Genomic DNA, 72089 nt, shown 5'->3' with positions numbered 1-72089 from the left:
AATCTCATTCAGGGGGTATGCCTTAGAGACTACCGCCCATATCCTTAATCTAGTCCCTACCAAAAGGGTTGCCAAAACACCTCACGAGATGTGGACTGGAAAAGTTCCCAATCTGGACCACATCAAGATTTGGGGTTGCGAGGCTTTTGTGAGGCATGAGTCTCACTTTAATCTTGAACCTCGAAGTGAGAGGTGTATTTTCATGAGCTACCCACAGAGATCCTTTGGTTACCTCTTCTACAGACCCAGTGATAATGTGGTCTTTGTAGCAAGGAGAGGAGTCTTTCGCGAGAGAGAATTTATAAGCCAAGGAAACAGTGGGAGGCAAATTGATCATGAAGAAATTCAAGAGTCAAGTGGTGAAGGAACATCAAACCCTAGCAATCAACCTGAGGAGGAAACTCCTGTTGATCCGACAGAAGAGTCTGTACCTTTGAGGCGTTCCACGAGAGTTAGGAATTCACCTGAGCATTACTATGGTTTCCATATTACTACAGAAGGTGATACACTTATCAGTGATAGCACACTGGTAAGTCTGGATGAACCTAACAGCTACACGGAAGCCATGGCAGGCCCTGAGGCTGCTAAATGGAAAGAGGCTATGGACAGTGAGATACAATCCATGTATGACAATCAAGTTTGGAACTTGGTTGACAATGTACCAGGTCATAAGACAGTTGGGTGCAAATGGATCTTCAAGAAGAAGACTGACATGGATGGTAATGTACACGCTTATAAGGCGCGGATGGTTGTAAAGGGCTTTTCTCAAACTCCAAGAGTTGATTATGATGAGACCTTTTCACCAGTAGCAAAGATTAAGTCTATTAGGGTTATGTTAGCCATTGCTGCATTTCATGACTTTGAAATATGGCAAATGGATGTCAAAACTGCTTTCCTTAATGGGAAGCTGGCTGAGGATGTTTACATGAGTCATCCAGAGGGTTTTGTCAGTACAGAGTACCCTAATAGAATGTGTTAGCTTGAGAAATCCATCTATGGATTGAAACAAGCACCTTGCAGATGGAATATTTGTTTCGATGAGAAAGTCAAAGAGTTTGGCTTTTCGAGGAGTGAAGATGAATTTTGTGTATATGTCAAGGCTGGTGGGAGTATAGTTAGCTTTTTGGTATTGTATGTGGATGACATACTACTTATAGGAAATGACATCCCAACTCTGCAGGAAGTGAAGTCCTGGCTTGGGAAGTATTTCCCTATGAAGGACCTTGGAGAAGCTGCCTATATCCTAGGGATAAGGATTTTGAGAGACAGGAGTAAAAGACTAATTGGACTTAGTCAGAGTACCTACTTGGATAAGGTGTTGAATAGGTTCAGCATGCAGAATTCCAAGAAAGGAGAGTTACCAATCCAGAGTAACGCCAGACTGAGTAAGACTCAGAGCCCGAGTACAGAGGTTGAGATAGCTGAGATGAGTCGAGTACCTTATGCTTCCACTGTAGGCTCGATCATGTATGCTATGACTTGTACTCGTCGTGATGTGGCCTTTGCGTTGAGCATGGTCAGCAGATATCAGGGTAACCCTAGCAAGGCTTACTCGACTGCAGTAAAGAACATTCTCAAGTACGTGCGAAGGACTAAGGACTGGATCCTTACCCTCAGTGGGAGTGATGACTTGAGGGTATTAGGGTATAGTGATGCTAGCTTCCAGACTGATAGGGATAATTTCCGCTCTCAGTCAGGCTGGGTCTTTACCTTAAACGGAGGAGCAATTTCTTGGAAAAGTTCCAAGCATGAGACAGTGGCTGATTCAACTTGTGAATCAGATTATATAGCGGTGATCCAGCGAACAAATGACCAAAGATCAAAACTGTTGATTCTAGAAGAATACCCAGGATAATCTTGCCCCAACCACGTTGATTCTATGAATACCGTGGGATTGGCTTCAAAATTCGGTAAACACACACGAAATTTTGAGAGAAAAATAAAAGTTCTTTAAACTGATCAATGACCATCCAGATTACATCAGAAAGACTTAAATAAGAAGCATGATTTTAAAAGAAACCCTAAAGAGACATGGGCCAAACACAAACCCAAAAACAAAGTCCAAAAATTATGAAAAAAACACAAAAATGTCCATTAGTCCAATTTAGAAAGCGATTTCTGGACTCAAAAATGCGTAAGTCCATTTCGGGTACTTATCTAGACGTGCTCCTTGCTTCAAGCTTCGATTTAACTGGTCGTAGGCCCAAAACGGAGATTCGTAGCCAAAGTTATGGCCGTTTCCGTGAAGCCCCTTTAGTCACACGATCGTGGGCCTCTAGGAACGCAAGTGCCCGATCCTCCACACTAGGGCCCGCATCAAGCGGCAAGCGAGGCAGCAATGGAGGCTTTATGACTAAAGAACTTCATTGGAGACCTTAGAGTTGTACCAGCTATAAAGGAGCCTATAGAGATTTTCTGTGATAGTGAAAGTGCAGTTGCCTTAGCCAAGGAACCAAGGGATCACGGGAGATCCAGACACATCGACAGAAAATACCATTTCATCAGACATCGAATAGAAGAAGGAATCCTCGTGGAAAAGAGGGTATCATCAGATGAGAACCCGGCAGATCCACTCACGAAGGGACTGAGCAGGGTTAAGCATCTCCAGCATGCGAGGCGCATAGGGCTGAAGGATGATATTAGTTTTAGTAGTTAGATAGCTTTGAAATGTGTAAAGTGTAATTGAAATTTGATGATGAATAAAATTTGTGTTTATTTATGAGTAAGGTGTTGCTATCTTTTGTCAATCGTTTTCTATCGTTTCATTTTGCATGTTTTGACTTCCAGAATAATTATGTCCTTGTATCTCATATTATTCAATTTCTCCACAATCGGTCATATGTAGGAAGTAGATATGAATCATGACTGTCATGAGTTGGCTTGTAGATGTCCAAGGTACTGGACATAGCAAAGTGTTGCTACAACACTCATGAGTGCTCATAAGTTCTGAGTATTGGATTCAACCCACGCTCGCTGGTATCACTTCATGGAATTTATCTCGAGTGATCGCGAGACGGTAATATCATATAAGTCTTTAAACCTAGAGATATGACTTGTTGCCTATGAGTTAGTTATACATTGATTGTACGAAAATGCATTGGTAACTCGATGTTATAAAACATGCCTTTGTGTATGATTCAACAAGTAGTTAAAACAAGCATATGAGTCGAAGTTTATCTGTTCCTTCTTGGATTAGAAGCGATATCTGGGCCCCTCGATGATTTTGTGTTGACCCATGTACCGGGCCCGGTCAGAACTAAGTTGATGTGTTCAATTAAGTTCTATGTCAAACAAATCAAAAATTGGGAAACAAAATGCTGGACAATAAGTAAGACATTGTTCCATGTATTTGTCCGGCTGATATCTAGAACAGAGGATTATATGATCACTTATCTTAAATGGCGTATCATCATCATCTCAGTTCCGTGAGACCTTGAAAGAGCTACGATTGTTGATCGGTTCCTAAAGTCATTCTTGCAGTTATAGTTATTAGACTTATCCAAGTGGGAGATTGTTGGATTAGGTGTCTAAGTTCATAACTATTTCTGGAATGTACTTGACCTGATTAGCATGGTCCATTAGGGTTGCATGGCATTGCAATACTTGGATAGACCAAATTGAGAAAAAGGACACTTAAGGTTTATTAATATATTATAAGTTCTAATATACTAATAATATTATTTAATTAGTATTGATCAAAGAATTAATTTGGAATTAATTAAGTGATCAAAAAGAGACTAATTAAATATATGGGGTTGATTGTGTAAACCATCTATTTTTGTATAGTGTGCTAATGATCCATGGTTTGTATGGATTGGGTTAAAACCCATAAGGTGCTCCATGGATAATCCATGGAGGTTACAAACCCATGGATCATGGAATATGGAAAGCCATGCCAATTAGGGTTTACATGGTGTAACCCTACTTGTGCCACAACTATATAAAGAACCCTATGAAAGCAAAATCGAGAACTACTTGTACAAGATAGAGGGCAATCCGATTTTGAGGTGTTAATGAACTTCTCTCAAGGTTATTCCAAGTGTTGTGGTGTTGTGTGAGACATTTGAGGCATCACACTTGAGGTGCTAGGCTCACAAGGTTCTCAAGGAATCCAAACCACAAAGAGGTATGTTCTTCTTCTAGCATTTATGTTTAAAAGTTGCCCATGCTATGCTAGATACGAAAAGAACCTTGGAAAATCAATTTTGCATGTATCTTAGTAAAACATAGATCCAAGGTTTCTAGGGTTACATGTACACCTTAGGAGTGTTAGAATGCTCAAAACCCTTCACATGTACCTCTTACTTGCTTTGTCATTAGAAGCTTGCTTTCTACTAACTTAGCTTTCACAAGAATAAAAGTAGTTATTTTTGCTGGGTTTGCTATCATAATTTAAGCCACATTTTGAGTACTACACAAATATGTATTCAGTAGATTTTGGGATAAGAAGCTTTAGTCCAACATCGGCTTCAAATCCACAAAACACTAAGTATGATGATGATAGAGCCTTTCCATACTAAATACTATGAAGTGTTTAATCTACTTATTAGTTGGTATTTGTATTCAAGATACAATTAATAGTGATTGAAGTATTATCCCAAAAAGATTAAAGGAGGATATTTCTACCAATTAGAAAGTAAATCATACCAAGTAAGATTTAATTCATCCTTTATTATCATTAAGACCTTAGATGTTTCTTATTGGTTTTTATCTCAACTTTTGAAACCGTCAACAAAGATTTCACAATTATGCTTTACCACGTAAGATATAATTAAAAACTACTATAGTTGTTAATACAGTTGATTTGGTATCTTGTGCTTAATCTCAAACATCCATTAGAAAGGAAGTCATACACCAAACTGTATAGTTCCATAATTATTATCGCTACACCTCAGTGAAAATATCATTAGGAATTCTTTACATATAAATAAGGTTCACATATGTCAAATAAACTGCATTATTTGCCTTCAAATATCCTTTTCTTGAAGTTGGAATATGAAAATGTCATTTATATAATAAAGATAACAATGTCAAAGATGAGTTTGATTTAAAACAAGTTTAAGTCAAAAGGTGTTTGCATATAGAACTTAATTTTATTTATAAAAAGGTTGATATTTACTTTACAATTCTATTAAGAGATCTAGTCTCATAAATAGAAGTTAATCATTTTAGAATATGAATATTATCGTTATGTAAAACGATTAAGTAAATTATCAAAGATTTGAATAAAATAACTAAGACATAAATTTAGACATGCTAAATTAAAACATACATTGTTCCAAAACAAATATTGTTTTACATTACAAGTAATTTATGTTTTAAGTATATATAATAAACTAAACTCCGAGAGTGTAGTTCCAACTTGGTTGTGCTCAGCTTGTTACTCTTCAATAAATATTTGCAAGCCATTTACATTTAAGTACTAGTCTCTTCCAGACTTTCTTTCCAAATAAGAGGAGTAAATCCTCTTCTAGTGTCCAGTTTCTTTACAAAAGAAACAAGATCCATCTATGGGGGCTTTAGTAGATTTCTTGGGTTAAAGGTGTTCAATCCATAAAACATGGGCCTCCTACATCACACAAGGTGATTCTTTTAGAATTGCATTATTCCAATGTTAAAACTAGCTTTAAATAAAATATCACTGTATTTATTGGAATATTGCTTGACTTGTTATATCATCATATATACGTTTAAATTATCCAAGACTTCTAAGAAGTCATTAATAACTATTCCTAGCTTGATGTTAGAAGCATCTTTAGCATCACAGTGATGCCTTTACTAGGTATCATGTTCAGGTTTATTGCTCAATGCAAATAGTTTAGGACTAGGACCTTTAAGTGTATACAATTTCGTATCTCTCACGAGATTGTCTCTTAAGACATGAACCCATTCATTGAAGTTGTATCTATTGAATGTTATTGTTTCATTAAGTCATTAAATAAAATGACTATTCATGTTAATGAGAATGGATTATTTAACTATAAAATTTTAACAAAATTCATTTAGTATTTTCAATATTTAATCTTCAATAATTAATACTCTTTTAGTTTCTAAAAACATTAATTATCAAAGTCTAGGATCCAAGTTACAAAACAAATAAACGGTTAGGTATCTTTATCCCATCCGTTTGAATTCAACCTGGTAGATATCGATTATCAATTATATCTTGCTATATAATTCCTAGATTTATGGGATCGCTAATAACAAATTTAATTAGACATGTTTGATCCCATCTATGCCTCAGAACTATCTTGCTTTGGTATCCTTTATCACAAAAGACTTCAGATCAAATCGTGCAATTTGAAAAAAATTTGTAATCGACCTATAACTTGTTTATAGAAATCGTGAAGACTCCCCGACCATCAAAAGATAACACTAAGCGGTTAGGTATCCTTTATCCCACTAGTGCATACAAGAGATGTGCGAGTGTTCTTCAAAATGATTACATAGATTTGAGGTTTGTAAAAAGGGTCTTTCTATGTTTTATAATTCTAGTTCAAAAATATATGATATCATGTTTATTACATGCATATAATAAACCATGGTAACAATTTCAAAAGAAAATTACTTTTTAAAGGTTCTATATAAAAAGCTAGTTTTTATATAATTTGACGCAATTCAATTTTAATAACCGGTATTAAGTTTGAGTGCATTTGAACCTTTTATATCTTTAATTAAAATTCATTTTATTACTTATATATTTGGAGTTTGTATAAGTTACAAAAATCACCATTTTAAAACTTATAATGGAGTATTTCAAAATTTGTCGTTATTAACGATTTTATAAAACCGGGTTTTTATTTTTAAAATAATAACTTGTTACATCTTATGTCTAATTTTGAAAACCCAAACTCCATGTGATGTTTCCTTTGTCCAAAATTATTTTAGCATGTGAAAAAACTAATTTATCAACCACACATAATAATTGCATAAAATAAACAACACAAACATGCATAAAAAGATATGTGCATAAACATAACCAACTAATGACATTTTTTGTGAGCCAACACAAAAAATATCAAGTCCATTCCTAAAGGGACATTTAAAGGGACCAAAAATCTTCTTGTAATGTTGTTGTAGAAGCTCCCACTTGAGTAAACACCCATTGCTTGCAAAAGATTTGAAGAACTTCTTTAAGGAAAAATCCGCTGCATTCATGACACTTTTCATAAAGTGTCATCTTTCTGTTCAGCACATGTGTAGTATTCATGACACTTTTCAGAAAGTGTCATCTTTCTGCCCAGCACATGATGAGCTCGAAAATTGCCTTTTGTCTTCAAAAAATGGCTCCAACTTCATTTCTTGTTACATCTTTGTACAAATAAATTATTTCTAAAAACTAATCTATTATTTTACAAAAATAAACAAGAAAAGTTAATCTGTTTAATTATTACATACCATATGAATAAATAAATTATTACAACCATTTTTATACTAAAAACAACAAACACAACAACACAACAATCATAATATTCCTTGGCTAGTTTGTGCACATAATATACATCAACATACACATAAAGTTATGGGGAACATTAGGGACATGGTAGGTCTTAAAGTGCTAAGACCTTATGGGTATTTCCTTTTCTTTAAGACCATAACATGAAGGCTTTCATTTTTGGTGCTTTTTTAGTGTAAAAAACGTGACCTCTCTCCCCCTCTTAATTCTCTCTAGTTTTTGGTCAAAAAGCTTGAAGAATACTTGCTTATGTTTTGCTCTCTTGATGTTCATATTGGTTATGAACTTCAAGCTTAAGAGTTAAGAGTTTATGGACTAGCATCTACATCAAGTTGAGTCATTGTTGGTGTCTCAAAAGGTTCCACATTCTTCATCAACTTCCAAGTCTCCCAAGAGGACCCAAAGAACAACAAAGGTTGTTATTTCTTCATCCTTTCCCTGGTTGGTATTTTAATCTTATTATAACTTGCAAGAAGATCATTGGTGTGTATAAAATGTTATGTTATGTTCGAAATTTAAGTCTTCCTTTTGCCATTTTTTTCTATTTTATGAACCTATTTTTGAAATAAAACCCAACAATTGGTATCAGAGCCACCTTGCAAGTTTGGTTATATTTTTTGATTTTTAGAAATCTTAGTTTTTGGAGAATATGAATAGCTTGTTTTTGTATAAAAATAAGTTCATAAATATTTTCTATGACAACTTTATATTTGTTATTTTATGTGAAAAAAGTTACATGCATCTTTTGTCATTTAAAGTTGTCTTAGAAAAAAAAATGTTGTTTTATGTGTATGTTGATGTATATTATGTGCATAAACTAGCCAAGGACTATTATGATTGTTGTGTTGTTGTGTTTGTTGTTTTTAGTATAAAAATGGTTGTAATAATTTATTTATTCATATGGAATGTAATAATTAAGTAGATTAACTTTTCTTGTTTATTTTTGTAAAATAATAGATTAGTCCATGTCCCTAATGTTCCCCATAAAGGTCATGCTTCTTTTATTCATTCTTATAAAGATATAAAAGAAGACAAAAGTTTATAAATTTTGTAAACTTCTTTTATAAAATATAAACTTTGGCTTTTGGCTAAAAGACAAAAGTCTTTCTAGTCCAAAATAATGTACAGGACTTAATAAATCATATCATATGATATATCATGTTACTTGCAATTGAAAATTAATATTTCCATGAAATAAAAAATTTCCAATTAATTATAAGAGTTTTATTTAATATTTATTAAAATTAATTTCTAATAAATAATCAATTATATCAAGTTGTTGTTAGTGTAACCCTTTAGTATCATATGTTAATTAGCAATATCACTTTAATATGACTCTTGAGCATACTAGACCTTTCAGCCCACTGGCCCAGAACGAATCCACTAAGCTTGTAGTCCAATATTCTTCATGTTTTCTTTAATTTAAGCCCAAGATGACTTCTCCAAATGATCCAAAGCTCACGTAATCGCCCGATAATTAATCCCCGCACGCTCAAAAAATTCTTCCGTCTTCGTTTAATTAAGAGACCATCTTCTTCAATGCTTCATCCATCTAAATCTCATTTTATGCATCACCTCCAATAGATATTAAGCCCAAAAATCCTTATTGTTCACTAAGTCCGATCACCTCCCAAAGATCCCGCTCCACTAGTCTCCTTAAAATCTACAATTAGGCTCACGAAACTAGAAAGTACCTGAAATAGTCACAAGATAACAAAAAGGAAAATATGCATCGAAATTAACTAAAATATGAATGAAATACACTAAAATAAACTATAAAAATAAGTAAATAAAATAAAACTATCATCTTCCTCTTCCTCCTTCAAGATCATCAAAATACAACACAAGGCTCAAAGATGCTCTAAAACTGGATTAGGGTCTGCAAGGGTCGATATGAGGGGTGGAGGCTGATAAAAGAAAGGGTTTGAGGCTATAAAGGTGTTTAAATAGTGAACAAACCCTAAATATTAGGGTTTTCATTCAAGCCACGTACGTCCAACGTACGAGAAGTACGCCCACCGTACGTGATGAGGTGTGTTTCCTTTACAAAAATATCACAAGGAGCCAATTTGCAATCAATTAACATATCAAGGGCATAAATGGAAACACACGAATAACAAGATGTTACAAATATGACTTTTATCATAAGATGCATAAAATTGAGTTTATAAAATAAAGAGTTTATTCTAAAAATTCATGTAGTCATAAGATTTTGATTATTAAAAGGAGATTTAAAATTGTGAATTTATAACTCATTCAAAACTCCAGGTCTTAGTATAAAATAAAGTTTTATTAAGACTATTACCAATTCTTAACCGCTCTACGACTAAACTTTAAAATATGGGATTTTAGTTTATAATTGATCGCAACTAATGGAAAATAAAATGAAGTTTTATTTGGTACCCAAAGAAGCATATAACAAGTTATATGAATTTTACAAAAGGGTACATGAATTTTTGGATGCATGCAATATTAATGAGACCATGTTTTTATAACAATAATTAATATATATATATATATATATATATATATATATATATATATATATATATATATATATATATATATATATATATAACCTTTTCTTGAAAATGCAAGTCATTGCCTTCCTTTCAAAGAACACTCGATATCATTTATATCGTCTTAATGGGCGATGAGTCACCTAACCTGTGACAACCCGAAATATTTGGATCAAGCAAGGTCTAAATTGTAACCCTATTACATTGAAAACCTAGGAAACCATTAAAACATAAGTGTTTGTATATGGAAACATACACTTTAGAAGTCAGATATAAGGTAATCCCATAAAAGTAAATGAGTTTATCAAGGCAAACTAGACAAATGAATTAGAATAAGAATCTTGGATCAAAAGATTATCTAGTGGTATTAAGCTTAGTCTCCCCACCACCTTAGAACATGGAAGGCAATAAGAAAAATGACTTAAGCCAACATATATGGATATAAATATGTGTAACAAGTTTTGTGGAACCATGATCGAATGCCCCTTGGCTAGTTAACAAGAAACACACATTAAACACTTTGCTTGGAAGTTTAAGCACAATATCCCACTAAGGCCATCACCTTTGAGTGTATACTAGCAAAAAACATGAACACACCCATGGGAAATCACCCAAAACCGTGAACACCTTCCCTTGGGCCACCCTTGGCTGTAAACCCTCTTCATTGGGCGATAAATGGTCGTAAACACCCCTTAGTTGACCTTACTTGGCCGTGAACACCTTTAAGGAATCAAACTTGGTCGTGAACACATTAAAGGATCCATACTTGGGCGTAAACTAATTTAGGAATTAATCTTTGGGCGTAAACACCTCCTAGTGGCCTAGGCTAGGGCGTAAACACCATAGGAAGCAAGTACTTAGGCATAAACTCTTTGGTGGACCACACATGGGGGGTAAATTCAAGGGTAGGACCACCCTAGGGTGTAAACTCCTTGTGTTTACTACCATGCTTAGATATTTTAAGGTGTTTACGGATTGGAATTGAGGAAAAGACAAAAACAATTAACTTTAGGGTGAGAAATTTCAACCATTTCCAAGGCTTTCATGGGTAAACATGTATTATCTACCAAATAACAATGCATGATCCCCCCGTAACCCAAGCAAACATCATGTCAACTTTCACCCTCTTATCAAGGAATGTAAACCCTTCCTTATCACTCCTATCCTTCCGTTATGAATGGAAACCACTCCTCACAATATCACAGTTATCATATTCACTTTTTGTGAACTTCTAAGTTTGCTCTCAAACGTATTCAAGCTTCAAGTCATAAGGAAACTTAATTCTTCAAAGCATTCCCTAGATTCTTGTAAGTATCTCAAACATGACTAGTGAATCCACATATTATTTTGTTATTTCATCCTATTTACACATAACATTATGTGTTAATATTCTTAGGATAGACCAAAGTTCAAAGAGTTTATCAAACTCTTCACGTGTTTAGGCTTGAAAACTTCTCAACATCTCTTCAAATCATCCACCCAACCAAACCAACGTGAGCTTCATACCCCTACTCTTTTCAAGTTTTCATCCTTTGCGCGGGGGGGGGGGGGGGGGGCGATACAAGTCAAATCTTGTTTAAATTCATGGATATTTGCATGCATTTGTATGTTTAGGTGTTTATATGTGTTGAAATGTTATTCTTTCATGTTAATACTCCATAAACTTGAGATTTTACAAATCTCATGATGTTAGAACTAAGTTATCTTTGTGGAGTTTTACATATTATGGTATTATGTTAAACATAAAATAAAATTACTAGGTAAAAATATGATAAGTTACACTCAAAATGGTAAATTTGTGGTTAAAAATACTTTTACCACTAAAACTTGTGCAAACATTGAAACATAATAGATTTCATGGATTTATATGAGATTTTTGTAGAACTAGTGACAATAGTTTAGTCACAACAAAAATAGAATATTTTGTTTACAAATATCTCAACAAAATTTTGGGTATGTCAAAACACCCTACAAAACTTGTTTATTTTTCTAAAAATAAATGTTGTTAGTAAAACAATCATGTTATGTTGATTCCATTTCAAGGGTTTTAAACTTAGAACATTATGCCATATTCAAAACCTACTGCAAGTTGACAAACTATTAGTGATTATTTATAATTATCAATATAAATAGTTTTATCAAGTCAATATACAAAACAGAGTTTTTATGACGGAAATATTTGCGTGTCATAACCTGTCCATCATAAAACTTTCAGAAATACAAGTGATAAATTGTATGTCATAAAGCAGTAAAACGCATGTCATAAAGTTGCATTCATAACTTTACACAAGAAAAACATTATTTGCATTATTCCATAATGGGAGTCAAAACTCGCGTAAATTCCGTTAAGGCTCTTGTGAGATTTTTCCTTCGCCGTACCTACCTAGCGTACATTGTAAGTCCTGTAGTTATAACAAGAGTCTCCTGGAGGGAGAGCGGGGTAATTGTGTATAGATCTATACGGGGTTGACACCTCACACATGTGTTGTTCGCTACAGCTAGATCGGCCAGTCTAAGGTGACAAATATCTTAACCGTAGCTGACGCCTGAAGAACGTCAGGGCAAGCGTTCTCATCATATTAGTATGATTGTAACGACTCACATAGAGTAGGGTTCTATTAACATTGGAATTTACAAAGAGTACTCACCCTACTAGTTTTACAAAATCCAGAACTATGTTTCGTATATTTTGTAAACTGATTTCATAACTACGGTATTAGGGTTTTAAGACCACAACTTCTTTTATATACAGAAAATATAGGATTTTATGGGAATACTTTCTTTTCAGAAACAAACAAAGGAAAGAAAAAGAACATGCATGCGGTTATACATGATTTTGGAACGAGACTCACAAACTACTTTTTATAAGAAAATATTGGATTTTCTGGAGTTTTACAACTTACTATGAACAAAGATATTACAAAGCTTTCTTACAAAAATGCTTATGAACTCACCAACTTTTTAGTTGACGCTTTTCAAAACGACTTGTATTCTCAGGGATCTAGTAGACAGGTATTCACCGCGTTCGAGACCCGGCATCGCCGCATTATTTTTGTTTTCTACTTTTGTTATTCGTGTTTAACTTTTGAACAGAACAAGTGTTGTAAACAATGTAAAACTTGATAATAATGTATGAATATTTGGGTTGCTATGTTTCATTACTATTCAATTGTTATGATACTGTACATGACGTCCTCTACCCCCGAACGTTTCCGCTGTTCCGGTTTGGGGTGTGACAGAATTGTATCAGAGCATTGTTTATAGTGAACTAGTATATCAAACCATACAAGATATACAACTATAAATACAATGGGACTAAAACATAAAAATATTAGTATTTTATAAAAGTATAGGTACTTACTAGAACAGTATCATAAAGAGAATAAAACAAAAGTATTTAGAGGTTGGACACTACAGTCAAACCTAGGCAGTTATGTAATCATATATGGGATAAATATATCCTGATTAACTATATTTATTTGAGATATGACCAACATGTGCTTGGGAGCGATAGTGGTGTTGCAACAAGCCTAAAACTTACCAACTATACATGCAAGAGAACATCATAATCGAACACCAAATAAAATACTATAGGGTATTTTAGGATACCATATAACCCCTCACACTTAAATCTTCCACGTGTTTCTCATACCTCGATTCTCGCACAGACGACATGGCTGAACTTCATCACAAAGACCCCCACTATCCTGCCCTCATAGCCGATGAATGGGTCGAGGAACAGCCAGAAGAGGTCCAAGAGGACAACCCAGAAGTGGGTCCTGAGGAACACCAAGAGATAGACTACGAAGGGGAGGATTCTGATGAGGAGTCTGATGAGGATGAAGCCACCAGAGAGACCCTTAGCGAGCCTTACCCTTCGGGAACAATACCAAACCAGCATGCAGAGCAGGAGGGCCTTACCAACCGTCTACGCTCCTTAGAGGAGGAAGTGGCCACCGTAAGACAACAGCTCTTTGCGGCTGAAGCTAGAGCAGCTTTAGCAGAGCAAGGAGCAGAAGAGGCCACTTGTGAAATGAGCAAAATGGCTAAGCACCTTGTGCGCCATTTCTACATATGAACGTCACTACGCTACTCGTACTATGTCCTATGTTTATTATGTATTTCTTTACAACTAGTAGTGTTAAATCAAGGGAGGTACGCCCTCCAAAAACTCATGTAACACGAATCAACTAAGTGTACTGATATCTATGTACTCTTTTGATAGACTTAACATTTGTACAATACCTACTACTACTTAGCACCATAAATACTGTTGGATTAGTGTCTAAGTACATAACTATAATTGGTATATACTTGACCCGACCCGGCATGGTCCATTTGGGTTGCATGGCATCAGAACATTTTGATAGATCTTTTGTGAGAAGAGGATACTTGTGACATATTAATATATTATATGTTCTAATATATTAATATGAAATCATATTATTTAATTAGTATTGATCAAGAATTAATTTGGAATTAATTTAGTGATCAAAAGAGACTAATTAAATATATGGGGATTGATTGTGTTAATCATTCATTCTTATATATGTGGGCTTATGATCCATGATTCCTTATGTTGGGTTTAACCCATGTGGTGACCCATGGATACTCCATGGAGGTTAAAACCCATGAAGCATAAGGAATGGGTAAAGTCATGGGTTACATGGTGTAACCCTAATGTGCACACTATATAAAGAACCCATAAGCTCAAGAAATCGGCCCTAAGGATTCTAAGTGAGGGCTAGCCGATTTAGAGCATAAGAACTCTTCTTCTCATGGTTATTCCAATTGTTAGTGATGTTGTGTGAACCATTTTATGTGTCGCACTTGAGGCACTAGGCTCTTAAGCTCCATGGAATCAAGCTACAACAAAGAGGTATGTATTCTATCTAGTTTTGTTATCCTAGTACATATGTTTGTATGCTAGTTAGGGTAATACCTTGGAAAATTGATATTTGCATGTATAATAGAGAAAACATAGATCCAAGGTATGTAGGGTTGCATGTACACCTTAGGAGTGTTAGAATGCTCAAAAACCAACAAATACATCATAGGGATGTAGGTTGAAACATTGAGAATCGTACGGCGAAAACCGAACTTTATATGTAAATATAAATAGATATAGTACAACTAGAAATGCCCATAGTTATTTACGAGCTTGCTTCTCATCGTGCAACAGAATCATGTCTTCCCACGGAAACAACCAGCCCACCAATGAGACACCAATCGTGCAGATAGACGCCGCTACATTCCAAGCCGCCGTAACAGCTGCAGTCACATCCGTCATGGCGCAACTTCATGCTAACAACACCAATGAAAATAGAAACAGTATCAACAACTCCTACCCCAGTAAAAACCAAGGAAACCACCGTGTGACAACTTACCAAGAAAACCCAAACCCCAAACCTAGGAACATGAAGCGAAGGTCTGCGAGTAAGAAGAAGGGACAGCCAACTCAAGGACCCTCGAAGAAACAACGTCTGGTTGTTGTCCATGCTGTCGTGACACCTACCACACCAACACCAGTGAGACCATATGCCGGAAACCTTCCAAAATGCAACAAGTGCAGCTTCCATCATAAGGGAGCCTGTCGGTAGTTACACTGTAATAGGTGCAACAAGAAGGGACACACCGCCCGTTTCTGTAGGGCTCTGGCCCAGCACACCACTCCAACCCTCAACGCTGAAGTAAGCCCAGTATGCTATTTATGCGGTGAAATGGGGCACTCTAAGAGAGATTGTCGAACAGAGAGGAATGACGGAGAAATAGGAGGAGTTTAACAACTGGCCATTAAGAAGCAGAAAGGAACCCTACCGGGATTTTTGGTATGTCCCCAAACAACAATATTTAAGCATCGAATTATCACTAAAATTTTTGTCAAATAAAATAAAAAAAAATTATGAATTGTTTCCTCAACTGAATAAAAACACGTCATTCCTACAAAAACTAAGGATCCTTACAAGTAATCTATGATGGCTTAGTGTACACATTAGGGTCATATGTAATTAAGATTCTAAAGGTTTAGAGTGACTCAGTCGACTGTCTTCTCGATCTTAATTATACATGACCTATATATGCCAAGCGATTATAAAGGGACCTTGTAGGGATTGCATTATGAAATGTTCATAGTAATAATAACAAGGATAAAACCAGAAGCATCAAGGATATATGCGTAGGATACATTATCATTCTAAACAATCATCTCCCTTCCAAGCCGACTTAACATCTGTTACAATAAGAAGTCCAACGTCGACACTCGACACGGACTAGTTCGATCCATACCATACCAATTTCAATCCCTACAAAGAGACCTTCTTTCTTACCCAATCAGTTCACAAAACTCTTTCAACTTATAATGACAAATCCTCGAACCATCTCTAGCATCTAGACACACGATTACTTATGTAAGAGATACCACGCTCCTTCCTAGCCCCATAATAAAGATGAGAAACAAGAAACGAAAGACATCAAATGAATCCCAGAGGTTTATAACATCCCCCAAATGTTCCTGAAGTTCTCTCGGAAACATCACCCATGTGCTAAGTTGAGTTTGGAATCGACTCGACTCTTGGAAGCATTCTAGTAACCAAACCTTCAATACCACTTAGCACCAACACAAGAGGAAATATTGTCCAATCAATAGAACGGCCTAATGAGTAAGGAAAGTATCAGACCAAGCCTCTAACCTCAGAGAACACCCGTCTAACCTATAAGGAGGAAAAGTTGATTGCCCATAGGACCACTGACTACTAAGAATTAAGCAAACCCATCGTCAAAGATCGATATCCCCTATTCCGAATTGACGGCCCACTCAGTCAACTCTAAGAAACAAGCAAAGGTCAACCTACCTCTAACTCGGAATCCCATAGGAAGAAAACTCCCAAGGAAAACTAAGACTCATAAGGCTAGCTACATCACCCGCAACCTTAACCTTAGTGACAATAATGTTCATCTTAAGTTATAGGAAACACTACCTTTAGGGCGTCTAGTACACCAACATCATTAGACCATTCGAGATCCTCGACGAGATCGGTCTGGTAGCCTATAGACTTCGATTGCCACAAGGACTCAGTATCGTAAAATTCCACAGTCCACGAATCCAACCCCAATAAGTGTCTAATCGCCAAAGCCCTAGTAATCCCACTCGATAAAATCCAAGTGAACAAGAACCAACACCCCACAGAGAAACATGTGAGAATCGTGGGCAGGGAAACCAAAAGAGAAAGTCAAATATCAATAATGAGGGTCCACTGGAACACCAAGCAAGGACCCAAATTCCCACCTAGGAACGAAAAGATCAGATGAAACAGGAATACCCGCAACTTTCTTCAAGTTGCAAGAGCAGTTCAAGAAGCGAATTTCGGGACGAAATTCCCTCTAACGGGGGGATGATGTGACAACCTGAAATATTTGGATCAAGCAAGGTCTAAATTGTAACCCTATTACAATGAAAACCTTGGATACCAGTAGAACATCAGTGTTTGTGTATGGAAGCATACACTTTGGAAGTCACATATAAGGTAACCCCTCGAAAGTAAACGAGTTTATCAAGGGAAACTAGACAAATGAATTAGAATAAGAATCTTGGATCAAAAGATTGTCTAGTGGTATAAGTTTGTCTCCCCACCACCTTAGAACATGGAAGGCAATAAGAAAAATGACTTAAGCCAAAATATATGGATATAAATATGTGTAACAAGTTTTGTGGAACCATGATTGAATGCCCCTTGGCTAGTTAACAAGAAACACACATTAAACACTGTGCTTGGAAGTTTTAGCACAATATCCCACTAAGGCCATCACCTTTGAGTGCATACTAGCTAAAAACATGAACACACCCATGGGAAATCACCTAAAATCGTGAACACCTTCCCCTAAGCCACCCTTGGCTGTAACCCCTCTTCATTGGGCCATAAATGGCCGTAAACATCCCTTGGTGGACCTTACTTGGCCGTGAACACCTTTAAGGAATCAACCTTGGCCGTGGATAGATTAAGGGATCCATACTTGGGCGTAAACTACTTTAGGAATTAATCTTTGGGCGTAAACACCTCCCAGTGGCCTAGGCTAGGGTGTAAACACCATAGGAAGCAAGTACTTGGGCGTAAACTCTTTGGTGGACCACATATGGGGCATAAACTCAATGGTAGGACCACCCTGGGGCGTAAACACCTTGTGTTTACTACCATGCTTAGATATTTTAAGGTGTTTACATATTGGAATTGAGTAAAAGACAAAAACAATTGACTTTAGGGTGAGACATTTCAACCATTTCCAAGGCTTTCACGGGTAAACATGTATTATCTACCAAATAACAAAGCATGATCCCCCCGTAACCCAAGCAAACATCATGTCAACTTTCACCCTCTTATCAAGGAACGTAAACCCTTCCTTATCACTCCTATCCTTCCTTTATGAACGTAAACCACTCCTCACAATATCACAGTTATCATATTCACTTTTTGTAAACTTCAAAGTTTGCTCTCAAACGTATTCAAGCTTCAAGTCATAAGGAAACTTACTTCTTCAAAGGATTCCCTAGATTCTTGTAAGTATCTCATATTTGACTAGTGAATCCACATACTATTTTGTTATTTCATCCTATTTACACATAATATTATGTGTTAATATTCTTAGGATATGCCAAATTTCAAAGAGTTTATCAAACTCTTCAAGTGTTTAGGCTTAAAAAACTTCTCACCATCTCTTTATATCATCCACCCAACCAAACCAAGGTGAGCTTCATACCCCTACTCTTTTCAAGTTTTCATTCTTTTGGGGGGAGGGGGGGGGAATACATGTCAAATCTTGTTTAAATCCATGGATATTTGCATGCATTTGTATGTTTAGGTGTTTATGTGTGTTGAAATGTTATTACTTCATGTTAATACTCCATAAACTTGAGATTTTACAAATCTCCTGATGTTAGATCTAAATTATCTTTGTGGAGTTTTGCATATTATGGTATTATGTTAAACATAAAATAAAATTACTACGTAAAAATATGATGAGTTACACTCAAAATGGTAAATTTGTGGTTAAAAATACTTTTACCACTAAAACTTGTGCAAACATTGAAACATAATAGATTTCACGGATTTATATGAGATTTTGGTGGAACTAGTGAAAATATTTTAGTCACAACAAAAATAGAATATTTTGTTTACAAATATCTCAACAAAATTTTGGGTATGTCAAAACACCCTACAAAACTTGGTTATTTTTCTAAAAATAAATGTTGCTAGTAAAAAAATCATGTTATGTTGATACCATTTCAAGGGTTTTAAACTTAGAACATTACGTCATATTCATAACCTATTGCAAGATGACAAACTATTAGTGATTATTTATAATTATCAATATAAATAGTTCTATTAAGTCGATATACAAAACAGAGTTTTAATGACGGAAATATTTGCGTGTCATAAACTGTCCATCATAAAACTTTTAGAAATACAAGTGATAAGTTGTATGTCATAAAGCTGTAAAACGCATGTCATAAAGCTGCAGTCATAACTTTACACAAGAAAACATTATTTGCATTACTCCATAAAGGGAGTCAAAACACGCGTAAATTCCGCTAAGGCTCTTGTGAGATTTTTCCTTCGTCGTACCTACCTAGCGTACATTGTAAGTCCTGTAGTTATAACCAGGGTCTCCTGGAGGGAGAGCGAGGTAATTGTGTATAGATCTATACGGGGTTGACACCCCACACATGTGTTGTTCGCTACAGCTACACCGGCCAGTCTAAGGTGACAAATATCTTAACCGTAGCTGACGCCTGAAGAACGCCAGGGCAGGCGTTCTCATCATATTAGTATGATTGTAACGACTCACATAGAGTAGGGTTCTAATAACATTGGAATTTACAAAGATTACTCACCCTGCTAGTTTTACAAAATCTAGAACTATGTTTCTTATATTTTGTAAACTGATTTCACAACTTCGGTCTTAGGGTTTTAATACCATAACATCTTTTATATACAAAAAATATAGGATTTTCTGGTAATACTTTCTTTTTAGAAACAAACAAAGGAAAACCAAAGAACATGCATGCAATTATACACGATTTTGGAACGAGACTCACAAACTACGTTTTATAAGAACATATTGGATTTTTTGGAGTTTTACACCTTACTATGAACGAAGATATTACAAAGCTTTCTGACAAAAATGTTTATGAACTCACCAACTTTTTAGTTGACACTTTTCAAAACGACTTGTATTCTCAAGGATCTAGTAGACAGGTATTCACCACGTTCGAGGCCCGGCATCGCCGCATTATGTTTTTTTTCTACTTTTGTTATTCGTGTTTAACTTTTGAATAGAATAAGTGTTGTACACAATATAAAAATTGATATTAATGTATGAATGTTTGGGTTGCTATGTTTCATTACTATTCAATTGTTATGATACTGTAAATGACGTCCTCCGCCCCCGAACGTTTCCGCCGTTTAGGTTTGGGGGTGTGACATAACCACTAGGATTTTCTTATGATGTTTGGTGTAGTTTTTTAGTTTCTAGTGACTAAAGGGTCACCTTGTCACTGGTAAGTTGCAATACTACGAGTTGTTTCAAGTAGGAAGACTTGATCGAAATCTTGTGTGATAAAGGTCTCCAAAGCATGAGAGGTCTGAGGCATCGATGGGATCAATCATGCCAAGATAAGCAATAATTGTTTAGGATCCCATTATCTAGGAGTTACATATCTTATGCAATTGGTAGTCACTACCTACTTAGTTTGATTAAGTGAATGGAATAAAGGTCACCTAACCATTTACTTGTTTCGTTACTTGGATCCTAGACTTTAGTAAATTAATGTTTTAAGAAACAATAAATGTTATTAATTTTTTAAAGAATTAATATTGAAAATACTAAATATAACTTTGTTAATTTATGTATATAACTGTTAATAATCTTACGCCCCTACAAAACCTCTCTCTTGTTTAGTTTCAAACCATACAAGATATACAACTATAAATACAATGGGACTAAAACATAAAAATATTAGTATTTTATAAAAGTATACGTACTTACTAGAACAGTATCATAAAGAGAATAAAACAAAAGTATTTAGAGGTTGGACACTACAGTCAAACCTAGGCAGTTATGTAATCATATATGGGATAAATATATCCTGATTAACTATATTTATTTGAGATATGACCAACATGTGCTTGGGAGTGATAGTGGTGCTGCAACAAGCCTAAAACTTACCAACTATACATGCAAGAGAACATCATAATCGAACACCAAATAAAATACTATAGGAGTATTTTAGGATACCATATAACCCCTCACACTTAAATCTTCCACGTGTTTCTCATACCTCGATTCTCGCACAGACGACATGGCTGAACTTCATCACAAAGACCCCCACTATCCTGCCCTCGTAGCCGATGAATGGGTCGAGGAACAGCCAGAAGAGGTCCAAGAGGACAATCCAGAAGTGGGTCCTGAGGAACACCAAGAGATGGACTACGAAGGGGAGGATTCTGATGAGGAGTCTGATGAGGATGAAGCCACCAGAGAGACCCTTAGCGAGCCTTACCCTTCGGGAACAATACCAAACCAGCACGCAGAGCAGGAGGGCCTTACCAACCGTCTACGCTCCTTAGAGGAGGAAGTGGCCACCGTAAGACAACAGCTCTTTGCGGCTGAGGCTAGAGTAGCTTTAGCAGAGCAAGGAGCAGAAGAGGCCACTTGTGAAATGAGCAAAATGGCTAAGCACCTTGTGCCTCATTTCTACATATGAACGTCACTACACTACTCGTACTATGTCCTATGTTTATTATGTATTTCTTTACAACTAGTAGTGTTAAATCAAGGGAGGTACGCCCTCCAAAAACTCATGTAACACGAATCAACTAAGTGTACTGATATCTATGTACTCTTTTGATAGACTTAACATTTGTACAATACCTACTACTACTTAGCACCATAAATACTGTTGGATTAGTGTCTAAGTACATAACTATAATTGGTATATGGAAGCATACACTTTGGACTAAAGGGTCACCTTGTCACTGGTAAGTTGCAATACTACGAGTTGTTTCAAGTAGGAAGACTTGATCGAAATCTTGTGTGATAAAGGTCTCCAAAGCATGAGAGGTCTGAGGCATCGATGGGATCAATCATGCCAACATAAGCAATAATTGTTTAGGATCCCATTATCTAGGAGTTACATATCTTATGCAATTGGTAGTCACTACCTACTTAGTTTGATTAAGTGAATGGAATAAAGGTCACCTAACCATTTACTTGTTTCATTACTTGGATCCTAGACTTTAGTAAATTATATATAATTTCTATAGCCGATATAATACCTTGAGGTTATTCCTTAAGGATAAATAGAAATTATATATACTGAAAGATCCCATACCTGAATAACCTCTACAAGCCAGTCAGTCTGATCATGATGCTTTGATGGAAGTATTATTGTGATGATGTTGATGTGTCTCACATCAAACTGGAGTAATTAACCTTGAATTGCAGAAACTCTTAGATAATTGTGAAACATATGGGATGTCTCATCAAGTAAAGTAGATATTTAATCAGAACAATAGAAAGTGCTTCAAGTCTGTTCAATCATTAAATAGAGGATGTCTAAGAGATTGTGTACTCAAATAGACTTATAGTTTAGTTAACGGAAACACAACATAAACACATAAATCAAGAAAGGACCAAGATGATTAGTGTTGTTTCTATTGTGTATTTGAACAATAAATGTTTTGTACTACTTCTTTAATCATCAAGTTGAAGAAGTCTGGCATGACCAAGACGTCAAATATCTATATGATATAACTATTTATTTTTTCCATCATTCACTTGAGTATGCTATACTTCAAGTGACACTAATAATTAATATTATGTGCGGATAACTAGAAGAAATAATCAACTTACAAACGAATGTATTTCGTGTTGAATATATAACAAGTGTTGTTATAGTATGTATTTGAACAATAAATGCTTTGTACCTATTCTTATAGGAACATATAACATTTTTAAATTTATGAATAAATCTAGATTTGCTTATCTTTTAATGGATGTTTATATTCATGATCTGAAACGATGTATTATGTCTTAAAGAATATTTTATCATAATGTTATTTATGAAGTAAATTTTAAGTTTTCATTAAATTGGTAGTTCTGATCATATTACCCAAATAATCAAATGATATTTGATTGAAACTTATCTATGTCATGATCATCATGACTATATAAATAAGAAACACATATAACAACTTCAAAAGGATGGAATTTTTGAAGGCCAATGAGCTTGATTCATTTGATATATGTGAATCACATTTATATGGGAAGATGATTCACAAGTTTCTTTATCTATTAGTAATTAAAGAGAAAAAGGCTTGACAAAGAATTATACATACGCGATGTATGTAATATTTTCAATCGATGAATAGATTTGGTGATAGATACTTAGTCAATTTCACTGACGACTTTTATTCGTTATTGTTGAAACTTTTTATTCGCTTAAATTGTTTCATAGTGAATATTGAAATACAACTTAATGAGACCATCATTAACCTTTCGTTGTGATAAATAAAATGAGTTTTGTAAACCAAGTCTTCTTGGAACATATCAGGAGTTGTGGAATCAATTCACAACTCATTCCGTCAAAAACACTCACTCGTCATTAGTATGGTTCTTGTGGCACATGATCACCTGGTCACTTCGATTTGTCTTTTGATGTTCAAGGTAGCCTTCGTATTCTCCAGTGGAATATGGTCACACCGCCACTGGTTGAATGTCGATAGTACAAGTTTTTGAAGAGGATAAAAACATGGACCTTGCAGTCTACTATATGATGCTTGAAAGAACTATTTACTTTATAAAAATTTTGGAATTATGCTCACTACAACAAATATATATTTAATATATATATATTCCAACCAAACAAGTGGATTAAATACTTCCATTAGACTAAGGATGTAATGGTTTATCCTTATCTAACATGTATAGAGTTATGTAGTTTATGTTAGATAATAAGCTTAACCAGTCTAGCATTTACTAACTGCATCTATGTAGAATATCCTAAATAATTGTTTAGGATGAAGTTTCTACAATCCTACTAATTGTCCTTCTAATAGCCAAGTACTAAGAAAACTCTTTTTCTAAGTGGGAGAAATATGGAAGTTTAAGAGCTAAAGTATCATAAGCTAAATGCATCATAGTTTGGAACTAACAAGTTTTTCAAATGTTAATGAATCTGCTCAATAGTTGATCAGGAACTAATGAAACACATATAGATAAATTCATGTATGATTATCAAGTATGGTCTTGATTAATCTTCATCGATATATATTAAGAATATAAAGAGTAAGTTATTTTTTAAAGGAGAAAACATACATTAATGAAAATCTATCCATATTTAAGCTGACATCTCAAAGTAAGAATCTTCTTTCTTATAAGATAATTACATAGTGTGATTTGATTATAAATCAATATGACTCTTGTGTTTTTCTACAAAGCTAGTGGGCGCGCAGTAACATTCCTAGTCTTATATGTGATTGACATACTAATTACTGGAATAAGGATCCATATAGACAGATCATGACAACTTAAAGGATTAAGTAAAATTGCATTGATTGTCAAGAACCTTAAATAGCTTAAGATAAAGGACTTTGAGACAATTATCTTGTCAAATACCACATGACATGATTTTGATCACTCCTCAAACTCCTAGTACAATGTTTTGAACTAGATAATATGATTGTATTCCATATGTTGCTGCAATTGGATTAATCATATATGTCATGATTATGCATGAAGGTCTGATAAGTCGTATGCTTAGAGCATGCCGAATGATACCAGTATAATCTGAGAATAAGTCATGGTGTGACTTAAAGAAACATTCTAAAGTACTTGCGAGAACTAGAAGAATATCCCTAATCTGCAGACAATTTGAAAGAAAGTTGTGTTTGAGTTGTTACATATAGTTTCATTATGACTATGATTAATCCCATTACACAAGTATTGATATCTAAGTCATGATTAAGCATCTAATACAACCTCAATAGTTTTCTCTATATATGAGTTATGTATATATAACTGAAAATGTTTTTATTCGCAAAGTTTATACAAATCAAGATTGTTGAATCTACTTAACTACGTTCCTTCATTAGCTAAAGCATGAAAGTGAAGCTGGTGCTATAGGACCTTTTGTACCAAGTGGATGCATTTGATTGAAATTTAGTATTTAGATATTGAATAGTACAAGCAACATATATTGTAATGAGTTGATATATTGGATATGAGTCTTTCATTAAATAATTGTTGTCTTCTATATTAGCATGTTTAAATCCTTGTATGACTAGGTTATTCTAAATGTCCATAGTCGTTCATAGTTGTGAGAGCATCTATGAAGTAAGACTAATATGAGTGGATTGGTTGATTCTCTTGGAGATGAGAATAGCAAGAGATGCTACCAACTTCGTAGGTACTTGATTAAATGAGTATTGGACCTGACCCGCATCAAAATCACTTTATAGATCGTAGTCATGAGTGATGTTTTCATCAAGGTTATATCTTTGTATTCTTATACATGAGATAAATATTTGGGACTTGAAGTGGAGGAATTGTTGTGCTTTGACATGGTTTAACCATGTTTTGTAAAAGTCAGTCATAAGGGCCATCGTTGGGTACGACATGAACTACATGATGGGCGTATGTAGTCAAGATGGGATTTGTTCCTCTTATTCGTTGAGAGTTAGACATCTAAGGCCTTACTAAAAGTTAAACACTAAATGAGATTGATGGTGATACATATCTCATGTTTAACATGATATCTGAGAAAAAGGAATAACTGATACCACACCTTTAGTGACAATTGCAGCTTAGAGCTCCTGAAATTGGTTGTTGATAAGATGGCACCCTTCATATGTTATTATGGGCAGTAACCCGTTGCTAGATGCCAACTATCATCTATGTCAGTCTTTAATGAATCTTGTGCAAGTGGGAGACTGTTGAATCTATATGCCCAAGAATCATTATTGAGTGATATTGCTAATTATATATGATCCTATCGGGGCACACCTTTATCAAGTTGACACATTTTTATATTAATAAATAAAATCAATTCTTGTATTTAATTAGGGAATAATTATTGCTTTGTGAAAATAATAACTAAAAGAGAGTATAACTGGTTATTATATCATATGGTATGATTTAATAAGTCTTGTATAAGGTTTTGGACACTATGGTTAACCATGATTAATTTAATGAGTTAACATATCATGGTTAATAAACTAGCTAGACAATTTTTGTCTTCTTCTTAAGCATTGCCAAAATCATTTTCATAAGAGAAGAGGTTGCTTGTCAACTTTCTTCTTATGTCCCCCATACTTCTAAAAGGCTACCAATACTTTATGTTATTATAATCTGAAGGTATGTCTTGCATCAATGTATAAAAAGGATGCATGTGCTTGCATTTTTTTGGCTAGTTTTCTACTCTTTCTCTACTATGGCTGAAACTTCTTTTACTCCTCACCACTCTCCTTTTGAAGCTAGTTTTTGGTGATTAGAATCTCTCATAAGTTGTCTCATTTAGTGGTTATTTGAGTTAAGTGCTTAAAGTCTTAAGAAACTCAAGAATACAAGAAGGAACTAGCATTCCAGGTGCCTTAATCTTCATGGTGGATACTTGTAGGGAAACTCATACTCTTTGATTTTTCTATCTTCACCAACACCCTAAAACCAAGTGGGTTCAAAGGCTCCAAAGGTTGTCATTCTAAAACACTATTTGGTCGTTTTTAATATCATTCTAACCTATATAAATGAATATTAGATGGTTTGGTTTTGTTATAAACTCAAAAATAAATTTTTTATTTCTAACGATTCCGTTGACCAGTTTTTATGAAAAACACACCAATATTTTGTATCAAACCCCATCACACTTCTAGGTTATGTGTTTATCTTGGAGATAACCTTATCTCTTGGTCTTCCAAATGGAAGCATGTAGTCACTCGCTCTAGTGCCGAAGCCGAGCACATAGGGTAGCTAATGTCGTTGTCGAAAGTGCTTGGCTTCGTAATCTTCTCCTCGAGTTATCATGTCTGCTATCTTGTTCCACCGTTTTTTTCTATGATAATGTCAGTACCATGTATCTACCAACCCGGTTCAGCACCAACGAACCAAGCATTTGGATATAGATTTACACTTTGTTACGGAACGTGTTGTGATTACTCATGTGCGTGTTTTGAATGTTCCATCGGCGTATCAGTATACATATATTTTTACAAAGGGATTACCTACTCAGTTATTTCTTGATTTTAGAAATAGTTTGAACATTAGAGACCCCCTAGTTCAAACTACGGGGGTGTGTTAAATTATTATTCTTTTGGCTATTTATTTATTATTGTATAGTATAGGGGCCCTTTCTGTAATATGTATCTTATATATATATTGATTCAATACACGTAACCCTAATTAAGGGTTTTCCATATATTTCATCAATTATGACTATATGTTTGAGTGTGTGATTGGTGTTGGTAAAGTTTAAGTTTAAGTTCAAGTGTTGTTGTCATTGTTCTTTAAGTTTAAGTTCATGTTGTGATATTATTCAACTTCAAAGTTTGTTGCCTTTTTGGTATATCTGGTGTTGTCATTTCTCCACCATTCAAGACCTGGTACCTACTCAAATCACTCATGTAAAGTTGATTTTGATAGATTTTACAAGTTACATTTCCCTTATCTTTGTATTGTTTCAATTTTGACTCATCCTAGGATAACCTCTCAATGAGGAGAAAGTATCTCGACATAACGCCACATCCCCAGTGTTGTTGCCAACAACTGAGCTACATAGACCCCTAACATGTGGTTACCTCGTCCTTTTGTAAGGGTCGAAGTATGTTGTAAGGTTTCGAAGGTTATTTTGTTTTCGATAGTTATGTAATGTTATTACAAAGGCATAGTAGTTTCGAAACTGTAATGTAACAGCCCTTTGCATTTTTTGTGTGCTTTCTTTTTCCTATAAATAGGGAAGGATACATAGACTAGATAAGAACTTTTGGCAACACTTCTATCTAACTCTCTTTGTATCTGAAAAGCATAATACGAGTTGAAACAAGATTATATTTACTCTGAGTGTTCTTAATTCTGTTTGTTTTCTGATATTGTTTCACTGCTCGATTAAATCGCAACTACATTTGGTATCAGAGCAGGAATCATACTGCAATGATCTAATTTTCATTCTATATCAATCGTATTTTGAGTCTCGTCTAGGATTCAAAAATTTCCGCACCTTTGATACTGAAAATCATCCTTGATCTTTAGTTGTGATTCGATTCTGCAACTAGTTTGTTTAATCGAGTGTTCTTCTTAATCTTTCTGTTCAATTCATCCTTTAATTCACAAGTTTCTGAAGTTTTTATGAGAATTCGTCCGTACATAAATGGTGAATTTCAATATGAACACGATGACGTCTTTTTCTCATTTGCTAGGATCTTCAACAAAGATTCCTATGCTAATTCCAGAGTATTATGATCAATGGGCTGACCGCGTGGAAGATTATCTAAATGGACTGGATGAAGAGCTTTGGGATTGTACGTATTATTGGAAATGTTCTTCCTCCAGTAAATGTTCAAGCTATTGGTTCATCCGCTTCAACACAAATTCTTTCTGATCAATCAACAAGGCTGAAGAAGAACGAGAAGAGGTGTATCAGAGAGCTTCGTGGTGCTCTTCATCCGGTTGTCTATAACTATGTTCGTAGTTGCAAATCTACAAAAGAAATCTGGAATACTCTCAAGGAGAAGTTCTAAGGGAGTGAAAAGACAAAAATCAATTTTGTGAAGCATTATTTGGTGGAATTGAAAGAGTTCAAACAAAAGGAAGGCGAATCTATTGAACTTTACTATGATCGCTTGAATGAACTTATCTACAAATGCAATCGCAATGGAATAACCAGGTTAACCATGGAGTTTAATCTCACTTTTGTTATGGGATTACGAAAAGAATGGCCTAATGTGAGTCTAATAGTGAAGACTCAACACAGCTTCGATACATCGACTCTGAATGATATTTACAACTTGATAAAAACTCATGAGTCAGAAGTTCTTGAGATGGCAGAAGAATCGAAGATAAGCTTAGGTGGACCACTAGCTTTAGTTTCGAAAGTGTTTGAGAAAGAAGCAAATGAGAAGGAGAGTTCGAATGATGAAGGCTTGATAGTTAACTCGGATGACGAAGCCATTGCTTTTTACTCTAATAACAAAGTCAATAAATTTTATAAAAAGCCTTTTGGTTCGAAAGCAAGGACTGGTGAAACAAAAGTGAGTTTTGATGGAAAAGTGAATGAGGAGAAGAAGTTCGAAAAGACGAAATCAAAGTCTGAAGATTCGAAAGTAGAAAAGAAGCTCAAAGGCGATTATGGTGTTGTCTGTCACTATTTTCATGGCGCAAATCACATGGCAAGTGACTGTACGCTTTGAAAGAAAGAGGAGAAAAAAAGTAAGATCAAAGACGAAGCATATTATGTCGAACGACTGGAGGAAGTGAGAGCAAAAGCAAAAGGGTTGTGTTTGGTGGCGAGAGGATAGGATGATGATGAAGGAAAGTATCAAGTATGGTCACCAGGCTCTGATGATGACGAAATGCATAATCCTACGCATGGGGCAATGTATGCAAAATTCAAGGAAGAAGATGGAGAGAACATTAGTGGTCACTGTTTTATGGCGAAGAGTGGAGACAAATCACCAATGACAACAAAGGTACATTCTATACTTCAATCTTTTAATATTCCTTTGAATGCTTACGATTCTGAATTAACTGCTTTTGATGATACTGTTACTTATTTTGATAATTTGGTTATCTCTGCTAGCAATGGAGCTAAGAAATCTAGTACACAGTTACTAGCGACACAGAAGTAGTTGGATTCCAAGAAAATGAGAGTAGAATATCCAGAATTGCAAATTACTAATCTCATGTGTGATAGGGACCATTTGAATAATGAGGTTAGAATGTTGTTCGCTCAGCAAAACATTTATTGTAATTCAGCTAAGAGACAATATGCGAAGTTAACTTCTTTACATCATTCTTCTGATATAAACAAAGAGCAACATAGGAAGTTATTACCATTCTTAGCTTTTGAAAGAGAAAGATTGATTGTGTGTCCTATGATTGTGAAAAGACTATAGCTGAGTTTGATAAAGTTCCTGATAATAGGTTTGCTTATGGAATTGTGAAAATCGATGAATATTTGGATGCTAATGAATTAGTTGACATTGTGAATGAAACCTTAACCAAGAATGAACAAATAAAGATTTTGAAAAGAACTGAGAATTCGAAATCTGAGTCTCAATCTAATTTTGCTGATATAGAAGATAATTCTGATAATATTAGCGAAATTAGTGAAATTGAGAAAGAAGAATGTATCGCTTATTCTCAGTTGTCTGTCATTAATGTCACATCTTTGAATAAAGACAAAGAAAAAATATAATGATTCGTTAGTTAAGACTGACACTGATCAAGCCTCTACTTCGAAAGTTTGTGATTTTGATCATGTAAGTGTCAGAGATAGTCAAACTGACGGTAGTGATGATGAGGAGGATGATGATGAAATTTCGAAAGGAACAACCACAACAACTGATGTTTCAAAAGAAAATGAAATTCCAAGAGTTGTTGTTGATCAGGTGTATGGGGAAACAGAAATTTTCGACAGAGTGTTAAAAGAAAAAGGTGCTCATTATCTCGAAACAAATACAGTTGTATATCCAAATTTCAAGTGCTTAGATGATGTCATCTTTCCAAATCAAGTATTTGTTACTACTGGGAATGTTGATAACATCAAGCCTGAATTTAACAAATTGGTAGAAGAAGATAATAAGCAAACTTCGAATGAAGGTTTTTTCTCTAATCAAAGTACTGTAGAAAATAATCTAACAAAGAATTCATATACTTTTCAAAGACAAAAACCTCAACGAACATGGGTAGAAAAATCAAAAATTTCAAAAGAAGTTGAAATGCAATTGGAAGTTGAGTCACAAAATGTGAAAATAAATTCACAAGAATTTAAAGATCAAATTGACAATTTTTCGAAAGAAAATGGAATTTCCAAGAGACAAGCACAAAAGAAAGTTTTTTGGTAAATTGTTGAGTCTCGAAAGAAACAAAATAATTTGAAAAAGAAAAAGACTGAAATGACAATGTCTGAAAAGGTTAACACAATGTCTTCATAAAGTTCAGTTAGTAAGAAAAATCTCGCTCTGTCTAAAAAGCATTTGTTTCAATCAACTTCACAAAATGAATTTTCGGAAATCAAAAATCAAGAAAAAAAACTTTTTGTCACGAAATCATAGTCAACCATCACATGAAAAGAAATTTTCAAATTCTCCAAATTCGCCATCTTTGAAGAAGTTTCATTTTAACAAACAAACAAGGTTTTCCAATAATGGTTTTTCAAAATCATTTCCATCTAAAACCAAATCATCATCTTTTCAACATCAAAATCTTACTCAACAACGTCTTGAGTCAAAGGTTGAAAAATAAAAGTTTGATCAACTTTATTCAAAAAGAAATGTCAATTTCACACCTCAACAACCAAATTTTCCTAACCCTCCAGCGAAACAAGTTTTCAAAGTTTCGTATATCAAGGGTAGATCAAATGTGAAAAATATCGATCATTGGCTTGAAGGCAAAGGAAAGTCTTATCAATCAGGAAAATACTCTCAACAACAAATCAAAAATGCTTATGAAAGTATATGAACGAAATGTCGAATGTCAGTTCATCATCAAAATACTCGACATCTTCAGTCAAGGCATGGCGCCCTGTTTCGAAAGAAAAACCAACAAAGCCACAATCTGAGAAGAAAAAGGCGAAAGTCAGTGAAAGTCCTAAATTTTCGAAATGTTATATTTCTGATCCTTTACCAAATGAAGTGAACTTAATTGATAGTGTCAAATCTAAAGTTCGTAATTGTATTTTAGGATCTTCATTTCATAATGTGTTTCAAACTAATCATAAAGGACCCAAAAAGCCTTGGGTGCCTAAATTCTTTCACTAATTGCAGGTTCTATGTGACGAGCAATATGATGAAAAATGGTATATCGATAGTGGTTGCTCTCGTCACATGACTGGAACGAAAGAAAATTTGCAAGATTATCGAAGTTTGGAAAATACTGGAGTTGTGAAGTTTGGTAACAATCAAAAGTGTCAAATAAAGGGATATGGTAAAGTAAAAAATGGGAAGTTCACTGTTAATCGAGTTGCTTACGTCGAAGGTCTTCAACATAATTTGATTAGTGTTTCGCAACTTGTTGTGGGCACTGGAAATCAAGTGGTGTTTAATGAAGAAGGAAGCATTATTTCGAATCTCAATACAAACGAAGTTTTGCTCAAATCCAAAAGAAAAGGAGATATGTTCACTCTCGACATAAAGCCAATTGTAAGTGTTCCCTCTGTTTGCTTACTTTCGAAAGCTTCATCAAATGTTAGTTGGCTTTGACATCGACGTCTTTCTCACTTGAACTTTCAAAATCTTAACAAATTGGTGGTAAATGATCTTGTTCGAGGCTTACCTGTATTAAAATTTGATAATGATACTTTGTGTGCAGCTTGCGAACAAGGGAAACAGCATCGTCAAGGACATCCAATTGTCATCGATTCGAAAATTATTGAACCGTTGGAACTTCTTCATATTGATCTTTGTGGACCATCGACTGTTGAAACTCTCAACAAGAAAAGGTACATTTTAGTCATTGTTGATGATTTTTCTCGATTTACTTCACGTTAAAATCTGAAGTTGCTCAAGTAATGATCGATTTTATTTGAAACAAGTTTGAAAAAGAAAGTTCGAAAAATCAAGAGTGACAATGGTTCCGAATTTAAGAACAATGTTCTTGATTCATATTTAACAAAAAAATGGAATTTCTCATAATTTCTCTTCACCCTATACATCTTAGCAGAATGGTGTTGTTGAAGGCGAAATCATTCTCTTTGTGAAGCTGCAAGGACGATGCTCACATATGCGAATCTTCTTCAATATCTTTGGGCTGAAGCAGTGTTTACTGCATGTTTTACACAAAATAGATCGTTCACTGATAGAAGATTCAACATTACTCCTTATGAAATTATCAATAACCGAAAACCTAACATCAAATTCTTTCATGTTTTTTGTTGCAAGTGTTTTATCATGAATCTCAAGCGATAATCTTTCGAAATTTCAGTCCAAAGCTGACGAAGGAATTTTCTTGGGTTATTCTCATAATTCGGTTGCATATCGAGTGTTGAATAGAAGAACACGGAAAATTGAAGAAACATTCAATCTCACTTTCGATGATTATTATATCAAACAAGTTGAAAAGTGTTTCGAACAAAAACCGATAATTAATGAATCAAAAGATGAATCTGATAGCCTTAATTCGTCTGATTTTGATTATAATTTAATTTTTGGTGTTCTAGATAGGGTTGTTGATGCTGAAGTCAATGCTCAGGATAATCAACTTCCTGAATCATCAAAGCATTCTGACTTTTCGACACTTACTCAAGATGCTGTTGATTTAAACTCGACATCACATTCTCTTGCAAATAGCGAAAGTATGCCAAATGATCAAGTGGGGGGAGCACTTGCATTCGAGTTCTCATGTTGAGGGGGAGCATTCTTTCGAGGGGGAGAATAAGAGAATAAATGATGATGTTGAGGGGGAGCAACCTGAAAATGAAATTGTCGAGGGGGAGCTAAATATGTCGAATAATAATCAATATGAAACTTTTCATGATCTAAATGATAATAATTCTATTGCATGTTCAGAGAATGATGAAAATTTCGAAGATGTGCCATTGGATTTTGATCCATCTTATCCAGCATTGGAACAATGGACAAGAAATCATCCAAAGGAACAAGTTCTTGGTGATCCTCAAGATAAAGTTCTAACAAGAGCTCAACTTCATGCTAAAAATGAGGTACTCAATATTCATCAAGAATTTTGTATGTTCAATGTCTTTATTTCGAAAATTGAACCAAAATCAGTCAAGTCTGCTATGGAACATCCCGAATGGGTTGTTTCCATGCAATCTGAACTTGCTGAATTTGAACGAAACAAAGTTTGGCGTTTGATTCCCAAACCAAAAGATGTTTCGATTGTGGGATTAAAGTTGATTTTTAAAAATAAAACTGATAAAGATGGCAACGTTATTCGAAACAAACCTAGGCTTGTAGTTAAAGGTTATTCGCAACAAGAAGGTATAGACTATGAGGAAACCTTCGCCCCTGTCGCAAGACTCGAGGCTATTCGAATATTTTTGGCCTATGCAGCACACAAGGATTTTGATGTCTATCACATGGATGTCAAATGTGCTTTTCTCAATGGAGAACTTGAAGAAACAGTATACGTTGAACAACCTCCAGGTTTTGTTAATGAAGAATTCCCTAATCATTGTTATATCTTAGATAAAGCTGTATATGGGTTAAAACAAGCACCAAGAGCATGGTATGCAACTCTTACCTTTTTTTTTAAAACAATCGAAATTTAAACAATGATCAGTTGATCCCACACTCTTTCAAAATAAATTTGGGGATCATCTTATGCTTGTTCAAATATATGTCGATGATATTATTTTTGGCTCTACTGATCCTTCTTTGTCTAGAGATTTTGAAAATCTAATTAAAAGCAAATTTGAGATGAGCATGATGGGAAAAATAAACAACTTTCTGGGATTGAATATTCGTCAAAGCAGAGAAGGAATTTTTATCAATCAAGAAAAACACACAAAGAATCTGCTTGAAAATTTTGGGTTGACGAATAGCACGAAATTACGAGTACCAATGGCGGTTGGAACAAGGCTCTCTCCTTCGTTAGATAAACCTGTTGTTGATCTTACTTTATACAGAAGCATGATAGGTTCGTTACTTTACCTTACGCAAGTCGACCTGACATTATGTTTTCTGTTTGTAATTGTGCTAGATATCAATCGAATCCCAGAGAACCACACTTAACAGCAGTGAAGAATATTTTTCGATATCTCAAAGGCTCAATTTCGTTAGGATTGTGGTATCCTTTGAAAACTGGATTCTTCATACAAGCATTTTCAGATGTTGATTTAGGAGGTTGCAATCTTGACATAAAAAGCACAAGTGGCGGATTTCAACTACTGGATGGGAAGTTAGTAAGCTAGCAATCGAAGAAGAAAACATTTGTTTCGATTTCCATAGCAGAAACAGAGTATGTTGTTGCTGCAGCTTGCACTTCACAAATCATATGGATTCAAAGCCAACTGCGTGATTATGCAATCAACATGAAGAAAATTATGTTGTATTGTGATTCACAAAGTGCTATATGCATTTTTCACAATCCTGTGCAACATTCGAAAACCAAGCACATTGCTCTTCGTTATTACTTTATAAAAGATCATGTTGAGGATGGCAATATCGAAGTTCACTTTGTAAAAACCATTGATCAACTTGCTGATATTTTCACAAAGCCTTTAGATGAAAAGTCATTCGAGAGAATTTTGGGGGGTCTAGGAATGATCGAAGGAAATTCAGTTCTTGGTTTGATTTCGAAAGCATAACAAGAGTAAAAGGTGCAAAAGTGTCAATTCAGAGGTGCTGAGTGTTCATTCCGAGGAGACAGCTTGTCATTCAGAGGTTACTGTTCACGTTCAGCGCTTCGACATGCTTCAATTTCGACATCATGTACAAACCGCTTAATCACAAATTTTCATTAGTTTAGTACAAAAAAATTTCGTTACTTTTATGTCGAACAATCCAAAAATACCAAAAAAAGTTTTTTTTGTTGTTTTTCCATTTTGAAAAATTCAAAAATATCATAAAGATTTTCTTATTTTTATTATTTTCTTTTTATAAAACAAAAATCCAAAAATATTTTCTTTTTCTTGTATATTTTTACACTTGCTGTGTAGATGTCGCGGATTTAATACTCAACATCATAGCGATTGGAAAGTTTTTGTGGTACTTGCTTGCTGCTTTGAGGGAAGGTATACATTCGAAAACTATGTACTAGTTAAGAAGTCCCTAGAAGCATGCTACAACATGTTGACCAAAGCCTCGATAATGCTATGAGTTTCGAAGCCTTAATGGTTTTCTCATTTTGAGAATTCCTTCCCAATTAGGCTATATTCTCATTCATTCATGAGCTACCTTACTCTTCTCATATGAGTTAAGAGTTTACTGCGTGGTCAAATCAAAGCAGAGGTACATTTGTTTCTTTTACCCAATCTTTTTCATCCCAAAATTCTTACACATTCACACACAATGACATATGTCCAAGAGATCTCTGGTAAAAACCAATCAGGATCTAGACATATCAAAATTTTGTATTAATGATCTATCATGAGATCGTGATGAAAGTGAAATCCAAAATGTCGAACCAACTTAAGGAATTGACGGGGAACTTTGTTCCAGAACTCACGAAACCTTTGTTTCAGTACATATTTTCGATACTCAAAATCATATTCTTTCTTTGGTGCAATCTTGATCAAATGTTCGAAACCTACAACATTTGTTACCCAAAAAGATGTTGGACTTATTTTGGTTTTAAGAATATGATTTATGTCTAAGTATCATTATTAACCTTTGTTACTTGATAAATTTTTTAAAGCTTACTTGTCACTGGCTACACTCGTCAAACAGGTAGTTTTATTTACAACTTGTCATACTTATGTGTAGTGTGCATTGTAACGAAATTTTGAGCCACCTTCGAAGCCATACTAAAAGAAGCCCTTCGATACTTCTCAACAAGTATTCGATAGTAATTCACGGAAAACCACACAAGTAGTTGATCATCTCTCTTGATGATTAATGAAGCAATCTTTGCCCGAGCCTTGTCTGCTTTCATGTCGAGATTATATTTTCAACATCACAGATCCAAATTTTTTTTATTTTTGCTTCTTATCTTATTATTTGGCACACAGAACTCACGAAATCCTTGAGGTTCTCATTATTACCAACTCAGGTTGATGATTTCGAAAGTCTGGCACATGACTTCGTTTTCAAACCCAAAAGCGAAAGAGCCCAACCTCCATTCTGAAGGTTTTGGTCCTTATCTACGGTGTACTCTCGAAGAGACTTTTGATGTGACGGTTTGGTAACTGTGCGCATTTCTAGGAAACTGTTCTCATCACTTTTTCTGACATGGCGTATATGATGGCTAATGGTGCGATTTTCAAGGGACATGTGTTATCTTTATTGATGGTAACCATTTGAGATTCAAATTTGGGATTCATATAAAAAGGGCAATTGCGTATTCATTCCAACTTTTCGTTTTCCATATCAACGACGATTTGTGCCCTCTTTATCTCTCTATTCTTCAAAGCTTTCATGAAAACCCTAGTAATGGCTTCTCTTCAATCCAACACCACTGAAGACGTATCTTCTGAACCCATTATGAAGATTCAGAGTACCAACTATCAAGTTGATGGTGATGTTATAGTGTACCCAGACGAACTCAAGATGTTGATAGTCTCCTTAAAACATTCAGTCTTATCTACTGCAATTTTTAGTTCCTTTGATGTTCCAATGTCCTGGCTTTCAGTTGATGGTTCTACTGCCTCATACAGCAAGACGATGGATATTGTGTCCTTCAATCTTGTGAATGATAAGAAGTTTCGTCTTACCAAGAAGCTGTTTGCCAAGATTCTCGAAATCCCTAATTCTCTACCTTTCTACAAAGTTACTAATGAACAAGTTCTACACATGTTCAATGAGATGGGTTATCAACCTACTCTAACCAAGATAAGCGAGTTCAAGAAGTCCGGCCTTCCAAGTATCTGGAATTTTCTTTTTGGAATTTACCTTCGATGTCTCACAGGTCGAAGTGTTGGCTTGGATAAATGAAGAATGGAGGTGTATGCTATGGTAGCCGGAATCTACTACGATCTTGCAGTGGATTATATAACACAGATATGGAAAGAATTCTTGAAAAGTGTGGAAAATACAAATGCAGTGGATGGGGTTTCTTGTGCGAGGTACTGGAGTCTGATTCTTCGATATGCCTATGAGAATGAAGGTATTCTGGTTCCAACTGATGAACCAACAGTTAAATTTGTGAAGTATCATTACCCAAAAACAATTGAAGATGATGTGAGTGTATTTCCTTCAGTTGCTCAAATTCCAGATGGAATGCTCAAGAAAGTTGATCCATCGAATCCAGTGTTGATGGTGTATTTACAAACAATTAACCCTAATGACGAAACTGGTGTTTTACTGCAAAGGCATGATGAAGGTTCTTCGAAGAAATCTCGAAAACCAAAGAAAGTTGATGAAACTACTCCTGAGAAACTTGTTCAAGAGGCAAAAGTCACTAAGTCACCCAAGTGAAAGACTGCAGTTTTGGTTAAAGTTTCGAAGAAATCCAACAAGTTTGTTGAGCCTGAACCTGTTGAGCCTACAAAGGAAATCGTTCCTTCGAAAACTAGTGTATTCAAGTGTCTCAAAAAGAAATCTCATAGGTCACGAAATTCTCCTGAAAGGTCTTCTAGCTTTTCTCCTTCAATGGTTCGAAAGCCACATGTTACACGGAAAGGTCTCATCATTCGAGACGTTCCTGTACCAGTTTCTCCATATTCAAAGAAGTGAAGGGCTGAGGATGTTGCAAATCATATTTCAAAGAAGACGAAGAAGATAAAATTTATTCTTCAGGAAGACTCTATGGAAGAAGAATAAGTTCCTGAAACTCTAGAGGGTGATGTTTCATTCAAGAAGAAATCTCCTGTCAAATCGAATTTCGAGGAGATAGGAATTTCAAGTAGCTTTGTGAAAACTTCTACAGTGGACACAACTACTATTCTTGGTGATTCAACCAAATTATCGACTCCTGAGCAGACTTCAATCATACCACCCGAGGTTTCGTTAACCAAGCAATTTAATGGGGAGGTTCGAACCTCAGGCATTCTTGCACACGTATCTAATACGGATGTAAATGTCAACATGGGTGAAGGAGTCTCGAACAAAGAAAACCCAGTGTCTACTCAAGGTATTTTCAAAACCTATGTCATCACTACCAATACTTCTTTACCACCGTTTTTCACCACTGTTTCTACAACCACACATTCACCAACCTTTGATCAAGTCATAAATCAACCCATCACTTCTCTTTTCCCATCTCAATCCACTGATCCACCCAAACCTGTAAATGATGATGACACTGATGATGGAGGATTTGGAGGATCATTTGTTGATCTCAAATTTAATCCTGAAGAAGAAGACATTCCAGATCACATGCTTATGTCGGGGAAACAGCTCAAGATCTTAAACAGAAAGCTTAATTATTTGTTACAATCACAAGCTGATGCTGGCAGTAAACACTCAGTATCTGGAATTGAAGTTGATGTCATGCTCAAGGCTTAGGAGCTTCGACTTAAACATATGCTGGATGTTTTGGATAAGAATAATGAACTTCGAGTCAAAGCTCAGTCTGATACGTTCAATAATGAAATTAAGGAGCTATGGATGGTTGTGAAGGAACGACGTGTTATGTTCATTAAGGATATGAAGACTGTGAGGGAAGATGTCAATCTTACACTTGAAGAATTGAAGGTTGATGTGGCCAAGGAGATAAATGAGTTGAATACAAATTATTCTTTTCTACTTTCGAAAGTAGACATTGTTGCAGGGGTTGTGACGAAAGTGGCAGAATGGTATCAATCTCTTCTTCCCAAGTTTGATGAAAAGGAAACTGATGATATTAGTAGTTTTGGGAAACTTGATGTCATGCTTAGTGAACTCAAAGAGTTGGTTTCGAAATCTGGCTCATCATCTCTTTTAACTCCTGAGTTCTTTGCTCAGAAGTTTAGTTTGTTTGAAACTACAATTCAGAAGGAGTTAGCCCCACTGTCTCAGCTGATAAATCTCTTACCAACAAATGCCCCACCTGTTGTCACAGGGGTGCAAGGGGGAGAAAGACGAAATGTTGGTAAAGGAGAAGGTGCTTCTGGGATAACGAATAAAGAAGCAAAAGTTGTTGGTAAAGTGTTTACAACTCATGTTCCTACATCAAAACCGATAATATCGAAGGTTGATCCAGTGATAGCAACTGTCACAACTACAAGCCGATTGCTAAAGGCATTGTAATTGGGTCAACAGGTGAAGGGAGTTTTTCGAAACCTGAACAAACTACAACAAGTCAAGGAAGAGGAAAAGGGGTTGTTGTAGAGAAATCAAAGGAATAAAGAAAATCTGAGATAGATGCAGAAATAGAGAAACAACGTCAGATTCAAAGTATTTTGAGGCTTTGTCAAAATGATCCTCCTACTTTGAACAAAGTAGATCCAAGAAAGCTGCATAGTTATGAAAATATCGAAGCTAGAGTTGCTTACAATGATATGTATGAGTTCGAGAAGAAGCCAAGGAAAAGTTATGCTATCGAGAACTCTGACATGAATCAACTTGATTTTCCTGTCAATGAAATGATGTTTATCACAGCTCAGTACAAGATTGTTGATCAATTCAAGGATAAAGATAACTTTATTCATATGAAGCTAAGATTTCACGCTATGTTGGGAAAGGATCAGGAAGAGGTATGGTCACTTGTGAAGATTGTTCGAGTGCTGAGTATAACAAAGGATGTGTTGTTCGAGAACATGTTGCAAAATTTTCGATATCATGTTGTGAGGGAAAACAATGTTGCTCTTGACTTCTCAATTGCTGATTTTCCTCTGATGAACTTGAATGATCTAATTCAAGTTGCGAACATACTCAAAGACATGGATGCTTCGAAACTTCAGGGAACAAGTAAAGAAGTGCTACATCTGGGATTGGGCCATATCAAGCTTTTCATAGACAATTACTATGATTGTCTAGCATTGACTGATGTTGAGTTAGCATTGTCAATGGGAAAAGAAATCATAGTTCCTCAATCAGTGTTGAAGAGTCAAGCTAATTTAAAAATGTATGTTGATGCTGAGATATGTCTAAAGCCTTTTGGAGTCGTTTTCGTTGGAAAGAGCAAGAAGGGAAAACAAACGAAGTTCTTGTTTCAATCAAGTGATGTTGAAAGATACACAACTGCTCAATATAAAAACTTAATTGTGCGTATGAACAGTTGTAAGAAGAACAATGATGCTGATAAAGTTGGGCTGAAAAAAGTCATGAACTGGTATGCAGAAATAAGAAGAACTTTGCATATGGCTGCTCAAATTTTGATAACCTGATTTTGACACTGCTTACAAGGGGGAGATTGTAAGGGTTGAAGTATGTTGTAAGGTGTCGAAGGTTATTTTGTTTTCGATAGTTATGTAATGTTATTACAAAGGCATAGTAGTTTCGAAACTGTAATGTAATAGCCCTTTGTATTTTTTGTGTGCTTACTTTTTCCTATAAATAGGGAAGGATACATAGACTAGATAAGAACTTTTGGCAACACTTCTGTCTAACTCTCTTTGTATCTGAAAAGCATAATACGAGCTGAAACAAGATCATATTTACTCTGAGTGTTCTTAATTCTGTTTGTTTTCTGATATTGTTTCACTACTCGATTAAATTGCAACTACACCTTTGCATGAATGGCACCCTTAAAATCCTCAGCAAACTCCATTTTGTCAAATTCATGTTCTTTTATAGAACTTATTGTCTATTCTTTTGCTCTATTTCATTGACTTGTCTATTATTACTTTTTTCCCATTTTAGGATTGTTATGCTACATAAGTGGCGGGGTATGTCAACTAGGGCTTCCCTAAGCATTTCAAATATTCAAAATTTTGGATGGTGGATTCTAATATCTTAATCGTTTCAAAAAATCTTGATATCTGAAATTCATAATGGATTCGTGTACCAAAAAATCAATATTTTTATCATTTACAAACAACTAAATAAGTAAATATGAAATTAATTAACATTAATAATAGCAACCAACATTAATTATAAACATGCAATTCTATCTAAACCTTGATATGCAGGTACTTTGAAGTGCTTAGAGCACCCACATCACTTCTTGCAATCTCCTTTCAAAGCACATGTAGACTTCATTTGCAAGCCTACTCAACATATGTCTTTCAGTAGATGAAAGGCTTGCAAAGCATAAATCGACCCATCATCTTTATATAATACTATTTATATATTACATCCTTATTTATATTAACATTCTAATTAATCAATTTCTTTTACATTATTTATAATCATATGATAGGTTAGATCATCAAATTTTGTTTTCAACATTAATTTTTTTATAGATTAACGTTTATTATCTATACTATTTTATTATTGAATTAATATTAATGTAAAAAGTAGTTATTGATGTGGCAGTGGGGACCATATTTGAAAGAAGGTTGGTATTGCACTGATGTAGACGTAATTGTAAAATTTGATGTGGCATGTTTAAAAGACTAGTTGTATTGCACTGATGTGGATGGTCTTATAATTCAATGTTTTCGAATTTGTTGACATGTCAAGAAGGGTATAGATAAAAATGGAAACCAAATTTTTAGAGTAAATTACACGATTCGTCCTTGGTCGAAGGGCCAAATTGTGCGTTTAATCCCTATTTTCAAAAATTAACTCGGATCATCCCTGTAATATTGTTTTTTCACTTAGACCGTCCCCGACGGACATAAAATGACTATTTTGCCCTTCTCAGTTTCTTTTCTATTTTTCTTATTATTTGTTTTCAATTAATATTAATAAGTATTTGAATAGTCCATCATTTATACTCAGCCCACCCAAACCCACCCAACTCTTTTCAACTTTCAGGTAGGAAAGAGATACAATCGTCGGCCATCCACCGCCACCACCTACTATCGTCTTCGACCACCTATCATAGCCACTAAAACGACCTCCATTGATACCAACAAAACCCACACACCTATAACACACCTATTTTCCCTTCCCCCATGTCACCTTCTTCACCAGACACCTTTTACACTCCCATTCTCCCTTCGACCTCTATCACATTCTCCAAATCTGTCACATTCTCCAAATCAGATCTCTATGAAAGCATGTAATTTTGTTTGATGGTTTAACAAGCACTGAAGAAGATGGAGTTCAACAATTGCAAAAGAAGTAGGTGGTGCTCTGGTGGGAGTTTGATGACGATGTATGGTGGCCACGATGGTGGTTAGTCTCGCTGAGAACAAAGGAGGGGGAGCTATGGAGTATCGGTTATGGTGTTGGATCCCGATGGGGAAGGGGGTGACAGTGGTGATGCGGCTGTTTTTGGCGTCAGGGAGGCAGATGGGCGGTGTCGTCTACACTGATGGGGTTGCTTAGGTCACCAACACTGAGCTAGGGTTTGGATTTCTGAGGAAATGGAAAAGAATAACGGAGGAGGCGCTGGTAAGCTAGGGTTTTCGGTTGTTGTCGGGAGTAGGGGTGAAAGAGGGAGACGACGACAAACGGTGTCTTCAGTACGTGCGAAGCACCGGTGATGGTGTGTTCTTGGTGATGTCGGAAGGGTGTCACCAGACGCCGAAAACCTTCCTCCTCTCCAATTTAAACGCCGGAAACCACCTCCATCCATTGAAAATCCTCGATCTGAAATTTGATGCCATGAATTTGGAAACCACTACCCATAACGTCCAGCAACCCATATAATTTGTACTTCTTTTTCCTTCCAGGTTCGCCAGTCGGAGGTACGGGGATGGTGATGGGGAACTGTCAATGACAGATCTGCTATGGTGGTCGAATTTGAATGGATCAGAGTGATCTGGTGTGGTTTGGGAAGGCCGGAGGAAAAGGGGAAAGGGAAGGGGAACGAGAAGATATCTCCAATGAAGTGATGCTCTTCTTTTTCTCTCTCCCAACAGCTCCGACGACGACGATGATATCTCCGGCGACCCATCTTTCTCTATCTCCGGCAGCACAAATAGAAGATACAATGACGATGAAAGGATAGAGGGTTGTGAGTGGGGTTATAGTAGAGATTGTGGGTTTGTGGTGGTGGGCATTATTTTTATTTTTCTTTTTAATTGTAATAAACAAATAAAAAAAATATATCAAAAAAGAAATAAAAAGGGTAAAATAGTCATTTTATGTCCGTCAGGGATGGTCTGAGTGAGAAACAAATATTACAAGGACGGTCCGAGTTAATTTTTGAAAATAAGAATTAAACGTGCAATTTGACACTTGAGCGAGGGACGAATCGTGTAATTTATTCAAATTTTTAATTACATAACGAGTGCATACTAGATCTTGAATACGGTTTGACAGTTCAGGTTCTTAATACTAAACTTACATCCCATGCATAGAGAGAAAGTAATTTTCGTTCTGCAACTCATATCGGAAGGTTTATGGTGTTTTCACCATAAGTCTCTTACACATACAGTTTGGTGAATAGTCGGTGTTAAAATTTTGGATAAGCCTTGATATTACAAATTAGGATTAACTATTAACAATTCAAGGAGTAAGAAATTGTTGGAATGCTTAGACACTTAGTTGTCTACGAGTACACGTTTCAAATATATGATGGAGTATTAAAGCTTATTTATGTTCAAGTTCAAAAAAGTCACTTCTAAATTTCAGAATTTGAGAATATAATTGATATATTAAGGACAAAGATGGGATCTGAGCATGTAAAAGTTCCACCTGCCACATGAATTACTATTTTTGTTACAAGGAAGTCCACCGTACATCTGTGTTAGTAAAAAGGTAAGGATTTTTGGCATTACAGCACAATAAAGTTTGGAGAATTATATATTTAGTCACTCAAGTATTTTTTATGCTCAATTGATCATTAACATTAGAAAATACCGACTAATTAAGGATTTGGGGGAAATTGTATCCGATTTACGGGCGACATGTTGACGTGGCTTGACATACATGGGTGCGGTTTTTGGCATTATAACACAACAAACTTTGGTGAATTTACACATTTAATCACTCAAGTAACCGGTTCTTCCTATAACAGGTCATATAATGGTGTAATTGATAGGTAAAATTCAACTTTAATGGTTTATTAGACACAAAAAATACTTGAGTGACTAAATGTGTATATTCGTCAAACTTTGTTGTGCTACAATGCCAAAAACCGAAAAGGTAAATGAGCTTGGTTATATTTTCCAAGACTTATTTCATTATTTTTGTAAGCATTGCGTTTCAGTTGTTAAATTTTAAGAGAATTTTATACGGTAGTTTAAGAGATGAAGCATTGCATTTCAGTTGTAAAAGAAAATGTTAGTTTAAGAGATGAAGTTGACACTGATTCTTTGGGCTCAAAGATTTTTAAAATTTTCTTATACAACTTTTGTTGTAATTTTGCTTAAATGAATTTTATATGTAAACATATTACTATTACAACGTTTAAATAAAATAATGGTATGATTGTTTTTTTTTTCAATCTATTAAATTTTGTATTTCATTATATAACATGATATTATTAGTAATTTGACTTAAAGAATATTACATATGTTTTGAAACCAGTGGCGTACCTAAGTGGTTCTCGGGGGGTCCCGGGCCACTACTCTGTTTCAGCTCGTTAATGTATTTTTTTTTCATATTAAGGTGCAACGTCTTTAAAAATTAATGTCACTATTATTTTATAAGTGTCACTACTATTGAATTTTTTTACGTTAGCCACGGTTTGATATCATTTTATATATTAATTAAAAGTAAAGATAATAGACTTATAGACAATTTTTTTTCACTGCTTGAATATATACCACATTGTATAAACTCATACTTTTAAAAATATGTAAAATTACAAAATATAAATTGAATATTCATAAAGCTGTATAAAATAATTTTAAAATAAATTATAAACTTAACAAAACTCAGATCTTAATAAATTAATAATTTTTTTATAAATATTTATTAATCATTATAATTTCAACATTATTAATATTTTTCCTTTATGATTTCCATTGGTTTATCCGTTTATGTATAATATATGGTTTCTAGCCTGGTTTTGTGAATATATATATATATATATATATATATATATATATATATATATATATATATATATATGCGTGAGATCGGTTGAGAACTTATAGTTTTCCGAGAACCCGAGAACTAAAAGTAGAGCGTTTGATCAAAACTAATTCATTAAGGGCATGATCGTAATCATACCAATCTTATTTAATGTTTAATTTTGTGTGTTATTGGAAACATTAATAAAAAGTTTAAAAATTAACATAATAACTCAAATTTCGGATTTTTTAAAAATAATTTTTGATTTTTTTTTAAATGGAGTTTTTTTAATTTTTTTTGAGAAAACATGAATTTTTTTAAAAAAATATTAAAAAAAAAACTGCAATTTTTTCAAAAAACAAATGCATTTAAAAAAAAACTACAATTTTTTCAAAAAAAATGCATTTCTTTTTAAAAAACAACATTTTTTTTAAAAATCTGCAAACGTTTCAAAAAAAGCTACATTTTTTTAAAAAAATGCATTTTATTTAAAAAAAACTGCAGTTTTTTCAAAAACCACAATTTTTTCAAAAAAACAGCAATTTTTTTCAAAAAAAATACTATTTTAAAAAAAAACTGCATTTTTTAGGTGCATATATGCATATTTCATATATTATAATATTTGTAAAGGAATTATAAGAAAACTCATTTTATTTACTAATCTATAAACACAATACAATAAGTATTTTATTCGATACAATATAAAATATCAAAAACAAAAAAAATGCTACAAAATTTCAAAGCGTTTTCATGTCTTCGTGTCAATATTTTCATATTTTCTTTAATTTATCATTTTTCACATCTTAAATATTCACCACAATTTCTTCCAAATCTACAAGAAAAATAAAAAGAAATTTATTGATGCAAAAACACTCACAAAACTACATATGTGATTTACATGTGAATCACATGTAATTCATATATGATTTACATGTGAATCACATTTAATTCATATGTGAATTACATATGATTTACACGTGAATCACATGTAATTCATATGTGAATTACATGTAATTCATATATGAATTATATGTTATTCATATGTGAATAACATATGATTTATATGTGAATAACATGTAATTTACATGTGAATAAATGTGATTTACATGTGAATCACATGTAATTCATATGTGAATTACATGTGATTTAAATATGAATCACATGTAATTCATATGTGAATCACTTGTGACATGTGATTCACATATAATTTATATATAATTCACTTGTGATTTACATGTGAATTATATGTGATTCATATGTGAATTACATGTGATTTTCATGTGAATCACATGTAATTCATATGTAATTTTCTTGTGGATCACATGTGATTCATATGTGATTCACATGTAATTCATATGTGATTCACATGTGATTATAAGCATGCTTCGTTATCGATACGCGACTGCATCTGTGGTTGACAGGTTAATTGTTGTTTATTTTACAACTAATTCACAAGAACCAAAAACTATGGAACTGTAACTAAAAAATAAAATAAAGTAATCTCACATACCTCATTCTGCTACAAATTGTGGAAATAAATGACTCGAAGTAAAACTACAAAAAAATAAAAATAAAAACCAGTCCAAATAAGTAGTAAACATATGAGAGAGGCGCATATTTACAGAAATATTGAACATATGAAACAAAATCGCCCTTCACGATTTAGTTATGTGTTGCTTTCCCCAATGATACTCTAGTGTATGTTTGCTCATATATGGTTCTAGAGAATCCTACCACATACAAATGTAACATGAACAGAAATACATATTACAGAGATAATCACATAATGATCATGTAATGTAACTAATCTTAGGCATACCAGTGCATAAGGAGGAGGCTTCAGATTAGTGTTGGCTGATATCTTTTGATGAACATATTTCCTATAACACCGTCTCTATAATGTAAATAAATGTAGTTAGAATATGAGAAAAAAATTGAATCTTTATTTGGAAGCAACTTTAGAAAATCAGTTTGGGACATGTCAAACTCATCACAATCAATGATGAAAATTTTCACTTAGTGAACACCAAGCATGGTTACTTTCACAGAAAAAGATATTTTATCCAAAAGCAATTAAAGTTTATATTTCCAAAGGATATCTGAATGCACTATAACTTGTTTCCAAATTATATAATGATGTGAAAGAACAATATTAATGCATAGACAACAGAGTGAAATGAATGTATGCATGCAGAGCAACTGCATAGTGTATTATTTCTATAGGTAGTGGTACTAAACGTCTAATATAGTTACCTAAATTCTCATAACTTTTTGCATGACCAGATTCTCTTTTGTATATTCATAGCACTTCAGAGGCTAAAACATGCGATGACGTTGATCCAAATAACAAATATGATGAATCTTTCTAATTTTTATCTTATTTAATTCAAGGATATGTAGTTTTTTAGTGTACAAATTCAATATTATTCAATCTAAAATAAACACCATGTACTCGGTAGATAGTATTTCCAAAAAATTGAGAACAATTACATATATTCATGTTTCTGTAATTTTCTGGAATGGTTTTGTTCTAATGGTGGGTATCTGGTCTTGCTACTCATCCCTTATATGAAGTTAGGAACTACCCTGTCTGTTAACTTGATCAAGATTTAACCAATATTTGTAAAATGAATTGCCTATATTCACTAATGCACATGGATTAAGTACTACAACAGCCTATAACTAATACACATGGATTACTATAGCGGACTAACAAACAATTGGAGATTACAATGCCCGTCATTCTACTTTTGTTCAAGGAAAAGAGATGGATTAGATCATTTTGCTTCCTAAAAAGTCTCTCAAGACCAAAAAGTTCAAAGATTAGACTTGAAAGCACTAACCTATTTCAAAACAACTTTAATTTACGGAACAATGGGAGTAATACGTTATCTAAAACAAGCAAAGTCGCATTAAGAGAAAACGTGGCATGTTAGGCCTAAATTTTGGCATAGAAACGTTTGATAATGCTTGACTCAGTTGAGATCCAGGTCACACCTAAAAAAATTAATAAACAAACAAGATGAATAGATTCTAGTACATAAAATGTCACACCCCAAAACCGGAACGGTGGAAACGTTCTGGGGTGGAGGACGTCATGTTTAGTATCACAAGTCATGCATCATAGTAAGCAAAGTAATAAACAACCATTTCATTAGAAAGAAAGTGTTTACAAAGTATGTGATTCACATAATATAGAATACATAGCAAATAACAAAAAGACATGAAGTTGTACTGCTCCATCTTCGGAATCCCAGTGCGCGAACCTGTCTAGTGGTCTCCTAAGAATACAAGTTATTTTGAAAGTGTAGATCAACATTTAAGCTGGTGAGTTCATAAGATTTAAGTGATGTAGTAAGTAGTAAGAAAGTTGTAGTAAGTTGTAGTAAGTTCTGTTTAGAAAAGTTTGCCTGTTCCTCTAGGAAATCCTATATTTCCTGCTTTGATGAAAGATAAGTAAAAAATGACTCTACAGTCCTTTCTATGAGTATTAAATGAATACAAGTTATATAAAACTCAGAGTAAACAAACAATCGGTTGTGTGTATCTGCCCTAAGCCCACAACCAAACAAGGAACAGGGAATGAGGCGGAAGGCACACATCCCATTGTTTGTTAGATCATATTGTATATAACCCTGGCATTTCCACTTGGTACTCACAGAGTTAACTGTAATAGTTCCTTTAGTTTGATGAAAATATTCCTTAAGAAAACCCTTATTTCTTATAGTAAAAATGGTAACCACAGTAGTTTCTTCTATAATCACTTAGTTTATACTAGCTATATATAATGTAACATTCGAACAGATAGTTAATTGTATAAATCTGCCCTAAGCCCACAACCAAACAAGGAACAGGAAATGAGGCGGAAAGCACACATCTAACTACCTATCGAATATTAATTATATATAACCCTGATGTATAAACTAAGGTATTATAGAATTAACCACCTAAGGTCTTTTAAGTTATACTAGTTTAATAAAATGGATTAAACCCTTTACTGGTTAAGTTTCTAGTTTTGTATATTAAAAGTTCTTTACTTGAAAGGTATGATTTGTACTAGAAAAAGGTGCATTGAATTAGTGTCCTATGACCTGGCCCATACCTGGTACCCCTTATGATTACTTAGTGTATACGGAAACATATATATATCTAAGATCGGATAGATAGTAGGTTGGGTGAATCTGCTCTAAGCCCACAACCAAACAAGGAACAGGAAATGAAGCGGAAAACACACATCCTACTACCTGTCGGATCTGATTAATATATATCCCTGAATGCATACACTAAGGAATCATAAAGTTAGCATTATAGGCCCCCTTCTACTGAATGTACTAGACTCGACTGTTCTGTGTGTCGGTTGTAAAATGTAAGTTTTCCCTAGTTTATAACTATCTTGACTCGAAAATAGTTTGAATTAACTTTCAAGTGGAACTGTCACAAAATGAAAGTATTTGGAAAATATAAGTACTCAGTTGTCTTATGAACTGACATCCTGCAGTACTGTTTACCTCTAACTTATTAGTTTAATTAAGGTAAAATGTGATATTATTGTTACCATGCTTGATTTGACTAGTATAACATGATGTTCGAGACATCAAAATGATATGACATTCGTCACCCGTAGACCTGCAGGTCCCACTGTAGCTAGCAGCAAGGTGTGCGATGGTCAATCACGTATAGATCTATACACAAATTCACGCTCTCCCTCCAGGAGACTCTGGTACAAAACATGATACAGCATGTATGCCGCGCCATGAAGTAGTATCTCACATTATAATTATAGTATCTTAGTAAGTTCGTTCTGTTATAGTATCTTAGTATCTTCTCGTTATAGTATCTTAGTATCTTCTAGTTATAGTATCTTAGTATCTTCTCGTTATAGTATCTTAGTATCCTCTTGTTATAGTATCTTAGTATTCTCTAGTATCTATGTAACGCCCCATTTTCTGGTATGTGATTTAATCAAGTAGTTTTTATTTCCTTAAGAGGTACTCGACGAGTCAAGCTCGAATCTTTACTTATTATCAATTAGATCTCTTGAGAAGTTTACTTTTGTGGATTTTGAGCCCTTTCTAGACTTTAAGGTCGAATTAAGTGTTAATATGATGAATGGACTTCAGATCTAAGCTTTCCAGAGCCTATTAAGCTCAAGGTTGCCACCTTTATTGAGCCAAGTTTCCATTCTAAGCTTAGATCCCTTCCTTTAGCTTGTTTTGGGCTTTTTTAGCTTCATTTTAGCATGCATGCACGTAAAGTTAGAAACTTTACGTGAAAAACCAGCCCTGGGAGTCCAGATCTATGAATGGAATGCTCTGGATTCGAGCAGAATCGACTGAATAGTAATGGCATGCCAAGGACTTGGCGAGTCGCTCTTCTAACTCGGCGAGTCGAGTCGCGAGTCCCCGATATTTCCCCTTTGAGAGTTTTCAAGTGGAATCAGTGAGTGGTAATTGGACTCAGTGAGTTGAGACGTAGATCTAGTAATGGAGGGACTCGGCGAGTCTGCGCCCTGACTCGGCGAGTCCAAGGCAATCTTCTTGCCTTAAGAACAGACTCGACGAGTTGTTCATACAACTCGGCAAGTCAGTTGAAGATGGACTGGTTATTAGCATCGAAGTGGAACTCGTCGAGCCTATGCTAAACTCGACGAGTAGTAGCGGGCCGAGAATTAGATATGAGAACAGGGACTCGACGAGTTGGCGGCCCAACTCGGCGAGTCAGGTCCACTAAGAGTTGACTTTGGCCAGAAGGTTGACTTTGACCAGGGGTAAAATAGTCATTTTACCCTGAGATTAGTTATCAGTATCTGATTTAGTGTTTATGGGATTTGTAGCCGGGGAGTTCCGGAGCAGCAGTCAGACAGTTCCAGATTTAGCACCTCAGCAGCCAGCGTTACGAGGTGAGTTTCCTTCCAGTAGGAACGGGTCTACGGCCACAATGTCGGCCCGTTTAGTTAGTAGTAGTTCCGGACCTCGGTGTGATGCAGTAGTTCAGTGTGCTTGATGTCTTTGTGATTCAAGCATGTCTTTGTGTTATGTGTTCCGGGCTTCGGTCCGATGCAGTATGCAGTGTCTGTGTTTATGCTAGTAGTTATGATTATGATATGCTATGTTCAGTCAGTTCCGGACTTCGGTCCGATGCAGAGGGCAAGGCCCTGGTCAGTTCCGGACTTCGGTCCGATGTAGTTTCCGGACTTTGGTCCGATGCAGAGGGCAACGCCCTGGTTAGTTCCGGACTTCGGTCCGATGCAGTTTTCGGACTTAGGTCCGATGCAGTTTCCGGACTTCGGTCCGATGTAGAGGGCAAGGCCCTGGTTAGTCCCGGACTTCGGTCCGATGCAGTTTTCGGACATCGGTCCGATTCAGTGGGCAAGGCCCAGTAGTTGCTTTATATGTTATTGTATGGTATGTGTAGTTTGGGGGAGCTCACTAAGCTTTGTGCTTACTGTTTCAGGTACTTCCGCTAGTAAGGGGAAGAGCTCGGGTTGATGGCATCGCACACACCACAGCTTCAGTTTTATCCTGGGAGTTTTATTCAGATATTTTGATGTGATCAATAGAGTATTTGTTTTGACACAGTTACTTGACTTTTGAGTTACTCATTCTATGGTTCTTAGTACGTATGTCATTCGATGATGTGATTTTTAGTAATATTAAAACAAAAAAATTTGTGTCGTATTTTGGGATGTTTCAAGTTGGTATCAGAGCCTTGGTTTGAGGGATTCGGATACACTTTCGAGTGTGTCTGAACTCAAACTAAGGAAATGGTAAAAGATTTTCAAAAGAAAAATGTTTTCGAAAGAATTTTTGAAAAAGAAACTTAAAATAAAAGAGTTTTGAGAAAAGGAAAAGGGTGTGGTGCATGCGATCAGCCGAGCTCAAGTAAGTACTCCCAAATTACTCATACAAGTTTATATTATAATTATCATTTCCAGTTTCAGTAGAACAGCGTGCTAGAATAGGACTAAGGATCTAGGAGGATGCCTTATATGCCTGTTGTATGTGTTTCAGCTTATTGAGAATTGCATGCTAGCATTGAGTAGACAGCAGTAGGATAGCCTGTTTAGGTTATGCCAAATAGTATGAGCTTAGCATTGTATGCTAGTACAGTTTCTCGTTATGAGGATAGATTTGCTTGAGTAGTTTCCTGTGTCCGAATGCTGCTTGCTTCGTGCTTTCTAGGACTTGGAGTGATGGGAGTTAGCCATTGGGTGAATACGTCACGTCACATGTAATCAGGGTTGAATAATCTCAGAGTGCTGGATTTGGCCCTATTTCGCAGCTCTTGTTTGAGTCTAACCGTTGTAGGGACGAGTCTTATACTCGAACGATTATCTAAGCCTCATCACATGTGATGGTATTCAGGTGATGGCTAACTGGCATTACAAGGAGGCCTTCAGCAGCTGAGGACTGGATTGGGTGGAGTCAGAGATTTCCCTAGGGCAAGCCTAGGATGAGAGTAGCAGAGATCAGTAGCAGTAGAAGTGACTTGGTGGAGTCGAGGCAGTGCTTGAGGAAAGTACGGATAGATGTGGAAGGTAGTATGGGCCCGTACTACTGAAAGAAGAGGATCCGTACTTGAATCGAGGAAGGTTGAGATGAGATCAGGAAACTTGTAGTAGCAGCGATCCCTCGAGATATATCAGTGTTTCTGACGTTTGTCATGATGTGTTTTCAGAATGGTGGTTTTACGCCCTAGGCCAGTAGTCGGCAGTTCAGGAGCCGGCGAGGGATCAGGATCAGGCTCGGGGGCCGAGCATCTAGATGAGCAGACTAGGGAGTTTCTCTCTTCAAAGATTACTCGCATCATACTCGAGCAGACTCCTGTGATCTTTGGTTCGATCAAGGAGGGTATTTTGGAGCTGATGGACGAGAGGTTGAGCACGTTCCGTGCTGAGGTGGCGACCATGATGGGGTCGCGCACACTCACCTTCAGGGAGTTCCGGGCTTGTGGAGCTCCAGACTACCATGGGGCACGGGATCCCATTGCGAGTACCAGGTGGTTGGCGGACGTCGCCAATACGTTCCGCACCAGCAGATGTCCCGAACGGGACAAGGTCAGACTAGCATCCTGTCTTCTGAAGGACAGGGCACAAGATTGGTAGGAGGAGATCGGGCATGTCATCGGGGATGACGCAGCGCTTGATGCGATGACTTGGGTTGATTTTACTACCAGGTTCAGAGCCGAGTTTGCACCGGTTATTGAGGTGCAGCAGTTAGCCAGGGAGTTTCAGGATCTCACCCAGACTACTGAGACAGTGGCGAAGATTACCTCCAAGTTCAGGGAGAGGGATCTTCTCGTTCCTCAGTATGCAGCTGATGAGGAAATGAAGAAGGCACGTTATCATGAGATGTTGTGGAGTGATATTTGCCAGTTTGTGAGTCGGTCCAGCTGTAAAACGCTGGATGATATGATTGCGAGGGCTTGAGAGAGAGAGAGAGATTGATCTAGAGATGGAGAACAAGAGGAATCCAGAGGCGGCATCTGGAACAGGGAGTTCGGGCAAGAAGCCCAAGGTATCAGATCACAGATCTAGAGGACAGCAGAGCCACGGTTGGTGTGGCAAGTGTGGGAGATTGCACGACGGGCGTGCAAGGCAGGGAGTGCTGGTTGCTACAAGTGCGGTCGGACTGGGCATATGAGCAAGGATTGTACATCTACCACTACCACCACAACATCTGATCTGATTTGCTTCCATTGCAATCAGAGAGGACATAAAAAGTCCCAGTGTCCGAGTTTGGCAGCAGCAGGGAAGGTGTCAGCACCTGCCCCTGCAACATTGAGGATTACAGATGACCGTCAGGGCCGGAGTGAGGCGCCAGTGGCGAAGAGTAGAGCTTTTCAGATGACAGCAGAGGAGGCGCGAGCGACTCCTGATGTGGTGATGGGTATGTATCTTCCTTTCATCTCTTTATTGATATTGATTGTTTCTTATGATTGTATGTTTGTGTATATAGGGTCGTTCCTAGTGAACGGCATTTCAGCTATAGTATTGTTTGATTCGGGGGCTACCCGATCATTTGTTTCACTTGCGCTTAGCAAGAGGTTTAGCAGAGCTCCGGGGGAGCTGGATTGTCCACTCGAGGTGGAAATAGCGGAAGACATGACTGTTAGGGTCGCGAGAGTGCATAAGGGGTGTTCGCTTCGGTTATTCGATGAACAGTTTTTAGTAGACTTGGTTCCTATTCCTCTGCGAGGGAACAAGGTTATAGTGGGTATGGATTGACTGAGCCCCAATGGGGCGGTGATTGATTGTGAGCTGCAGTTAGTGAGGGTTCGCACTCCCAGTGGGGGAGAGTTAGTGATTCAGGGCGAGAGGCCGCAGCGCGGACCGATTTTTTGTTCAGCAGTGAGAGCGAGGCGCTACGTTCAGCAGGATTGCGCAGGGTACATTGCCTATGTCATAGATGCCCGGGAGAAGGGTAAGGCGACAGTTGACGATGTGCCAGTAGTACGAGAGTACCCAGACGTATTCTCAGAGGATTTGCCTGGAATACCTCCGAAGAGACAGGTTGAGTTTCGGATTGATCTGGTCCCGGGTGCGGCTCCGATAGCCAAAGCACCGTATCGGTTGGCTCCTCCAGAGATGCAGGAGTTGTCTACGCAGCTGCTAGACAAGGGTTTCATTAGGCCGAGTAGTTCACCATGGGGAGCCCCGATCCTGTTCGTAAGGAAGAAGGATGGGACGCACCGTATGTGCATAGATTACCGGGAGCTGAACAAGGTAACGGTGAAGAACCGTTACCCACTTCCGAGGATAGATGATTTGTTTGACCAGCTTCAGGGAGCATTTTGGTTCTCCAAGATTGATCTACGGTCAGGATATCACCAGATGCGGGTCAGGGATGAGGATGTGCAGAAGACCGCTTTTAGGACCCGCTATAGTCATTATGAGTTTGTGGTGATGCCGTTTGGGCTCACCAACGCTCCAGCCGCGTTCATGGATCTCATGAACCGCGTATGCAGACCGATGTTGGATGGGTCTGTGATAGTGTTCATTGATGACATCTTGGTTTATTCCAAGACTCAGGAGCAGCATGAGGAGCTCCTGAGAGAGGTGCTGGAGACACTGAGGAGGGACAGACTTTACGCGAAGTTCTCCAAGTGCGAGTTCTGGTTGCGTGAGGTGCAGTTCCTTGGTCACCTCGTCAACCAGAAAGGTATACTAGTAGATCCAGCCAAGATAGAGGTTGTGATGAAGTGGGAGGTCCCGAGGTCTCCATCTGAGATTCGGAGCTTCCTAGGTTTGGCAGGGTACTACAGGAGATTCATCCAGGACTTCTCCAAGATAGCAGTTCCACTCACCCGACTGACTAGGAAGTCGGTGGTGTTTTGCTGGGGGCCTGAGCAGCAGGCAGCATTTGAGACCCTCATACAGCGTTTGTGTGAGGCGCCGATTCTTACCCTGCCAGAGGGAGTGGATGAATTTGTAGTCTATTGTGATGCTTCGATCACAGGGATGGGAGCAATGTTGATGCAGCGAGGGCATGTAATAGCTTATGCCTCTAGACAGTTGAAGCCTCACGAGGCTAACTATCCGACGCACGATTTAGAGCTGGGGGCGGTGTTTTTCGTCCTCAAGATTTGGAGACACTACCTCTATGGGGTCCGCTGTACCATTTACACGGATCACAAGAGTCTGAGGTACCTCATGGACCAGCCGAATCTAAACATGAGGCAGCGTCGATGATTAGATGTGGTAAAGGACTATGATTGTGAGATCCTTTATCATCCAGGTAAGGCCAACGTAGTGGCCGACGCCTTGAGCCGCAAGGCGGTAGCAGCCCCGATCAGGGATTTATGTCTGAGGATGACAGTGATTACTCCATTGTTGGAGCAGATCAGAGAAGCACAGGTTGAGGGCCCGAAGGAGGAAAGGCAGAAGTGTGAGAGGATTGTGGGACGAGTAGCTTCCTTTGACTATGACAGTCGAGGATTGTTGACCCTTCATGGGAGAGTATGGGTACCATACTGGGGAGGAGTACGACAGGTACTGATGGATGAGGCCCACAAGTCCCGGTTCTCCATCCATCCAGGGGCGACGAAGATGTATAGAGATCTTCGACCCGATTATTGGTGGCCCTGCATGAAGCGGGATGTAGCCTGGTACGTAGAGAGATGCCTGACTTGCAGGAAGGTCAAGGCAGAACACCAGAGACCCCACGACAAGATGCAGCCGTTAGACATTCCTGTGTGGAAATGGGAGGATATCACTATGGATTTCATCACTAAGCTACCCAGGACCGCACGTGGAGTTTACTCGATTTGGGTCATAGTGGATCGGCTGACCAAGAGCGCATATTTCATACCGATTCAGGAGAGCATATCGGCCGAGAAGCTAGCCGATATCTATGTGCGCGAGGTAGTGGCACGGCATGGGGTGCCTGTATCAGTAGTATCAGACCGAGACGTCCGTTTTACTTCCAGGTTTTGGAAGCGGTTTCATGACGAGATGGGGACTCGTCTTCATTTTAGCACCGCTTTCCACCCCCAGACGGACGGGCAGAGCGAGAGGACGATTCAGACTCTCGAGGACATGCTACGGGCATGTGTCCTAGATTTTGGTGGCAGTTGGGATACGTATCTTCCATTAGCGGAATTTTCGTATAACAACAGTTACCACGCTAGTATTGACCGCCCTCCTTTCGAGATGCTCTACGGAAGGAAGTGTAGGACCCCGATTTGTTGGGGCGAGGTCGGTCAGCGAGTCATGGGGAGTACCGAAGTGGTACTCAAGACCACAGAGTTGATCCAGCAGGTCCGTAGCAGACTGCAGACTGCGCAGAGTCGGCAGAAGAGTTACGCCGATAGGAGGCGTTCGGATTTGGAGTTTCAGGTGGGCGATATGGTCCTCCTGAAGGTATCACCCTGGAAGGGTGTTATCAGGTTCCGGCAGAGGGGCAAGCTGGGCCCCAGGTTCATTGGTCCTTTTAGGGTTTTGGCCCGGGTGGGTCGGGTTGCTTATCGGTTGGATCTTCTAGCAGAGCTTAGCCAGATCCACAACACTTTCCATGTTTTTCAGTTGAGGAAGTGTTTGGTGGACGAGTCAGCAGTTGTACCCTTGGAGGATATTCAAGTTGATAGCAGCCTGAATTATATCGAGAGACCAGTTGCGATCTTGGATCGGAAGACGAAGACCTTGAGGAACAAGGTGGTTCAGTTAGTGAAGGTGCAGTGGCAGCACCGAAAGGGTTCAGAGTGGACGTGGGAGGCCGAGGAGGAGATGAGGGAGCATTATCCAGAGTTATTCTCAGATTCAGTAGCAGCAGACTTCGAGGACGAAGTCTAAGATAAGTGGGGGAGAATTGTAACGCCCCATTTTCTGGTATGTGATTTAATCAAGTAGTTTTGATTTCCTTAAGAGGTACTCGATGAGTCAATAGCCCGACTCGTCGAGTAGAGTCGGGGGTTGCACGCGATTTAAGTTGGCAACTCGACGAGTCGATACTCCGGTCTCGGCGAGTCTGGCAGTCTGGATGAAACCCTAATTTCAAGGGTTTGCACCCTATTTAAACACTTTATGTGCCCCAAGACCAGCCTCCCTCACCCACAAAGAGTCCCATACGAAACCCTAGCCGTCCTTAAGCATTTTTGGAGCATTTTCTCTCTTGTGAAGGTTTTTGGTGCATTTGGAGATTTATGGGAAGAAGAGAGAAGAGAAGTATTCAAGGGAAGCAAGTAGATCCGGATTTCTGGTTGCATTTCAGTCCTCTTTGAGGTATCAAGCTTGAATCTTTACTTATTATCAATTAGATCTCTTGAGAAGTTGACTTTTGTGGATTTTGAGCCCTTTCTAGACTTTAAGGTCGAATTAAGTGTTAATATGATGAATGGACTTCAGATCTAAGCTTTCCAGAGCCTATTAAGCTCAAGGTTGCCACCTTTATTGAGCCAAGTTTCCATTCTAAGCTTAGATCCCTTCCTTTAGCTTGTTTTGGGCTTTTTTAGCTTCATTTTAGCATGCATGCACGTAAAGTTAGAAACTTTACGTGAAAAACCAGCCCTGGGAGTCCAGATCTATGAATGGAATGCTCTGGATTCGAGCAGAATCGACTGAATAGTAATGGCATGCCAAGGACTTGGTGAGTCGCTCTTCTAACTCGGCGAGTCGAGTCGCGAGTCCCCGATATTTCCCCTTTGAGAGTTTTCAAGTGGAATCAGTGAGTGGTAATTGGACTCAGTGAGTTGAGACGTAGATCTAGTAATGGAGGGACTCGGCGAGTCCAAGGCAATCTTCTTGCCTTAAGAACAGACTCGACGAGTTGTTCATACAACTCGGCGAGTCAGTTGAAGATGGACTGGTTATTAGCATCGAAGTGGAACTCGTCGAGCCTATGCTAAACTCGACGAGTAGTAGCGGGCAGAGAATTAGATATGAGAACAGGGACTCGACGAGTTGGCGGCCCAACTCGGCGAGTCAGGTCAACTGAGAGTTGACTTTTGCCAGAAGGTTGACTTTGACCAAGGGTAAAATAGTCATTTTACCCTGAGATTAGTTATCAGTATCTGATTTAGTGTTTATGGAATTTGTAGCCGGGGAGTTCCGGAGTAGCAGTCAGACAGTTCCAGATTTAGCACCTCAGCAGCCAGCATTACGAGGTGAGTTTCCTTCCAGTAGGAACGGGTCTACGGCCACAATGCCGGCCCGTTTAGTTAGTAGTAGTTCCGGACTTCGGTGTGATGCAGTAGTTCAGTGTGCTTGATTTCTTTGTGATTCAAGCATGTCTTTGTGTTATGTGTTACGGGCTTCGGTCCGATACAGTATGTAGTATCTGTGTTTATGCTAGTAGTTATGATTATGCTATGCTATGTTCAGTCAGTTCCGGACTTCGGTCCGATGCAGAGGGCAAGGCCCTGGTCAGTTCCGGACTTCGGTCCGATGTAGTTTCCGGACTTCGGTCCGATGCAGAGGGCAAGGCCCTGGTTAGTTCCGGACTTCGGTCCGATGCAGTTTCCGGACTTCGGTCCGATGTAGAGGGCAAGGCCCTGGTTAGTCCCGGACTTCGGTCCGATGCAGTTTCCGGACTTCGGTCCGATGCAGTGGGCAAGGCCTAGTAGTTGCTTTATATGTTATTGTATGGTATGTGTAGTTTGGGGGAGCTCACTAAGCTATGTGCTTACAGTTTCAGTTTTTGGTTTCATGTACTTCCGCTAGTAAGGGGAAGAGCTCGGGTTGATGGCATCGCACACGCCACAGCTTCAGTTTTATCCTGGGAGTTTTATTCAGATATTTTGATGTGATCGATACAGTATTTGTTTTGACACAGTTACTTGACTTTTGAGTTACTCATTCTATGGTTCTTAGTACGTATGTCATTCGATGATGTGATTTTTAGTAATATTAAAACAAAAAATTTTGTGTCGTATTTTGGGATGTTTCAATCTTGTATGAACTGAACCCCTAAACTATACCCCTTATAGATTACTAGTATTTTACTTGAACTGTTGTTGAAAAGACTCATTTTTCTATTAAGTTATGCTTGTACTTTAAAAACGGAGTTTTGTTAAACTATAAAGTAACATAACTTTAAAAGAGTTTTTGAAATGTTTTGACTACTTATAAATGACATAATCAATCCTTTAAAAATGTTTATAACAAACAATTACACAATTATCATTGTGCTCAACTTGTATTCCCCCCCCCCTTTAAAAGTATTTAAAACAGTTTAAAAGATTGATTACGGGGTATGAACTCACCTTATGTGGGTGATTCAAACGAATACGCGTGTAAGGATTAGAAGTTCCACGAATGAAGTCCCGAGACTTAACTAGTCCTAAATGACACATAATGGCATATATTGACATAAATATATTGTTTAGAAGCAACCAAATGCAAGGAAACACCTTACGAGACTAGGAAACACTTTGACCAAGTGTTGGAATCACATGTGATTCAAATTAAGGGAGTGTACGGCCACTTGAGTGAGTGTGCGGCCATGAGTGTGCGACCAGGGAGTGTGTGGCCGCACACTCATGGTAAAGAGTGCACAAAAACGTTTTCCAAGGGTAGGGAGGCTTGTGGGACAATTGCTCAACTAGTGGTAAAGCTAGAAAGGCACTTTGGAGGCCCTTAAGCACTAAACAAAGGGGTATACGGCCACATGGAGTGTGTGTGGCCGCACACTCCTTGATGATCATGGTTTGGACGTTTTCTAAGGATCATATCTAGTAAGTAACAAGCTTAGGGGATGGTACTTACAATATAGAAGCCTTTAGGAGGTGTTTTGAGGGGTGTACGGCCACACCTGGGTGTGCGGCCGCACACACCATGTGTTCTTGAGTTCTGGGCATTTTCAACGTGTTAATCTAGTGTTCTTAACAAGATCTAAGCATAGGGAAAGAGTACTTACGATCCGGAGGCTCGAGATGGCTCAAAATCACCAAGAACAAGTGTGTGTTCTTGGTGTTCTTGGTGAAATGGTTGAAGATTTGAAGATCTAGCCAAAATACGATTTCCAGTGTATGAAATCAAAGGATGTTACTAGTTTAAAAGGATTAACAACAAATCAAAGGAAGAACACTTACATTCTTGAAGATCTAGGCTGAAAATCGGATGATAGTTGAGAGAGAAATCGAGTTCTAGGCTTAGGAGTGTGAAAAGGGATGAATGGAGGCTAAGTCCTACCTTTATGCACGAGAGTGTGCTGCCAGGAGAGGGGTGTGCGGCCGCACACCCAAGTGTGCGGCCGTACACTCCTTAAGTTGGAGTGTAAGGCTCGATTTTTGGTGCTAGAAGTGTATGCGATCCATTCCTATACCTAATACTTGAATGTACTGAGCTTTGAACCTTTAAACGGACTCCAAACGAGGCTAAACGATAGCAGAAATGATTCTGACACTCAGTTGATGTGACATCCCCATTTTCACGGCCAGAAAAGACCGATTTTGTTTATGCTTTATAAAAATCAGAGTACCTCTTTTAATAAAATGTTGCGGAATTTGTTCCCAGTAAAACATGATAAATACGTTATCAAAGCATTTCCGAAGAAAATTATTTTTATTCATTTTAAAACATTTGGGATGTCATCGTCAATACAGAAACATAAGCATAAACAGAACTTACATTCATTATCACTAGTGATTTATATTTCCTTAATCTCTCAGTGTAATGTGACTTCATATCAACACCTGTGATATAAATAAACTGAGTGGGTCAGGTTGGGAAACGTGGTAAGTACATAGGGTTTTCAACCCACAATAAATAAGTTTATTAACTTTATCAAACCAAACAAACCTGATTACCCGTTCCCGTTATCCTCACTTTACGTCCCTAAAACATCTAACACAAGGGACCTAGTCTAAGGGACTTTCATCGGGGTGACAACACATGCTTCGGGGGTTCCTCAACAATTCATGTCAAATAAGGAAACCATGTGGGGGATGGAGTACTGCTGGTGAGCACACAGTTCAAATAAACACCTACAGGTTGCGAGCCTGCTAGCGTTCCACTGGACTGTCTAGAATAGTTCGTGGTCGTCATCTATACTCCGCTAGATGACTGGATCATCAATAACATCTATATCGAGGCCTCTCATTATTTTATTTGGTCACACAGCAACTATTACATCTACCCATGTTTTACCCAACACGTTTTGTAGATGTAAAATACATATACAATTTAAATCATTTAAAACGTGTATAAAAATATTTCACCCAGCATAGACAGCAAGTATTCAGACAATATGCACACATAGCACGTAATTTATATTAAATACTTCATATCTATGTGTAAGATGAAAGGGACCATGCACTCACTTGAAAAGGTGGTGATTCCGAACTCAGACAACGCTTCGCTTCTTAAAAATAATTTCCTTCGACGAAACCTAGTATTATTACCACTAGAGTTTAGTATATTATTCGCCGAGACTAATTAATAGTCTAGCTATTATTACTATTATATAAGCATTAAAAAAATACTTATATAACCCATAATAATAGCCCAAGTACTTATTATAAGTTCCTAATAATGTTACTATAATTAAATAAAAGTTATATTAAAAATAGCGTATGTGTAGCTCACTTACAGCGGGTTTTATAGAAAACCGGGCTTTGCTTGGAGCAGCGTTCCCGAGCCGAAAATCTCTTCTTCTCGGATCCGTCGAGCACTCCGGGGCTTCCGCCTCGTGCTAGGGAGGTTCCCTAGGCTTTTCGGGGGGTTTCGGGGCTAGAGAGAGGTTCTAGAGAGAGAGAGAGTAAAGAGAAGAAAGAATGGGAAAGGTGTGAAGAAAATGAGGGTGGGAGAGGTTCTATTTATAGGGTGAAAAATGACTGAACTTGGTGCCACATGTCACCATCTAGTGGCAAGACTTAGGGAGAAAGCAATGGCCAAGATTGTGCCACATCACCCATTTTCGCACAGCACACTTCCGACTTCTAAAACTCGTAACTTTCACATACGACCTCCGTTTTTGACGTTCTTTATATCCACGCGTAGGTAAAAATAAGATCTACAACTTTCATTTTGACTCCATTGGCTAATTCTCGACCGATCTTAAATTTAACAGTACGAGGAGATTATACTGTTAAATATTGTAACACCCTTCAAAAGTAGGTCAATAACAATCACATGTGATTATATCAATCATGTAATGTGATTTTGTTAAAACTAGTAATGTAGTAAACTTACTATGTATTTCATGATAATTCTAATATAAATATGAATTTTCATACATACTTTATAGTATAAATCAAAGTATACATCCATACGATTCCAAAAATATAGAGAACGTCTAAATCTGACTTCGCGTGAAGAAGTTATGATAAACCGAACACTATAAAATCTTTATAAAAAGAGGAATTTAAAATAGGCTTAGAATTAGCTATTGTAATCTATTAGAGAGTTGTAGTACTCGGAATTACCTACGCGTGGATATAAAGAACGTCAAAAACGGAGTTCGAATGCAAATGTTACGACCTTCCGAAGATTCAGCTGTCAGAAACCCTAATTTGACTGAACTCGCGACGTGAGCACAAAAACTCACGACGTGAGGAGTCAAACCGCCATATTTCGGATCTAGAAGGTGTGACGAGGCTGCGAGGGGATAAGATCCAAACTCACGACGTGAACATTGATAATTCACGACGTGAGGAGTCATTTTGCCACCTTCGGAAGCTAGAAGACGGATGGCAAGTCTACGAAGAGATAAGATCCAAACTCACGACGTGAACAATGAGTTTTTCACGTCGTGAGGGCCAAAAATCTTACTATAAATAGCAAGATCGACCCCAGCCATTCTTACACCTGAACTTCTTTCTCCTCTCTCCTTTGCTGAAGCCTGCATCCCGAGCCCCGACGACCTCGTACCGCTGACCGTTTCTGCTTAGATTACATAAAATCACGCTATTAAGGTGAGTTTTACGGCCCCACTTTCTAATATTTCGGGGGAAAACGCATGTTAAATATTATATATACGTTATTATTATATATATGATAATATATTAGTATCAACGTAGATAGTTATAATAACCGGGATACAGTTATTTCGTATCTGAAAGTATACAACTATCGTAAAGTTGTTAGCATGTTATTGTTATAGTAGTATACTATTGTAGATCTTGAGTTATACTTAGGATTCTATATATATGTGTTGTATGCGATATAGTTCCAGAGTTATACTCGAAAGTTCTATATGTTAATTGATAAGTATGTTGTTATTGTTGATTTTATGTCAAGATAAAACCAGGTATGTTATATGTTGTTGTTATTGGTTTTATGTCAAGATAAAACCTGGTTTTAATTCTAATTATAGTTGTTGTACTACCGCAAGGTGTGATCCTTGTACTACCATAATGTGTAATCCTTGTACTACCGCAAGGTTAAATCCTTGTACTACCGCAAGTTGTGATCCTTGTACTACCGCAAGGTGTGATCCTTGTACTACCGCAAGGTGTGATCCTTGTACTACTGCAATGTGTGATACTTGTAATAATAATAAGAGGTATAAAACTAAGTCATACAGTCGCAGATACAGACTCATGGTCGCACAACTTTAGAAGCATTATACGTTGTCGATATACAAGTATGAATGTTAAGTATAAGTTCCCCAAAGACTTATACTCTAAGTATAAGAATCTAGTAGGTATATTACTTGTATGTTAAGTAGACCACTACACATATCCCACTTAATCGTATAGAATTGAAATAGATTTATACGTAGCGGTTTTACTCGTATAGAATTGAAATAAGATTTATACGTAGTAACTTTCGTTTGTATGGAATTACAAACACTTATATTCATAGTATATGAGACTTATAGGTAAACTACTTATTTGGTAAGTAAACTTTTATACCTAGGATATATATACTAAACGTTGGAGAGTCAAAATGATACTTTCAAAACTATACTTTTGAACTTGGAAAATGTATTATTTTTATATGGAGTCAAAACCTGTGGACTCACCAACTTTATGTTGACGTATTTTAAATTGCATGTGTTTTCAGGAAGTTGATAACTATGATACGAGAAATGACGTTACACCGCCCGGTGTTTCCGCCGACGGCCGGGGTGTGACAGATTGGTATCAGAGCTATTAACTATAGTGAATTAGTACTTTCTTAGGAAAGCACGACTATAGTTTAGGGCTTACTCTGTTAGGTTTAGGTATATCCCTTAGCCTACAAATATAAAGTATTATTAATTATTCTACTGAGGGACTACTTACGGGAGCGGTGACAAGGATAGACATGTCGATTGGGTTGCTGGATTTCAGAACGGCTCTATGCTAAAATGATCCTGCCCTTCGACTATCCTGACTGGCCGGTGCCTTATCAGCTAGACCTGAAGTAACGAACAATAATTAATAGAGCATTAATACAACAAATAATAAATATAGAGTCATATATGAAGACTCAGACCCGCGATGATAATACACCTAAATACCTGGAATGTTTTTGATCTCAAGGGTTTAGATCAGATATTCCAACTAAAGTTCATATGTGCATAGATCTTATCACAACTAGGTGTAGGTGTACAACTATATTTTATTATGATCAGATCATATGAACTATTTAAATTGGGAGTAATATTTGATAGACTAAACACTTGGTGATCTAAAATGTATAGGAATTAAACAAAATGCCTAGAAGAAATAGCGCTCGTCTAAACCTTAACCAACGAACAGAACCACAACAACAACAACAACCGCAACCACCACCACCAGAAACAAACCCTCCAATAAGTTCAGCAGAACTTGAAGAAATCATAGCTCAGAGAATCGCTGCAGCTCTTGCTAATGTCGGAAGAGGAGGAGTTAGAAACGAAGGCAATGTAGGGACCGCCAGAATGTGTACCTACAAGGATTTTATGAATTGCAAACCGAAGAGCTTCCATGGAACGGAAGGGGTTGTTAACTTGACCCGGTGGATTGAAAAGACAGAATCAGTATTTCAAATAAGCTTATGTCCGGACGAATGTAAGGTACGATTTGCTGCGTATACCTTCGCTGATGTAGCACTTACATGGTGGAACAGCCATATGAATACAACGGGTATTGATGCTGCCAATTCCATGCAATGGGAAGAGCTGAAGAGGATGCTAGTAGAGGAGTATTGTCCCAGGGAGGAAATACATAAGCTGGAACAAGAATTATGGACCCTAACCATGAAGGGTTCAGAGATAAATGCTTATACCGCTAGATTCAATGTTCTTGCGGTGATGTGTCCAGCACTAGTAACCCCAGAATACAAGAAGATTGAGTGATATATCTGTGGTCTAGCATCGCAAATCAAAGGAATGGTGATCGCATCGAAGCCTACAACATATGACAGTGCAAAGCGTATAGCTCATCAGCTAACCAGCACAGAAATCCAAGTGGGATTTATTGCTGAGTCTCCCGAATCTGGAACGAACAAGCGCAAATTTAATGGGAAGAATCACATACAATCATATGAGGAGAGACAAGATGTGGCAACTAATTATGCAACCACAACAGCAATACCACTACAACCAAGGAAGTATGCTGGAAAACTCCCAATGTGCACTCAGTGCAACCGTCATCACCTAGGTAACTGTTCATGGTGCAGTCAATGTAACCGTCAGCACGCAGGTGACTGTTATATTTGCATGAAGTGCAAAAAGAGGGGACACACTGCAAATTACTGCAGAAGCACAACACCTACAACATAAAATCAAGGAACAAACACTGGAACATGCTATGATGGTGGAAGAGCACGTTTTGAGTGTGGTGAAATTGGACATATCAAGAAGGATTGTCCAAAGTTAAGGAGTCAAGGAAGTTAGGTCGTGGCAGGGCATTCGTAACAGGAAGCAGGGAAGCTATCCAGGACCCTGCAGTGGAATCTAGTACAAGATAAATTTCGGGACGAAATTTTATCAACGGGGGGAGAATGTAACACCCTTCAAAAGTAGGTCAATAACAATCACATGTGATTATATCAATCATGTAATGTGATTTTGTTAAAACTAGTAATGTAGTAAACTAACTATGTATTTCATGATAATTCTAATATAAATATGAATTTTCATACATACTTTATAGTATAAATCAAAGTATACAACCATACGATTCCAAAAATATAGAGAACGTCTAAATCTGACTTCGCGTGAAGAAGTTATGATAAACCGAACACTATAAAATCTTTATAAAAGAAGGAATTTAAAATAGGATTAGAATTAGCTATTGTAATCTATTAGAGAGTTGTAGTACTCGGAATTACCTACGCGTGGATATAAAGAACGTCAAAAACGGAGTTTGTATGCAAAAGTTACGCCCTTCCGAAGATTCAGCTGTCAGAAACCCTAATTTGACTGAACTCACGACGTGAGCACAAAAACTCACGACGTGAGGAGTCAAACCGCCATATTTCGGATCTAAAAGGTGTGACGAGGCTGCGTGGGGATAAGATCCAAACTCACGACCTGAACATTGATAATTCACGACGTGAGGAGTCATTTTGCCACCATCGGAAGATAGAAGACGGATGGCAAGTCTACGAAGAGATAAGATCCAAACTCACGACGTGAACAATGATTTTTTCACGTCGTGAGGGCCAAAAATCTTACTATAAATATCAAGATCGACCCCAGCCATTCTTACACCTGAACTTCTTTCTCCTCTCTCCTTTGCTGAAGCCCTCTTGCATCCCGAGCCCCGACGACCTCTTACCGCTGACCGTTTCTGCTTAGATTACATAAAATCACGCTATTAAGGTGAGTTTCACGGCCCCACTTTCTAATATTTTCGGGGGAAAACACATGCTAAATATTATATATACGTTATTATTATATATATGATAATATATTAGTATCAACGTAGATAGTTATAATAACCGGGATACAGTTATTTCGTATCTGAAAGTATACAACTATCGTAAAGTTGTTAGCATGTTATTGGTATAGTAGTATACTAATGTAGATCTTGAGTTATACTTAGGATTCTATATATATATATATATATATATATATATATATATATATATATATATATATATATATATATATATGTGTGTGTGTGTGTTGTGTGCGATATAGTTCCAGAGTTATACTCGGAAGTTCTATATGTTAATTGATAAGTATGTTGTTATTGTTGATTTTATGTCAAGATAAAACCAGGTATGTTATATGTTGTTGTTATTGGTTTTATGTCAAGATAAAACCTGGTTTTAATTCTAATTATAGTTGTTGTACTACCGCAAGGTGTGATCCTTGTACTACCGTAATGTGTAATCCTTGTACTACCGCAAGGTTAAATCCTTGTACTACCGCAAGGTGTGATCCTTGTACTACTGCAAGGTGAAATCCTTGTACTACCGTAAGGTGTAATCCTTGTACTACTGCAATGTGTGATCCTTGTAATAATAATAAGAGGTATAAAACTAAGTCATACAGTCGCAGATACAGACTCATGGTAGCACAACTTTAGAAGCATTATACTTTGTCGATATACAAGTATGAATGTTAAGTATAAGTTCCCCAAAGACTTATACTCTAAGTATAAGAATCTAGTAGGTATATTACTTGTATCTTAAGTAGACCACTACACATATCCCACTTACTCGTATAGAATTGAAATAGATTTATACGTAGCGGTTTTACTCGTATAGAATTGAAATAAGATTTATACGTAGTAACTTTCGTTTGTATGGAATTACAAACACTTATATTCATAGTATATGAGACTTATAGGTAAACTACTTATTTGGTAAGTAAACTTTTATACCTAGGATATATATACTAAACGTTGGAGAGTCAAAATGATACTTTCAAAACTATACTTTTGAACTTGGAAAATGTATTATTTTTATATGGAGTCAAAACCTGTGGACTCACCAACTTTATGTTGATGTATTTTAAATTGCATGTGTTTTCAGGAAGTCGATAACTATGATACGAGAAATGACGTTACACCGCCCGGTGTTTCCGCCGACGGCCGGGGTGTGACAAATGTCCGCGTAAAATTCATAACTTCTACATACGGACTCTGTTTTCGTCTGTCTTTTTACCGTTGAGTTCCTATTAATGAGATCTTCAATTCTCATTTAGGTCGCGTAGGCCAAAAACCGCTCGATCTAAAATTCGAGTTTCGGGTTGTGCATTGTTAAGCCAAATCTTAGAAAATTCATAACTTCCTCATACGAAGTCAGATTTGGGCGTTCGTTTTTTTGTATGTTCTCGGTTTAACGTATACTATAACTTTTGTTTATATTTCTAAGGCTAAAAAGTCCTCCATCGTAAATTCACTATTTACGTCTCCCGGTGTCGTGCCGGTTTTGCCGTAAAACTTCGACGGACCATAACTTCTTCGTTATAACTCGGATTTCAACGTTCTTTATATGTACGGAACCCTTGAGACGTATTGTACAACTTGGTTAAGATTATTTAATCAAAATAATCTTTTGTCAAAAAGTCGTTTTCGACCCCTGTTATCTCTAAATTGACTAGTCCGGATCTACGGGCGTTACTGTTGAGTTGACTGACTGGGCTTTACAAGGCAAAAATTTTCGGGTTGTCACATCATCCCCCCGTTAGATGGAATTTTGTCCCGAAATTAGCCTTCTTAGCAGTACTACTGGGGTTGCGCTCCTCTTATTGGCAGAATACCCACTCGTAGACCTGGCAACTTTGCCCCACTGTTCATGATAGGATACATACTTGGTCCATCTATCATTATCTCGTGTATACAAGTCGTATATAATTAGGATTAGTTAGACGGTCGGATGTGCGGCTCTGCCCCAGGTCCACAACCAAACAAGGAACAGGAGATAGGGCAGAAGCACACATACTAGATCTGCGTAATCATAATCATATACCACCCTCGCGTATCCACTAAGTAGTGATAGGTGGGCTGTATTCGTCCTTAGTCTCTGTGCTCGAACTTGGTCTGCTGGACGAGTCGTATTTCGAAAAGGGTTTGTGGAACATACGACGGTAAGGTTTTGGAAGACAAAATACTCTTCGCACAAGTACTTCGGGGTTTAGAATACGAAAGACAAAACTAAGGTTTAGGTTGGACCGTCGTTACGAATGACGAAGGTTTCGTGCATTAGACGGTCGAGGCAATAGAAATTTATGAACTTAGTATGGTGAAGACCACACCAACTCATGACAAAAGATAGTAACGGACTCTTTACTGAACAAAGCTTTGGCCGATTTGAAAGAAACGTTTGTTATACGACGATGTACTTCCCTAGTGTGCTCGAAAGTGTACTCTTTGTAGATGTTCTAGTGCTTTCTGTTTTCCCTTGTTTTTAACATTTCTACATATCGTACCGCCATGTACGCGTACATACCGCGAAAGTGCTTTGTTATCTAGTATCCATACTTTAAACTATGATCCTCCTTGGTACCACTACGATCGCCTGGAATATACAAGTTATGAATAATTAAGATGAATTGGACGGTCGACTGAGTAACTCTGCCTCAAATCCACAACCAAACAAGGAACAGGAATTAAGGTGGAATCACTCACTCTAAGTCTGCAAAATCTTAGCTATGCACAACCCTTAATGTACATACTAAGCCATCATAGCTTCTCAGAACGGATCTCTTAGTTCTCTTGAATATTGTGACCTATTTCAATACGTGAGTTATTATAATTACTTTTAAGTGTTATCCCCAAGTTTTAATCTTACATAAATATAAATTAAATTTTCAAAGTAATTACTATTTCGAAAACGTACCGCTGATCGCTGGCGACTCCGAGGTCGATTCTCCTGTGGTGATCATCAGAATTCATCCATCCGCTCCTGAGTTCTTTGTTATCGGGCAGTCCTCCTGGTAGTGTCCATTCTCACCACAGCCATAACAGGCTTGGTTTTCTTCAACTCCGGGGACTTGGGAGATCGGTTGTACTGGTGCCCTGCAGAAACGGACTGTGTGTCCCTTTCTATGGCAGTTCAGACACTGCATTACCTAGCATACTCCGGTGTGGTGATAGCTACACTTACCACACTTAGGGAGGGTTCCAACATATCGACTGGCAGGTGTTGGAGTAGCAGGTTTTGTGGCGGCGTACAGAGTACTCGTTTGTTCATCCTGCAGAGCGTCCTGTGTTGTTCGCTTCTTCTTCATCTTGTTCCCCGACTTCTGTCCATAGTCCTCTTCCCTCGATAGCTCGTGAATGGGAACTTCCACGCCATGACGGACTCCATGGTCAATGAGCCGCTGAGCCAGGCGTTTAGCACTATCGAATGTGGCTGGGTTAGAAGACAGTACATCTCCTTGGATCGGGGCAGATAGACCCCAGATGTATCTTTCTATCTTCTTGCTCTCCGGGGTAACCATCTCGGGGCATAGAGCTGCTAGGTCGCTGAACCGGTCAGTGTAGGCCACTATGTCTGATCCGACCATCGCGAGCTCCCAAAGTTCTTGTTCCAGCTTTTGAACTTTGCCCAAGGGGCAATATTCTTCCATCATTAACTCTTTTAGGTTCTCCCAACCTATTGAGTTAGCCACGGATAGGGTCAGTGACTTAACATGGCTGTTCCACCATGTCAGGGCTCTGTTAGAGAAGGTGCAGGCAGCAAACTTTACTTTGCTCCCTTCAGGGCACAAACAGATTTCGAAGACCGAATCTATTTTCTCGAACCATCGCATCAGTGCGATGACTCCACCATTTCCATCGAAGGAATTGGGTTTGCAGTTCATGAAGTCTTTATACGAACACTCCCGTGGGTGTCCGTGAGTAACTCCAGGGTTGGTTAGGTGGGTACCACTACCAGATCCGAGGGTACCACCTTCGCCGAAGTGAGCTAGAGTAGTTGCCACTACGGCGGATATCGCTGCTTGGAGAGCAGCAGGATCGAATTGTGGCGGAGGAGTTGGAGTTATCAGAGTAGCGCGT

This window comes from Lactuca virosa, chromosome 8 (genome assembly GCF_052849685.1).
Source record: "Lactuca virosa cultivar CGN04683 chromosome 8, Lactuca_virosa_CGN04683_v6, whole genome shotgun sequence".
NCBI classification, from domain to species: domain Eukaryota; kingdom Viridiplantae; phylum Streptophyta; class Magnoliopsida; order Asterales; family Asteraceae; genus Lactuca; species Lactuca virosa.
Note: the sequence above shows the minus strand (reverse complement) of the source record.